Source organism: Coenobita brevimanus, chromosome 98 (genome assembly GCF_032717465.1).
Source record: "Coenobita brevimanus isolate Jiangsu-jjx chromosome 98, ASM3271746v2, whole genome shotgun sequence".
In the NCBI taxonomy this organism is placed as follows: domain Eukaryota; kingdom Metazoa; phylum Arthropoda; class Malacostraca; order Decapoda; family Coenobitidae; genus Coenobita; species Coenobita brevimanus.
In genome coordinates, this window is record NC_137051.1 from 622,311 (window position 1) to 694,399 (window position 72,089).

General features: G+C 40.1%; 4 protein-coding genes across 4 annotated transcripts in view; 1 reads left to right on the forward strand and 3 right to left on the reverse strand.

Annotated features, from left to right (window-relative positions):
• Positions 1–13,037: 13,037 nt before the first annotated feature.
• LOC145414146 (uncharacterized) lies at positions 13,038–23,443 on the reverse strand. The gene is made up of 15 exons (XM_080283713.1): positions 23,391–23,443; positions 22,282–22,493; positions 21,967–22,005; positions 20,953–21,040; positions 20,440–20,460; positions 18,890–18,934; positions 18,344–18,400; positions 17,942–18,132; positions 16,677–16,756; positions 16,043–16,248; positions 15,768–15,924; positions 15,306–15,481; positions 14,968–15,153; positions 14,567–14,749; positions 13,038–13,514 (listed from the first exon to the last, which is right to left on the reverse strand). The coding sequence occupies exons 1-15, from the start codon at positions 23,394–23,396 to the stop codon at positions 13,332–13,334; spliced, it is 1,830 nt and encodes a 609-aa protein (XP_080139839.1). The 5' UTR covers positions 23,397–23,443; the 3' UTR covers positions 13,038–13,331.
• A 9,932-nt stretch (positions 23,444–33,375) lies between these two features.
• LOC145414147 (uncharacterized) lies at positions 33,376–46,975 on the reverse strand. Its single transcript, XM_080283714.1, has 12 exons — positions 46,808–46,975; positions 45,724–45,862; positions 44,595–44,718; positions 43,936–44,086; positions 39,335–39,852; positions 38,562–38,644; positions 37,550–37,725; positions 37,028–37,169; positions 36,706–36,881; positions 34,873–35,058; positions 33,934–34,119; positions 33,376–33,597 (listed from the first exon to the last, which is right to left on the reverse strand). The coding sequence occupies exons 1-12, from the start codon at positions 46,973–46,975 to the stop codon at positions 33,376–33,378; spliced, it is 2,271 nt and encodes a 756-aa protein (XP_080139840.1).
• Positions 46,976–59,247: 12,272 nt separating this feature from the next.
• LOC145414263 (prefoldin subunit 4-like) lies at positions 59,248–63,011 on the forward strand. Its single transcript, XM_080283861.1, has 4 exons — positions 59,248–59,290; positions 59,859–59,963; positions 60,310–60,417; positions 61,972–63,011. The coding sequence occupies exons 1-4, from the start codon at positions 59,273–59,275 to the stop codon at positions 62,134–62,136; spliced, it is 396 nt and encodes a 131-aa protein (XP_080139987.1). The 5' UTR covers positions 59,248–59,272; the 3' UTR covers positions 62,137–63,011.
• An 8,398-nt stretch (positions 63,012–71,409) lies between these two features.
• LOC145414148 (dual serine/threonine and tyrosine protein kinase-like) overlaps positions 71,410–72,089 on the reverse strand; it is a 34,715-nt gene continuing 34,035 nt past the window's right edge. The window contains exon 16 of the mRNA XM_080283715.1: positions 71,410–71,439. Coding sequence (XP_080139841.1) covers positions 71,410–71,439 — 30 coding nt within the window. The remainder of the gene's footprint in view (positions 71,440–72,089) is intronic.

Consider the following 72,089-nt stretch of genomic DNA (forward strand, 5'->3'; position numbering starts at 1 on the left):
TAAAAAATAAGCAACCACGTGATTGTCACACGCAAGGGCCGAGTGCATGTGACGGCCGGAACGTCCCCCCTTTGTGACATCTCGCCGTTCACCTTACCTGCCTGTTGTGGGTTCGCGCAGTACAACCTAGGGCCAGGGCATCACATTTAAGACCCCTTCTTAGCGACCCCCTCGTAAGAAGACCATCCCCACACAACAGACACGCATGGCGATACGACATCAATTTGACAGAAACTGGGGGGATATGTATTTGTGGACTATTCTAAGTACCCAGCCACCCAGACTTCACACGAAGAGAGACAGTGAGAGAGACAAGGGGGATGGAAGGGGGGGGATATTTACTCAATTTAGCCAGTGAAAACACCTGAAATTCAGTACGGTAAACGATACGGTAATGAACCATACCAAGTCAGGGTTTGGCAAATTTTTACGGCCGGATACCCAATCCTGACACCAACCCTCCCCAATTTATCCGGGCTTGGGACCGGCATTGAGTTGAGCTGGCTTCCTCCTGGGATCAAACGCAACTCAATGGCTGGGTTAAAATGTCATTTGCTCCTTTCAATCTAACTTGGCCTAAAACACCACTTTTACTTCCATCCATCCATTAACAATCAGAGAAATAGGACAAAATTCAATTAATTTCAAAAAGAGTACATGAGGCAAAATGAGGAAATGTAACATGAAATTTATGACAGAAACGAAAAGAAGGAAGAAATACATGGAGAGGTTACTTAAATACGTACGTTTCCGAAGACTCTCACCCTGATGATGCCGCTACACCAGATGACGAGGATTTAACTTAGATGTTGACAAAGGAAATGCACAAGCAGCAACATCTCAGCAACAACAAGAAGTGCACCAGCAGCAACATCTCAACAACAACAACAAGTGCACAAGCGGCACCATCTCAACAATAACACTATCAGGCCTGATTGCAGAAAACAGAAGTTTGATCTGAATAGTAACCAAGGAGATTCTAAAGCTTGATTTGACTTGTATAAAACCATGGATATTCTAAAGCTTGATTGCAAGAAATAGAGGTACGATTTGACTAGTAACCAAGGAGATTCTAGAGTATGACAGCAGGAAAGAGGTTTGATTTGACTAGTAACCAAGGAGATTCTAGAGTATGACTGCAGGAAAGGGGTTTGATTTGACTAGTAACCAAGGATATTCTAGAGTATGACAGCAGGAAAGAGGTTTGATATGACTAGTAACCAAGGACATTCTAACATATGATGGCAAGATGTAGACAAACTGAAGGCCCGATATTACTACTAACCAAGGAGATGCATTACCTGTAGACTTAAGTGATACAATAAAACAAACTGTGTGTGTTACATAATCATATATCAAAACCACCACATTCTAGATTACATACATCGCTATATTATATTTACAGAAAGATCATTATAACTACTTATGTTGTTATATCTGTAGACTTAAGATACAAAGATGCATATATCCACATAACCAGTGGCAATAATCACACACACACACACACACACACACACACACACACACACACACACACACACAACAAGTGGCAATGACCATTCTCTCTCTCTCATAATTATAACAGACTCTATCAGTTACCACAGGAACAAATACTTATTCCACAATGTATAAGCATATTTTAGAAAAGATCATCTTCCTTCATAACATATTGTAAAAAAAAAAAAAAAAAAAAAAAAAAAGAAAAAAAAAAAGGCCATATTCTTTAATAACTGATAATGAACAGCACATGTTAGTTGTAGAATTAGATATTAGGAGTACTAGAGATGGTTCAGGTGGAGAGAATGAGCACCTAACTGGGAATGTACTGTACTGTATATGCACAATGAGGCTAGGAGTGTTTAAGGACAGAATGGAGAATAAGACTGACTAGGAGTATATATGGGGAGAACGAGAGAGTGACTAGGAGTGTATATGGAGAATGAGAGAGTGACTAGGAGTGTATAGAGAAAGAAGGGGAACGACACTGACTAGGGGTGTATATGGACAGAATGATACTGGCTGAGATTATATAGGGAGAGAATGAGATATTGACATGGAGTGAATATGGAGAGAAAGGAGAATGACTGAGTAGGAGTGCATAAGAAGTATGCAGAGAGTGACTAGGAGTGAATATTAGAGATGTGGAAAGAGGAGGGGAAGGGAGAAACCGAGGATGAGGAGGGATGAGGTATATAATTGAGGGGGGTGTGAGCTGGAGATAGATTTAGTATACTTGCTGCCTCAAAAACAATCACAGGTACAGTACTACCATTTTCTTTAACAAACTAAGCACTTTGTATCTTAAAAGAGTTCATACTGTACTCCAAATGTCATCAAATGAGATGAGAATGGCATTCCAATGTAACAATACCCGTGATGTGATGAAAACCTATCCCCCCAAGCCAAGGGGGTACGAAGAGTTAGGTGCAGCTTCAATTCTGGTAGCCATGCAGGTCAACTGTAAGGCAAATACGAGCTTCAGTACCACTACATTAACTTCACTTTCACAAATGAAATGACACTTTCACAGGAATCAATCACAATGGTAACAACCTACAAATCTTCACAAAGCTATACCTCAAATGCGTGTCACCATTATATTTTCCTCAACTCTTCATTACTGTACATTTCACAAGAATCAAAGTAGCACCTATGTGTTCTGTACATTCAATGTCTGTGTTATAAAACATACTGAAAAATAATACATTGTGTTTTGCTTCTATATTGTGCTACACTATATCTGAATTTAAGATGTACTCTTAACACTTATGAAAGCTGTAATATCATACAAACAAAGTGAATTCTACAGTGCAGATGTCAAGTTTCCTTATTTTACATACATAAAGAAGCAGTATTAACAAGATTTAGCTCACACAAAATGAACCTGGGCCATCAAGTAACTGACTACAGGCAATATTTTTGGTGGCACAAAAAACTTCATAGCATATCCTCCTCTGCCATTAATTGTGCTTATTAAACCACAATGTTGTCTTGTCCATTCTTTATATGATTCTAATCTTAGACTACAATATTTTTATTTTACAATAATTATAAGCTAGGACAAAGCCCTTGCGAGTCTCTCGTCATGTACAGTAATCTCTCATTTCTCCGGACATGAGCCAAGGCATGTCTGGGTAGTGGCAACATCTGGATAATGAACACTATTCCCCTACCATACCCAGACCCTACCTATACCCAACCTCTAACCTGTACTTAACCCATTTGTACAGTACCTGTGCTGAATTTGGCAGTGTTTTCCAGTCATTCAAGCAAATTAGGACATCAAAACAAAAAGGAATGTCCAAAGTAATGTTAACGACCAAGAAAACCAAGCAGCAACACCACTGAAAAAAAGAAACACCCTACCTATATAGCTACTACTGTATGTACAGTACTCCTCCTTATTTTGGCAGTGTTCTCCAGTCATTCTGCCATATTTTGAAGAGCAAAACATACATAGGATTATCCAAAATAATTCTCAACACCAAAAAAAATATGCAAAACACTGAAAATCAAAAAACACCAAACCTATACTCTACAGTACTGTATATACAGTACCCCTCCTAATTTTGGCACTGTTTTCAGGTCAATCTGCCATATTTAGAAACCAAAACACACATACAAATATCCAAAGTAATGCTAAACACCAAGAAAACCTTGGGGGAAAAAAAAAAAAAAAAAAAAAAAAAAACTACATATACACTAAAGTACAGCAGGTGGTAGGTGGTGGCGACCATCATCCACTCACTTGATGTAGGGCTGCCTACTTAGTTGGAATGGAAGTTAATATAAGAGAAACTGATTACAACTGCTTAAGTAATGAATTTACAGTACTCTTTCAATTGTCTGTTGTCATAACATTCATTTTTTCATTCATTGCCAGACGCCATGTATCCCAAACGGGGTGGCCAAGGGCTTAGAGTTAATTGTTTTACAGGGAGGGGCACTAATCCTCCACCAACTCCACTTAACACGTAGGGAGAAGTGCTTTTTGCTCAGCTCTTAAAACAATGTCTGGCGAAATTAGGCAATATCTGGCTCATTGACGAGAAGCAATCAGTGGTACTATGCATTTTTTGGCAGTGTTGTGTGTCATCCAGCTCAGACACGGGACCCAATCGGCATGTGGACAGACCCTGCAGCACACCAGCCAGTCACAATGCGTTGTGGGAGCGGCCCACTCGATGCGCCAAGCCTGCAGTCGCTCTCTGTCTCACCTGTGGATGCCGTATAATGAGGATGTATCTGTGCTTTGTGCATTTGTGACCCAGGCAGTGGATACCCCCTTGTGAAGTGACAGCTTGTGGGGTCCCCCCATGCTGGAGTAATCTTTGTGGGAACCAGTCACCACTAGACCGCATGGGATTAAGTGCACTGTATTGCATGCTGTACTACTCTACCCTCCATCAATGACAACACTTGTGAGTACTGTACAGTATGATTATAAAGTGACTATGATTACATTACATACTGTACTGCTGTACTATATATTCCGGTAGTGTCATACTGTATTGTATTTTATGCTTAATTTTAATCTTTTACTCAGGGTAATATCTTATTAAAATTTTTAGGAAAGAGGATCAAGACAGAGAACTTAGGGTTGTGACCTTATCCAGCTCAATGCCAAATGGATGGCCAATTGGGGGTACCGACACAATATCCGGCTGGGGAGTTGGCTGAATTACATTGGATGATTGTTAGAGTACTGTACAGTGAGGTCTCCCAATACCAATATGCAACAATATAGTTGACAAAATGCGCCACATACTGGAAATTTTGCATATTAGAAACCAATGAATCAATGGAAATAAATGTGCAGTATATGGTCAACACCTCACCCTACCTTGCCATTTACAGTACCGTACTTCATTACTATCATTTTAAGAAGGACTTGTAGCCTATTCAAAGAAAAAGAGAACTGTGAATGAAGTGTGCTAAGTAGCGCTCCATTTGTATAACTGCGGGATTAGCAATCTTATTGCGCCCGTCCAACTGCTGGCCTCCATGAGTCTTGACAGTTCGTAAAATTTGCTCGTAACTCACCTGGTTGGCTACCCCATTGCAATTTAACAGTATGGCTCGGTAGGAATCTGCTTTTCAAGAATTTGGGCAGCTCATACCTGCTGGCAAGACAGCCCCATTTCCTGCACACATCATCAAAATAGACAACAGAGTAAGGGCTGAGTTTTGTGCATTATGCATGGTAGTTACACTGCAAGAAGGAATTCCAATTATGAATTATATTCAATATAATCAAACAAGATGTGACCCAGTTGTGAGTGAAGGGACTTTTTAAATGATACAACTGAGTAAGCACTAACAGCATCATCTGACAGAGAATTCCAGGGGTCTATACATCTGATACTGAAAAACCTGCGTCTAGGCTGTAGTGCAGGGTTTGGTTACCTTGAACCCATGGCCCCTAGTGAGAGTTAATGATGAGAAAAAAGTCCATGCAATGCAACTAAGGACTGGTAATGAAATATTTTCAAGCATTTAATAAGGTCTGCTCTGATCAGTCTCCTTTTTACAGAATGGCTACATGTCCAGATTTTTCAGACGGTCTGCATAACACAGTTTGGACAGGCCACTGATCTACTTGGTCCATCTGCGCTGTACAGATTCCAGAAGCCTCAGGTCACCATGGTACCCTGTGTTCCATAGTGCAGCCAAACTCCAGGAGAGGTCTAATGTGGGATTTGAAAAGTCAACATAAATCTCGGTCACGACTGAAGGTGGATTTCAATAAATTATTTGCCAACCTTGCGCTTTTCTATGGTACGATAGTTCTTCTGCGTGTGAAATTTCAGCGAACTGTCAACCAAGATACCCAGGTCTTTGTGTAGTTTCTACGGAGAAACTAGTGTTGTTCATCTGATAATGCTGAAATGAGCCAATGAGTTCCAATCCACTGGCCCTCTCTGACATCATAGTACAGTGTACTTGTCGAGATTGAAACATAAACCCCAGGACTCAGCAACCTTGTACACCATATCTCTGTCTTTCTGGCAAGTACTTTTATCTACAGCTAACTTAGAACTGGTGTTCTAGCATAATTTGAGGTAAATCTTCATGACGTCAGCAAAGAATTTGCATTTGGAAGGTATATATGATGGCAGAAAGTTTATACAGTATATATCAGAAAGAGCACAGGGGCCCAAACAGATCCCTGGGGGACAACCCTGAGAACATTTTGGGAACATGTACAGCCAGACACTGACACTTGCATGGTGCAGCTGGACAAGAAGTCAGAGATCCAGGTCAGAATGGAACTGTTGACTCCGAGTAGCCTCAGCTTGTCAGCGAGTATCAAATGGTTGACAATGTCAAAAGCTTTGCTAAAGTCAAACAAGACAACATCCACAATGTACCCAGTGTCCAACCACACTGTTGCATCATTATACACAAGTAACAGTTGGTCATCAACTGTTCTGCCTTGTCTGAATCCATACTGCTCATCTGACTAAACTCCAATAGTATAAAAGTAGTTGTATGATGCCTCTCCAATAATTCTCTCCAGAGTTTTACAGTAGACAGAAGTTAGGCTAATAGGCTTGTAGTTAAGAGGCGTGTGTTGAGAGCCTTTCTTGAATTTAGGAATGATAATAGATCTCTTTCCAATCATGTAGCAATGTACCAATGGTGACAGACTTTTGATATATCAAAAACAAGGGAAAAGCTAAGGCTGGGCAATATTTCAGAAGGATAGGGTGCAGACCATCAGGTCCCATACTGGTGTTCAGGTTCAATGCCACGAGCCTATTTTCTCACTTCTTGCAAGGATAACTCACTCTATCGAGAGCAGCCTCAAAAGTTTGGTGAGGGAGGGGAGGGTAAGGAACATGTGTTGAGTAAACTGTACAAAAATTTGTAGGAAAGTTTCTGCCATCTAAGAACAGTCTGATGATAACACTCCGTTGTCTAACTTTATGAGGCCTATTGAGGGTGTACCTATTTTCTTATTTCCGATGTACTGGTGAAATGGTTTTGAGGAAATCTGTAGTTTTCTAATCAATGACTTTTCATGACTGATTTACATATGTATATTTGTAATTACGAAAGCTGCCACTGAGAGAGTAGTAGCGTGATAGAGCTCCAAAAGCATCAGGAGATAACTTCCATAAATACTCCTGGGGTGTTTGAATGTTTCCCAATCTTTTCTATGATGGTTTTCCAAGGCCTTGGGAGGTGATCTAGCACGTGGGGGAGGTGTGCTGGGCATATTCGACACATACTGGCCAACTAATGGGCTCAGGATAGACTGCAATCTGTCATACCATACATAAGATCAATTGATAAGGTAGGCTTTGGAATTCAAACCGTCACTCTATTTCAAGCAGATGATCATTCATTTTGCTGTAATCAGCTTTATGCCATGTGTGCTTGGAGTACAAATAACTATCTGTCACAACGCCTGCCAGAAAATGATATCGTAGTAGCACTGGACAGAGCCCACAGTTAGGCAGGGGACTCGCTATCTCAATTTCTCCTTTTGACATTCTCAGATGTTAAGATCTAGTGTGTTGTCCAAGCTTAAATATGTGGGCATTGTTACCCACTGGTGAAAACCCAGTGATACAAAACAATCCAGGAACGACAAGTGGACGGGAGGATATTTCATTGCCAGTGCCATGTCTGACTGCCAACTGATAAGAGGTACATTAAAGTCCCTAAGTACCTCTTTGGAAGGACAGAAGTCTAGTAGGATATTTAGTTGTTAGGTTATCAGCATCACTGACGGAGGGAGGACAGTATATAACAATTACATACAAGTTGAATGCTAGAATGTGGATGGCACAGACATTATCACAGTTGATATTAACATTTACATAGCTTATATGACTCCTAATATAGATTCATACTCCATGCTTAGTTGCTTACGGGTACTGTCTTTAGTGTCAGTACATGAGAGGCTAAACTAATTAATCCGGGCAAAGGAATCGGGGATTTCAGGCAGCAGCCAGGATTCACCGACACCAGAAAACATCTATATCGCTAACTGACAGAAAAAGAGATTATACTGTATCTATGTATGTATATATATATATATATATATATATATCTATACACACGGTATTTTACTTATAATACTATTTACATTATAGAAACCAAATTTCAAATTGTTAAAAACTCAATGTTGCCTCGGAGGACTGGGAGATCATTGGTTTAAATTACTTGTAGGTGTACACGGCTATCTCATGAATGGGCTACAGCATTGTTTAAAGGAGTATGGGGGGGGGATCGAAAACACCAGCTGGGTCCATTAAGTCCCATGTATAGCTGTGGCTTCCCCACCAAAATGAGGCCTAGCTGGATGGGTCACAAGAGAGTGTGGCAGTAGTGGGTCCCATGACCCCTCCTCCATTGGCAGTGCTACGTTGTGCACGTCTGGCACACATTTCCATTCTTTGGTTGTATGTCACGTCTCTGCCGATATAAATGTGGCTAAATTGGGCATTGTGCAACTTCCTCACTCCTGAGAATGTTCCACATTGTTGATTCACCTACGCCAAGTTCATGTCCAATATCTGAGTTCCTTTTGGAGTTTTCAACTCCAAACTGATCCTCTTATTCTTGGAATGAAGCGATGGGGCCATGATGTAACAGGTTAGCAAGAGATCTTGAACAGTGCTAAAAACACCACAATATGAGAGTGCAGCACAGGCAGACACAGACTATGGATCTTCAGACTTGGCTTGAGAAATGCCGTGAGGGAGGGAAAGGTCAGGAAACTGATCAGCCATCTCATGGTGACTTCGGATACCTCCGTTTTTAGTGGGAACACCATTTTTTCCTTTGATTTCAGATGATGGATTAACATTTTATAATCACATTTTACATATTAACAAATTTATTTTTATCTTGTGTCAATTTCACACATTACCGCTATGTGTTTTGCATAGTTACCGAGATCCTGCACATTAGGTGACCCCACTGTACTCTGTTACTTGGGTGCAATTCCAAAAATATAGGAAACTGTTGTGGTTGCATGAATATTACCTGTACAAAATTACGGTAAGCATTTTTGCAAACGCTTAAAGCAATCACTATGATAATTAGCCTATAGCCTGAGAAAAATAAATACTGATGGGCGCTCGCCTGCATTTTCACCTGCATCACTGATATGCTTCTGGAGATTAAGTCTGTTTAATGAATTACAACGGGATGTTCTCACTGTTGCCCTTCAGTAACATCTACTTCAAGCAAAACAAAGGAATTATAGCGATAGAAAAAGTTGCACGTATGGAAAATGACCATCATCATCTTTAACACAAAATATTTTAGCCAAAGGCACAGCATTTTAACCCAAAAATATTGAAAATGCAAATTATGGGTGCCATTGTTTCGGCCACATAGTTCCTACCTCAAAACAATTTGCGGACTACACTGACCACCAGGAACATACAATCATGAAAATTACAAAGAAAAAGCAACGTGGGTTTAAATATGGCGTACAGCTTCTTACGGGTTGCAGATAAAAATTCCTTCTAACAGCCTCCTCAGTCTCAGCATTACCCATAAAAGTCACTTGTAATAATCACTAGCCATGCTATATATCAGCAGCAACTCCTACCTAAGCTAAAATCAATGAGACCATACTTGCAAACATAACTTACCAAACCGCTGGCAGGTGAAATCAACTTTGATAGACCTTGGGTGAAATCACCTTCCTCACCGTTCTTCGAAGTTAATGCACTTTCAGCTACGTCAGCTTAATCATAATCACATGGAAAGGTACTCGTAAGTTCGATATCAATTACTTTAGGGGGATGGAATTCGCCCCAGGGTCAAACTATCGAAAATCTTATGGACACAATCGAGTACGAACAACTCTCGCAAAATGGCGTCGCTGTACCACTTGATCATCACGATTCACGCCCGTCCCTACAACCCACCCCCACAATTTTCGGAACTTTTAACTCAATTTCCTAACTTTTTGTAATGCAATTATGTACTTTATAAATTTAAAACAAGACAGGCACATTGCATTTATTTGTAAATATATGATTATAACTATGGTTTGTTTCATACTTTCAGATTATAAAACTTTACTTTCCTGGTTTTACACTGATTTTTCACTTTTCTAATACTACGACTATAACGTACAAATTATCTTTCTGTCCTAACGATAAGAAATGGCACTTGGATCGCATACTAGAAAATTACTCCTCCGAAATGTTTCTTCTCCTCTCTCTCCACAATAATTTGCCATTTCTCTCTACAGTATACATCTCTGTTTATCGATAGGCTTACATTACTGCCTAACAATACCACCACAATTTATGTTAATTAACGTTTTCGTACAATGTTCTACCTGCAAGTGAAAAGCTATCGTACGGTAAATACAATAGCTGACCATTTCATAATGAACGTTCTAAGATAATATCCCGGCCACTCAAGATATTCATCCCTAGGTCAAATCAACAGTATGATCATAAACTAAGCTCTGTATAAGCCACACACAATACAATATTCACATATGCTACATACATAATACAAAATTCACAGATCCTACAGTCACATATATTGTACTTAAAATCACATTCCATTGATGAATTTATCTAGGAACCACAAGCAAATGTTCGAGTGAGTTCTTTGTTCTTTTATCATGATATGAGGATAAGACAACATACAGGTTTCTGGTTAATCTTGACATTTTCACTTGAAAAATATATTTAATCCCTTTGAGGACAGCACTTGAAGATGCAGAAATAGAATGCACAGATTTTTTTTTTTTTTTAAGTAAACACTGACTTACAGACTATGGTGACTGTGTACAGTATACTAAGCACATAACTAAGCACCTGAAAGATGAAATTCAAACATACCTGAACTCTTAATATCTAATGTCAGTAAGGAAGCACATTCCCCAAGTGTTCCACTCTCCTTGGATACATCAGTGTTCTGGGTACACAGTGTACAGTATAACTGACAAGCAAAGCACCCAACAAACAAACTCTCAAATTACGACACAAGGCACCAACTTTCATAACAAAAGTCCCTGTTCAAGTCCTTACACAAAGGTCATGTGGTCTGTACTGGACTGACTGTGCATCATATTACTGTACACCACTGCCACGCCCTCAATGTGCATTCTAGGAAGCCTAGTACTGTCCAGGTAGCCAAATGTGGCACTACACATCCTCAGATACAGTACTGCACTATCACTTGGAATATCACAAGTAGCCTACATGTGGCAAGCATACAAAAACTCAACTATAGAGTACATTATATGCATTTACATGCCGAAAGTTTAAATACCAATACTGCCTACATCATGATATGCTACAGGTATGTATCATGGACTGCTAAGAAATTTGTTAATACCTTCTATAGCAGGAACTGAAAAACTTGGGGAAACTACTAAGTCAGCTTCACGGGAATCAATGTAATTCCAATAAGCCATATTGTGACTGACTGTAAACTCAACTGCAAACAAGATGGTCAAAAAACGGTAGCAGGCTGAGGACTGACTGACCATGAGGGAAACTACTACAGTATCATGTCCAGCAGATTATTAGGGCACAACATATGTCTTATCTTGACTAATGCATGTCTGATGGTTAAGTTTAATTTTTATTATGGGTTTAACAGACCCTATAAAGATGTTACTACTACAGTACTGTACAATCAAAATCAAAAGTTAGCTACATTTCCCTGCTGGCAGTGGCAATATGAGTTGTTACATGAAAAATCTGTATATGGGACTGATAGAACTATGAAGTTCAAATGAGTAAAGTACAAGATGGAAGGATTGATGTTCCACAAGGAATGAGAATTTCCCATACCAAGTACAGTATAATGCTCACAGGGAATTCTCAGCTTTGCATGTGACACTACCTGTATATATCATTCTTAATCCTTATTTCTACAATCAAACATCTTTACTTGTTAAAAATGTTTTATTTGTTAGACTAAACAATATACATCTCTACTTGTTATAAATGTTTTATCTGTTAAACTACAATACCTGTACTGTACTTTATACTTTCAACTTACGGTATTACTACTGTATATGTGCTCAACACTACAATCTACACAGCACTGATATCTTACAGTAAGCATAACTAATGGAGTGACATGCACAAAAAAAAAAATGGAAGTCTTGTTAGGTCAAGGGTATGACTATTAAAAAGAAAAAGTTAACTCCTGGAATCTGAAGATGTATTTTTCAGTTCGTTCTTGCTACCTCCAGATGGTTATACTGTACTATACTCTGCATGAGAGACTTTTTGAACTGGAGAGGTTAGATACAGTATAAGCTGCATTAGCCCGTTTATTACTGACGTGCTCTCATAAGCTGTATAAAATCACTTTGTTGCTGCAAAAATTAAAAAAACACTCCATCATCAGAAGGAAGGCAGGTACAGTGCTAAGGCACGGTATATCTATCACATTGAGGCCGCTGTTGAGTTCACTTTTATATAAACCATCTCATTGTTAATTTGTTTTCAGCTCCGCATTTGATTTATCCATTCATTAATCATCCAAATTCTTTACTGCATGATCAGGAACACAAAAGCCCAGGGTCAGGCTACTCCATCAAAACATACAGTATTCTGCAAGAGACTAGTTGCTTCCCTCTAAAGGGCATTACTGTATATGGGCAATATAATCCAACCACCACCCCTAAGGTATACTCTTGTGGGACATCTAGTTGGATTGCCGAAAGATACTATGGCACTTCAACATCTTAGTCCCATCATAACTCTCTAACAAGTGCATTCAAATATCATTACCACTTCTTCTGCCATTTTCTGGTTTCCTGAGCAACATTAACTTAATCGTTACACGGCTAGCCCTTACTTTACTCTCACTAGTTACTGTACTTCAGGACTATATTTTGTTCACCTTAGGAGAATCTTTTCAGACTGGATGGGTTACATATTTGGCCTTCATTAATCCCTTCACAACAAGAGGTCTCCCCTAAACTGTATCAAACAGTCTGCATTATATGTAAAATATATACCTCCTCAGGCTGAAATGGGTAAACAGCTCTCCTCTCCCACTTCCCTACCCTTAATTCCTCCTCTCCTTTCCTGTCCTTCACTGCCCACTTTTCTTCCTCCCTCAACTCCTTTTCCTTCTCCATCTTTCCCTCTGTACATCCCTGTACCTAACAACCAATTTAACCTAACCTAACCTAACCAACCATACCTAATCTACAAGGCCTTACCTAACCTATACCACAACCTAATCTAGCCTAATCAATTAAACAAACTTAATCTAACCTGACCTTACCTAACCATATTTAACGTACCCTAAACCTAACATAACCAAACTAACTTCAATCAATCCTCCTCCTCCTCTTCACTCGTTTACCTTTTCACTCATTCACTCATCCCTCCATCTTCACTCTCCTGCCCCTCAAAATCTGATGAAAAATATGTATCCAGTATCTCCTCAGCCTTGCTCCTTATGGTCGGGTTCACATGCTGCTGTAGCACCTCCAAATGACTCACACCATCTGCTGCTCGAAATTCTTCCATGGCACCACTCACTAGTTCGGGTTCCTTGAGAAAATGAAAAAATACGAGAATCAGTTATGCTCTCAGGGTCTAATGACTTACTCATTGCTACATGAGACTGTCAAATGTTAAATAAAATATTAAAGCTGTCCCAGTCATGAGAATGCTGACAGTAGTAACACCCTCTGGCTCTTATGCTTCACTCTCAGCTGAATAAAATAATCTAACATCAGCTACAATACAATACTCGAGTTGTGTTGATCACCAGTGTTAAGAAGCTATTCTTCATCATCATAATCACCACCACAATACCTGTGTTTATATGGGTGTTCCTGAAGATGTTACTGTTGAACTCTACTGCCCAGTTACACAAACATACTTCAATTTCCTCCTCATTTCTTAAAAGGAGGAAAATGGACTGCAGGTGAAGAGTAGCTTCAGTCTTCTGTTGACTGACTTCACGTCCAGATAGGCCCTGGGCTTAATCATCAAGAATGTACCATCTACCAATGCTTCACTGCCCTTCCATACTGTTCTCAAGTTACAGGGAATTTGTGTAACCAGCTCTTCGTGAAATGAGTTTAAATTAGGATGGGTTAATTAAGGTTAGATTAATTAGGCTGTGGTTATGTTAGGCTAGGGTAATCTAGGTTAAGTTTGGGTTAGGTCAGGTTATTTTTACATTAGGTTAATTTATATGAATGCTTAACATAGCATTCATATGAACTAACCTAACCTAACTAACCTAGCCTAACCTAACCTAAACTTAGATTATTCTACTCTAACCTAACTGCAGCCTAAATTAACCTAACCTTAATTAACCCATCCTAATTCAGACTCACTTCACGAATTCACTAGGGAATTCATGAAATCGCTGGTTACACAAATTCTCTGTAACATATATACAGTATGTTAAGAGCAGCTTCCTTCTGTTCACCTTTGGAAGGAAAATTTTCTATATGATCATAGCCTTTGGTTCTTCCTTTTCTGTACTAAATAAAAATCTTAAACTTCTTACATCACACAAAGGATTTTAAAACATTGCACCCAAATAGATGGGTAAATTAATTAACTCAAAACTCAGTAGAAAACAATACCTTCAGAATGTTATGTATAGTAGTGAGAGCAACAGTGACACTGGATGTCTCAGTAGCAGCCAGCACTCCTGCCATGCCTGTCATACCTCCAGCCTTCACCAGTGCATCCATCTGTCCCAGACTGCCATTGGTCATCACATTACCCAGTGCCCACGCCGCTTCACGCTGCAACTCCAGTGAACCCTGAAGGATCATCAACAAAGTTATAAACTTACTCATTACAGTCACAGCTTCCTAACAACAAGTCATCATTACCTCAGAAATCAATCCATTCAATTATCCAAACTTGTAACCCAACTGGAGAACACGTGCCTGAGGATAAAAATAAAATACAAGCTACAGTATGTCACTGGACTAAAAAGGCTGATCCTCCACCAATACAACCCCTGATCAACTCTGACCTGATTGAGGGCAGCCACCAGGTCAGGTAGGATACCCTCATCAACCACATGTTGGATCTGGTCCTTAGTGCCGGCAGTGAGGTTGGAGAGTGCCCAGGCAGCGTCCCTGCGCAGCGCCATGTGATGGTGGGAGCGCAGCAGCTTCGCGTACAGTGGCACAACACCTGCCGCCACAACTGCATCCGTCTGGCAAGGTATTTAACTCTTTCAGTGCCATATTTATCAGAACCCTAACCCTGCTTCCCACAAATCAACAGTCTGGTCAGAAAATAAAAGTTAACTCCACAGCTGACTCCAATATTCAGAGAATTACAGATACAACCTTGAAATAAGCTAACCTGTTCATCATTGCCGACAGTCAAATTTCCAGTTGCTCTGAGTGCCGGCACCACCTTCTGGCGGTGACCTGACCCCAGGTGTCTGACCAGTGCCGGCAGAGCACCCGAGTCCATAACTACCTGCAGACTGATGTCATCCAGGTCAGCGATGTAGCCGATCGCCCACAGCGCATCAACTGGACCCAAATGATGCAGGAATGATAGAACAATATGTTTCCATAAGCTGCCTTTTTCACATTCCTTTCAGCCTCCTCAAGCAAGGAATCTGACTTCACCAGAGAACCAAGGTGGCCTGCCATCATCCTCTGCATCAAGATGGTCAACTAGCTCCTTGAGTACTAGCATGCAGGCATACTACTACTGTATACAATTCCTCAGCAGTTAACCTCCATTTTCTCCAAAGCCTTATTCCTAGCTTAAAGTAATAAATCAAACTAAATACAATCACCCATGATGACTTACCATTGACCTCTGTGTCAGGGTGATCGAGAAGCTCCTTGAGCATTTGTACACAGGTGCGGCACTGGTCTACCTCCATCACCTGGCTTTTGTGGCGGAATAGGTTGGCCAACACCCATGCCACCACTCGCACCAGTGACACCTGTGAGTTGCAGTAAACCTTTTTAACTATCATTTGACAACTGATAAGTTGAGGTAAATCTCGGCAAACATCATACAGTAAATCTTCATCAGAATTACAGAATCCTGGGGGAAAAAAAATACCATCTAATAAAGACACTTACAGGTGGCTCTGAGCTTTTACAGCCAGTGTACTTGGTGTCCAGCGAGTCCAGAAGAGGTGAAACTATACCGGCACTCACTACAAAGTTCCTCTGTCGTTCACCATCCCCGGTAATGTTGCCGAGTGCCCATGCAGCCTGCTCTCGCACCTCGATGCTGCGTGACTTCAGCAGCTCGATAAGGATGGGTACAGCACCTCCATCTGATAAAGGGTCAAGGCAGGCATAATGGAAAAAAAAAAAGTCACAAATGCAGCCAGATGTAAACATTTCCAAATGCTTAATAATGTACAGATTCCGTCAATGTATGGATCAAAGTTTTCTTTTGTGACACACAGGATGACTGCCAAATATATGCAGACAGCTGGACATGTAAAAAAAAAAAATGACAATACCTTGATCCACAGAACACCCTGACAAATGTCTATATTCTACAGTATGTGGCACAGGAGGCTTAGTAACACCTTCCTTAGCAACTTGGTCTGCATATGAAACCATAACATTCTCATTTAATTTAACAGTTTCGATCACACAGCTCAGATTAATAATAGAGGATACCAATGTGTAATAGGTGAAATAAGATGTCACTCATTTTCCAGAATCACTCAAAACAAGAGACAAAGCCACGTACCAACTACTGCCCGGGTCTGCTCTGATGTGCCAGCTGCCAGATTGGTTAGGGTCCACGTGGCCTCAAACTGCAGGGTGGTGCTACATGGATGGCAAAAGCATTTCAGTTAACCTCTTAAATACAGTTACAGAATTTAATTATACACATAATCCCGCTACCAGGCAACAATTTTGTTCAGCTGGGGATACTACCCTAGTAGTGAGAGGTTTACTGAAAGCTATACTTACACATTTCTAGCTTAATGTCTCCTATGTTGGATAAAATCTGAAGACAGCAAGAATTAAGAAAAAATATATATATATATATATATATATATATATCGCCAGACTGAATGTGTTAATATTTCCAGTATGGTAAAATAATATCTAGTCTTGCATTACCTTTATGAAGTGTTAAGTCTTTAACAATTGAGGGTAAGTGACTGGTCTATATCCCTAGTGGCATTATGACTGAAATATTTCCAGCTACCTCTATGGGATTCAACTTTATACACACACAGCACACACATTACCATCACCTATTCCTATGACAACTGGCACTGATTATACTTAATCAAACTCTTGTGATATACACATACTGAAATATATTACATTTTTCTTACACAGGTTAAAAACTCCCTCTAAAAGCATGACTCCTAACAGAGTACTGTATATTCAAAACCAAAGATGAAACTTGAAACATCAAAAAATATACACTCATATTAAATGGAATTTATGAAGGCTACATCTAACTCCTCCAGTTCAAATTCTCTCCAAAATCTGAAGAGAATCATCATGAGAACAAAAGCAAAATAAATGCACTACTAAAAGGGTTAACCTACTCTTCCTAAATGTCTATTATCTCCCTGCTCCCACTCACATTCCCTCAATTATGTTATTTTACTGATAGCAACTCTCCATCACCAGAACTCCGCTCCTCTCACCATTTACACTCCTCCTCTCACCAAATACTGTACATCCCTCTTCACTGCCACCACTTACATTTCCTTCCTTCATCAGTCACAACTAATATCCTCTGTCATCTCACCATTCATTCACCCTCATCACTCACATCCACTTTCCCCCTCCACTCACATTATATCCTTCACCACACATACAACCTCTGTCCTTCACCACTGACATCCACCTTGCCTTGTCTTCTACATCCTTCTTCCCTGACCATTCATCTCCATCACCATTCACATACTCTTTCCCTCATTATTCTCATACCCTCTCCCTCACCACAAACCTCCATACCATTCATAACCTCTTTCCCTCGCCACTCACTCTTTTTCCTGCTGCATGTGGGGAATCAGCCGGGTTATTATACCAGCCCTCATAAAATCCTTAATGGGTGGGTTTTTCTCAACTGATAGCAGCTTCCGGGCTCGCACTGTGTTTTTGAGACGCTTGCTGCCGCTCTGACTCCCAATCCCCCTCACTATTTCCTCTATTGTCTCCTGGGTGTAGTCCAAATCCTGTAAACACCAAAAGCATACTCATTTTATCTGTACAGATAAATCATAATAAATGATCATGCACAGTAATTGATATTACAGTCTCATCAACATTAACACTACTTAGTACACAAATAAGTAGTTTCACTTGCTACTGATATCATGAAAGAAGGAAAAGGGAGGGATGGCAAATGACTGATAATAGATAAAGAAGGTGTAATTCAGTACTCACCTCTCCATCACTGACTACCACATTTTTCTCCTTATCTCTCTCATCATCTTGGGCTGTCTGGTAGGCAAAATATTCATGTAAGTGATTTGGAAGTCCACAATATTGTTCTCAGTATTACATTATTCAGTATGAGACTCCATTAATTTGGGCCATCTGCTGAAAGTACTATGCGAAAGATCAAATACTTCAACTGGTCCAGCTACAACTGCCAGAATTATGCCACTGTTCACTAGCAACACTTAAAGTTTCCTCTTTATCTCAGCAATTCCTCTTAATGTCAGAATGTAGCTACTACTTTTTACAAAGAACTTTCAAGATAAGATATTCTAACTTTCTTTTGATAAGCATAAAGTAAATCTGAAACCAATTCTAAAATACAATACTGTACATGGACAGCCTGGATAGGGATCTTAAATTTATGCAACACCTTCTAAAAATATTTCATTTAGTTTAATACTGAATAAGTTAATGAACTGGAGTGCCTGTTTTTCTATTCAACTATACAGTACTGTATCAACAAGAGATATCCAAAGATTACTAACTTACCGCTGGCCTCTTATCAGTGTCGCTGATGTCAGATGCTTCCTTCAACTGCAAAACACAAAAATTAGGATACTCTACTAACTTTTTGTGAACTCTTACCAATAATACAGTCGAAAAACACTCATTACGAACTGTCAAAGATAACATCCCTGCTTCTCTCTCCTACAAAGTCTTAAAACTTTCCATTTTTCAATATTCTCTATCACTCTACCTCTTTCCTAATGAATAAACTTAGAGCATCCTGTTACCTGTATAGCATTACACAAGCATGGTTGTACACTGGCTTTAATAAACAAATTCATCACAGGCCCTAAGGCTGTATAGCTGTTTATAGGCAAATGCCATAATCCTGTAAGGGGTGGCCATTTGACTTTGAGTTAGCTAAGGAAAACCACTGTAAAAACCAGTTCCCTTAGGGCAACCATAGTGATGTCAGGAGTATAGTGGGTTAAGACACTCCAACTGGATGGAAGGGTTTATATCTGAGAGATGGTTGGAGTTTACAGTTCAGACTCAGAGAGAGTGTGAGGCTTGGGGGTGGGTGGGGGGGATGACAATATATAGACATAGGACAAATACTTTAGGCTTTTAGCACTCTTCCATTACTGTATAAGTTACACTGTCAAAATCTCATCACATACCATTATCTTGGAATATAATAACTTATTTTCCACCCTCCTATAAGAATTGTCAGTTTTCACATTGTTTAACTGCCCTACCATACTACAGACTGGGAATTTACACCTATATTCAAGCAGGTACGCAAATCAGCTGAATACTACTACTACTACTGCTACTACTACTGCTGCTACTACTACTACTGCTACTACTACTGCTACTACTACTACTACTGTATCTTCACTGTGTAAACACTTCCCAATTTAAAAGTATTTAAACACTTGCATGAAGTGGGGATGATTTAATGTTTTTCAGTTTGTTAACAACACTTACTCCTCTGCATTCTATACAGATAATTTTATATATTCTGATTTAGACTTGGCAAACTTTACAGTTTGCATTTGGTTCAATTGGGTTGGTAGAGTGAGATGTGGTTGGCTTGATCACAGTACCTGTATAAACAATACCAATGCAGTATTTACAAGGCCAAGCTTATTTACAAGGCCAAGCTTATTTACGAGGTCAAGCTTATCTACAGGAACTACAATACAAAACTTCATCAATAAAAATCTACAAACCATTAAAAGCTGTTCGATAAAGACATGAACATCAACCAAAAAAATAAAGAGGTTGCATTTTGGTATACATTTATTTTCTGCCACTCGTTGTGACTATTAAAAACTCACCAAATCCTCACTGGTCAATGTAGGAGTTGGCTGGTCAAAATAAGCGGATGATTAGTGTAACAATGGTCATACCTCAACCATGGAAAACATTACAGTACATCATTATATTCCTATTTTCATTAAAACTGTATATATGAGAAAATTACTTTCTGTCTATACAATCTGAGCTAGATCTGACTGAACAGATAACATTCCTGCAAAAGACTCCTCTTATAATCAGTTCAACCACAGAAATAAAACAACACTCACCGTCCTTCGCTTCCCCGAACACTGGAAAGAAGAAAGCATGCAAGTTTTCATACACAGAAATTTACAAGCACTGCATATGTAGAGATCTTAAGCCAAAACTGTATTTCACTGCACTGCTTAGGCTGAAAGCTGGATGAACACCAAGTTATATTAAGCCATATTCTGGTCATTTTGTTCTTCAGTGTCATAGATAATGTCAGTAACAGTAAAGAAATGGCTAGTTCAGAATGACGCCCAATGGAACAAGGTGTACCTCCAATATTCATTATAACTTAAATGGCTGGGCAAATCTGTCAAAATTTCCAATTCTGGTTGTAATGTGAAGAGTTTCATAGCCACCTGTTTCTGGGTGATATCCTTTTGACTAAATTCTTACTTTATTCTTACCAAATAAAGCTATTCCAATTAAGACAGGCATCTCATTCTCAGAGATTTATTAAGATTGTCAAGAGTGCAAGAATTAAAAGAATCGAGACCTTCCCCAGACTGGGTGGACGTATCATAGCATCATACCTCTCTGGAGTTAGTTGAGGAATCTTGTAAAGAGTCTGGTTCCTTCCTCTTGCCAATCCCTGGAAGTGGCTCTCTGTATGCACTGCATCTGTTGAGGGCGAATGCAATGTCCAGTACTTAGCAGAAAGAGAAAGTGTCATACATGAACATACCTATAAAGTTAGATAACATAGGTATGTCTTTGTAGCCTGGGTTGGGTTGGGTCTGGTGATGGATATGTAAGATTAATTTCAGTTAGGCAATATGTGATTAGGCAATGTTTTGGTTATGTATGGGTTAGCATATAGGCCTTCCACATAGTCACTGGGTATGTCTGATGTCTGAGCACGCTGCTCAGCAGATTTGAAGCATGGTGACAAATCATGCTATATGCTGTAGATCAAAAGCAAGGATGGTGTTTCAGCAGATCACATCTACACAATCACTTTCCAAGCATCTTTAGAGTACTCCAACACTGCAGGTGCCCAGTGACTGTCTCGGAGGGCCATTTATGGTTCAGTGAAATGCAGAACTATTTTAAAATATCACAAAAGCTAGAACTAAGGAAACTTATAAAACCATCCGTGACACCAAGCCAGCCTAGGTGGTCACATTAACAAAGGCCTAAAAGACATTACCATAGCTGTTGAAATATTTTGTAATTAGTAATGTAACAGTAATGGAATGATAAATACAGTATGTGGTATATACAAACAAATGCCAGACTCACCATGGAGAGGGATATGCAGCACAGACAGGCAAAGCACAATGTGATGGGTCATGGCGGGTGAGGCACAATGTACCAATATCAGTGCATGCCGGATGGGACATACATGAAAGAGGCAAGAAAAAGGTTTTAAGATAACTATGGTATACAAATCAGTATACTTGTCTCGCTGCGCTAATTGTGTTAGGATATATAATTTCTTCCATGATAATCTTGAAACCCTGAGGCCAGACTCACTAATAAGACCATGACTGATTTCCTCTTTCAACCACAATTTATTTTTCTAGGGTGATGAAGCAGAATCTTACAAGGAGAGTGCAAAATCTTCCAGTGTCTCTTTGATCTTCCTGCAAATACAAATGGACATTAAGATGAACCTGATCGTAGTTTCTTCAGCTCATACTGAGATGGCTTTAACGCCCTTTCCTCACCAGTTTATATCTGTATCTGGAATGTTAATATATTTTCCATGTTGTTTCTCAAGTATATGATGACATTAAAGATATATAAATAAAAAAGGAATAAGGTGTAATGTATTAGATAAATAACTGAGAAAGAGATGCATGAGATCCTCCGTAGCCAATGAGATACAGATCTTTGTGAAACCCACTCCTGGTCCTTACCTCATGATGGTGCGCCTGGGTATGGGGGGATGGGAAGAGAGTACATCTGCGAGGGGGGAGGTGGGGTCCGGGGCAGGGGGGCAGCGGTGTGCGGTGAACCAGGTGGGAGGGATGCTGTGCTGGAGGGGCCCCTTGTCCTGGGTCAGCAGAGGGGGGCGCATGGCACTCACCATCTCCTCCAGTTTGGCTCTCCTGGCTCGGATGGACTCAATCTGCAAGAGGGCATGGTCATATCACCATCATCATATCATCACCACCACTTCAACTGTTTCTAAATTAAAATCCAGTCTGTCATATCTGAAACTGGGACAGCAGCAGTGTGAAGCAGAGTCTACCTTTCCTTTCCAGTAACTATAAATCATAGTTAGTTGGCCATTTCAGGTAATCAGTGCTGGAGAGGGATGCATTCGAGGTGGCACTGATACGCCATGATCAAACAGCTCTGCTCCCTGGTTATACAAATGTCCATCAACTCACTCACTACCTCTCACAAGGAGGATGGCAGACAACAGATGGACAACTTCAACCAGCACTCCCTCGGGTTAGCATTTAGGCTAACTTTATCAATTTGTGCTTTTAACCTCTCAGTCGTGAACCAAATCAAGCATGTCTCACTTGGAGATGCTTTACTCAGTAGCATTCCATCAGGACATAGGCCTATCCCTGACTATAAATTATCCCTGACTTTAAATGAGTGTTGTCCAACAATTATCCCTGACTATAAATGACTAAATGAGTGCTGTCCCACAATCATCCTTGACTATAAGTGTTGTCCCACAATTATCCCTGACTATAAATGACTGTTGTCCCAGGCTCATCTCAGTGTGAACCCAGTAGACTACAGGCTGACGTTGAGTCCTCCCCCTGAAGCCCACCATCCTCCTTTCATGGGTTTTGGAGTGAGCTGTGGGACATTTGCTCTGAATAACCTGCTGTTGGTGATGTAGTATGAACACATCCCACATCCCTCTCTTGCATTAAGTGAAAATTGACTACTATACTCTCATCACTCATAATCATCATCATTCTCAGTCAGATCACTGCAGAACAAAGGCCTCTCCCATCTGATATACTGGTTGTTACCAAACCAACCACTACTGTATACTCACATTCATGGGTAAATCTGCACTGGCCTTTCTGCCTCTCCGTCGTACTGAAGATGCAGCTCCGAGAGACATGCTGATGATGGGTGCATTGCATGTGAAGTTGTACCACTCACTCAAATCCCCTCCAACATCATTATCCCCTCCAACATCATTACTGTTAGTCATTCCACAGTGTCATTATCTTGATGCCGCTGGATATTTTCTAGGTACTGTATGCATCATATAAGTTGCTATTTCACATGACTTCATAACCATTTTTTTGTCAATCAACAGTACAGTATCAGTTTCACGATATCCCTAAGATTTGTGGTCATGTTCCTGTTCTAAATGATTTCCATGGACATAAATTTATAACTAAACTTGGTTAGTGTTGTATTAACAATCACTGTAGTATGGCTACATCAATTCATGTTCAGGTATCCAGATATGCCTAATGACCTTGATGGCAATGATGGTATCTTAACCGTTCATGCAGCCGTCTAAGTCCTGCAGACTGTGTCCCATGGTGCTTATGATTACAGTAACATTCAGCTCTCATGACTCACTATCTGCAAATTACAATAGTCTGGCATTAGGTAAAATTCTTTTGTCTCAACCATAAGACATGTAATGGTGACAGTAATAACAATCCCATGCATCTCTTCATTTTCAGCTGAATAAAATTGTCTGACTAACTGGAATAGTATACTGAACCAGATGTATTCCAAACATGTGACTGTTTAACAAATACTTCCCACCAACATAACCATAAGCAACACCACCAGTAACATCATCACCCCTCAATCATCGTCCCGACCTCTATTTCCGCCCAAAAATGAAGACTGTGTCCCGAGAGCAAGAAGAAAAACATGATATTGAGAACTGAACAACACTACGTCCAGTAAAATGAGCCACACACACACACATTATATAAGTCCCCATGGGAATACTGACTTTGCCTCAGACACAACCTTCCATATGTATGCACTTCATAATACCTAACAGTCAAGCCAACGACCTTTAAGCTTAAAGAGAGAGAGAAAAAAATGCAAACCACTGCCACGCGTTCCTCTATACACTATTTATCCAACCACGTAAAGCCCTTGTCAATTCCCTAGACTTATCAACCTCCATACTTCACAATCTCATTCACCATACCTATCCATTTACTTGTTGGCATACCAAGTCTCCTTCCACCTTCAAACTCACTCAAATGTACCCTTTTTCGCCAACCTACTTATGCCTATTCTCTTCATAGTACCATACCATCCTAGTACACACTCCTCCATTCTACCTCAGACTTTAAGGAAGCCTGAATATTATATTCATGTTAACTCCTGACAATTTTATTTTGCGGACTGAGTCATAAGATAACAGAAGATTTAATTCATTGCAATTTATAAAGCAAGTACAATCCATCCTAATCTAATCTTCAGTAATGACGGTAAATGAGTGAGGAAGGAGGCAACATTGTGGATAATTACTGCCCAAGGGATGCAAAATCTAATACTACGATAACCTGTTACTCTCTAATTACCACCAGCACCACCACGTACGTGACAAGGTGTACCTATCCTAATACACGTGGGTCTCATTCATTACTGCTCAAGGTCATGGAGAACAAAATGCCTGCAATAGCTCTGATGTGGAATGGCAAACCTATAAATCAATATCGTTTACCATAATACTGATTTTCATTCATCTATGTACACAGTATCCAGTAGCTTTTGGTTAGATAAAGGCCTATTGGGGAGAGAGAGAGAGAGAGAGAGAGAGAGAGAGAGAGAGAGAGAGAGAGAGAGACCACCCACCCTCTATCACCACACATCCGTCATCAATATTGGAGTAGGTCATGGCAAGGTAAGGGAATGCCAAGATGATAAATTATTCACACACGTTCCATCGCTGCTACACTTATCACGTAGTATAAGTACACCACGCCGCCACCGTGTAGCAGGCTCTCAACTCCACGCACAAGCTTAAATGGCACCAGACTTAAGTAAATTATTTATCTATCGATCTATCAATCTGTACAGTATACCTGTCTACGTTTTCGTCTTTCTTTTTACAGTTGGCTGGAAAAAGGATGAACAAATTAGGAAAAAAAAAATGACGATGGGTGGCAGAGAACAAGGAACAACATTCCTCCATAACCTCGACTTACATCAACACAAATTTTGCCTGGAAACTCAGTGGAACTCTGACCCCACACACACACACACACACACACACACACACACACCGTTCTGACATGGTATTTGTCGTCTATAATCACGGCAAACTTCCATCACTAAACAGATCGTCACAACTTCGGTACAATAGCAAAACTCTGAGAAGTGATAAATGAATTATTCTAAGAACCAGCTCCATTTCTTTCTAGCATTCTCTACTAACATGCCTGGAGACTGGCGGTGGGCAAGAGCACTGTATTTCATCCCTTCAGCACGAGGACATTTAATCTAATCTGGCAACAATAAATGATCTAACAGCTTATGACAAGAACTAAGTTAATGAAGGTCATATCAAATCCGCCATCTGAAATCTGAATATAATCCTCTGGAGGCATTATTACAATTACGTTTTTCATATTACTGGTGATGCATGCGTGTCTTTTTTTTTTTTTTTTTTTAACCTGCTGATGTTACACTGTTGTTAATTCTTAGTCCAGCAGAGTTTAGGTTCCGATATCTGCGTAAGTGTTTAAAGGAGCTACCAATCCCACCCTTACATTCCATTCTGAATTCCTCCAAGTTTCTCAGTGCACACTTTTGAACTAAAAGCCAGTATTTTCCACATTTTTTACTTACAACACTCTATCTATCTATCTATCTATCTATAGCCCGGCGCCCTAATCCCGCAAAGGGTGGCCGCAGACAAAACGCCTCCAAGTCACTCTGTCACCCACCATTTGACTACCCTCCCCCCAACTCACCCCCCCCTCCCTCATATACCTCTCAACTCCCTCCCTCATATACCTCAACACTCACTCTCAGTAAAAAGTAAACGAGTCAACAACAGCACAATTAGGCTATGAAGTACTGGAACAACTTATCACTTTAAAACTATTGGCACTTGTGATCTCTCACTATCAACAGCACCTCAAACCACGTACGTACCATCTTCACAAAGCTTTCAGAATATCACTATACTGTACCGTCAGTATGAATAAATTGCTGCCACAACTTATCTTTTCACTACACACTGTCAACAAAAATAGGCTACTACATTCTTTTCACCATAACAGGGCCCTTATATTCGTCCTTTTGCAGTTTTTCACGAAGTTCAGAGGCAGAAAGACAATACTGTACTATGGCTCTACATCCTTTCCACGGCACTTCATGTCAGGCACTTAATTTACTGTCTCAGCACTGAAGAAAGTATAGGCCAAGTTAATGTAAATAAAAAAAAAATCCAAATAAACACGGTCAACACTAGACTAAGCACAGTGATAGTTTCCCGGCAGCACTCTGTATATTTATTCCCCTCGCCTGACTACAGCCTTGTGGGGCCTTGCATGTGCTGGTGAGTGAGACGGTTCTCCATGTGATAACTGCCGAGAGGGGAAAAAGGGGGAGGTGGAAGGAGAGGGGAGGGAAGGGGGTGGAGGAAGAACGAGAGGGGATGGAGGGAGAGCGTGAGGGGGTGGAGGGGAGAGCGAGAGGGGGTGGAGGGAGAGCGTGAGGGGGTGGAGGGGAGAGCGAGAGGGGGTGGAGGGAGAGCGAGAGGGGGTGGAGGGAGAGCGTGAGGGGTTGGAGGAGATGAGCGAGTGCGGGTGGAGGGAGAGCGAGAGCGAGGGGGTGGAGGGAGAGCGAGAGCGAGGGGGTGGAGGATGAGTGAGGGGGTGGAGGATGAGTGAGGGCGTGGAGGAGGGCGAGAGGGAGTCGAGGTAAGAGTGAGGGGAAGTAAAGAGAGAGGCAGGGAGAGTAGAGGTGAGGGACGGGAAGTAGGAAGGACACAAAGAAAGGGAGGAAAGTAGGATGGAGAGAAAGAAAGGGAGGAGGGGTGAGAAATGGAACGGAAGTAGGGAGTGGGTGAACGAGAAGAGGAGAGTGAGATGTAGGAAGAGGAAGAGAATGGGGAGAATCAGAATGGAGATAGGGAAGGAGAGAGGAGAATGAGGTGGAAAGGGAATGGGGAAAAAACTGCTCAGAGGGGATGGGAGATGGATACTGAAGGGAGAAAGGAAAATAAAAGAGAGAGAGAGAGAGAGAAACAGACAGACAGAAAGAGGGGGGTGTGGAGGAAAAAGTGGTAGGTGAGTAACAGGTGACAGGAGTAAGCAACGGAATGGGGAGAGGGGAGGGGGTGAGGGACAGCGAGAGGGGGAGAGGGAGAGAGAGGGTGAGGGGGAGAGGGGGAGGGAAGAGGGGACTGGGAGAGGGAAAGGGGGCGGGGAGAGGGGCCGGGGAGAGGGGGAGAGGGGCCGGGGAGAGGGGGCGAGGAGAGGGAGAGGGGGCGAGGAGGGGGAGAGGGGGCGAGGAGAGGGAGAGGGGGCGAGGAGAGGGAGAGGGGGCGAGGAGGGGGAGAGGGGGCGGGGAGAGGGAGAGGGGGCGGGGAGAGGGAGAGGGGGCGGGGAGAGGGAGAGGGGGCGGGGAGAGGGAGAGGGGCCGGGGAGAGGGAGAGGGAGAGGGGCCGGGGAGAGGGAGAGGGGCCGGGGAGAGGGAGAGGGAGAGGGAAGAGGGAGCAGAAAGGTTAGCTAGAAATAACCAGTGAGGTGGGGAGATTGGAAAAGGTAAAAAACTTATTAGAAGTAAATGAAGGAAGAAAGGTTGGGGGGGGGGAAGAATGGTGAGGGAACAGAGAGGCAAAATGAAAAGGGATGAGTGGGAGGGAGGGAGGGAGGGAGAGGAGGTGGAAGAGAAGGGGGTACGGTGGTAAGAAAAGTGGAAGAAGGGAGGGAAGAAAAGGGGAGGGAGGGAAGGAAGAAAAGCGGAGGAAGGGAGGGAAGAAAAGTGGAGGAAGTGAGATAGGTGCGAAAGAAGTATTAGGAAACAAACAACAAAAAAATGTGGATATACGATGCAAAAAATCTGGAGGGAAGACATTAGGACACTATGTAAAGTAATAAGGGAGGAAGAAAAGGAATGGAATGGAAGGGAAGGGAAGGGAAGGGAAGGGACGGGAGGGGAGGGGAGGGGAGGGGATGAGGGAAGGGAAGGGAAGGGAAGGGAAGGGAAGGGAAGGGAAGGGAAGGGAAGGGAAGGGAATGGAAGGGATGGGAAGGGAAGGGTAGGGAAGGGAAGGGAGGGGAAGGCAGAACAGGAAGGGAAGGGAAGGGAATGGTAGGGATAGGAAGGAAGGAAGGAAGAACGGAAGGAAGGGAGAAGGGAAGGGAAGGGAACTGAAGGGATGGGAAGGGAACTGAAGGGATGGGAAGGGAACTGAAGGGAAGGGAAGGGAACTGAAGGGTAAGGATGGGAAGGAAGGAAGGATGGAAGGGAAGGGAAGGGAAGGGAATGGGTGAGAAGGAGAGGGGAGGGGGCAAGAAAGGAAGTCAAAGGAAGGGGTGTATAGTATGTGCATATCCCACCTTATAATATCACATGCCACTCACTCTCTCACTTACCATCACCTCTTCACTCATCGTTATCATTTTCTCCCACTCCCCTACATGTCCCAAACTTTCTCCCTCCATTACCTATGCCTCAATTTCTCTCTCTCCTTCACATGCACCCCCACCCTCGTCTCCTCTCACCATCCCTCATACTCACCCTCTCTTACTTCCTCGCAAGCTCCCCCCCGTCTTACTTCCTTCTCTTCTTTCACTTTCTCCTACTCTCCCTCATGCCTTCTCCCCTTCTCCCTTCACATGCTTCCATTCTTCCCTCCCTCACTGCCCCTCCCCCCCTCTCTCTTCCTCTCATACCTCCCCCAGTTGCCAGACAACAACCACAACAAACCCCTCCAACCCACCCACCACCATTACCACCACATCACCTGCCAGTATTGATTTCGCCACCACCTATCTAGTCAATACTGTACAACAATTACATCAAAACCATCATTAAACTAATTTACATACCACTTACTTGCCGTGAAATCACTTCTTACAACACTATCATTGTCCTAAAATAAAACAAATTCCATATACAAATGCAGTACTAGATACAAACATGTCACTTTCCTCATACTATTCATTCAACGTATCACACAGCAGTTGCAATAAAGGACTTAGTTATTTGGCAAAACATGGATAGCATTAACTAGCAAAACAAATACAAAAATATAATAAACCAAGCAATCAACTATGCCATAACATGCAAAAATACTGTAAAATTTTGATATCTTTTACTTACAATATATATATATATATATATATATATATATATATATATATATATATACAGTATATATATATATGTGTGTGTGTGTAACTTAGGTATATAAGCATAAACGAAGTAAAAACACAGTACAGTACATACAGAATAATAAATTAGGGTGATTCAGCTGTATGTGGCCTTTAGGGATCTAAATCCTTGGGGTGGTTGGGGCTCATTGCTCACAGAATGCTGCTCAGAGTACAACAAAAGGTCACGCTTACGTTAAATTTCACTAAATAGCTTAGCCCTAAGTCCCTATGCTCTTGACTGGGGCAATAATGAACTAGATGAAGGATGAATGTACTAATGACAATATTTTATTTACCATAGTAGTGAAGACTCATGGTGAAATGGTTGATATAGGTTTAAGGTAGCTGTGATGGCACTGGTGGTGGTGCAGCTAGTGGTTGTGGAAAATACGGTAGCAAAAAATGGTAGTGACAGCTGCAGCACTAATGATAATATTAGTGGTGGTTGTGGAGATGGTCGTGTTTGAGAAAGTGGTGGTAATGGTAAGGGCACTGGTGATAACTGCAGTGGTAGTTGTGATAATGGCAGTTGTGATGGTATCATAAACAATATTTTCCACTTACCACATGCATTCCAAAACTCAAAAGGAAGAGAGGAAGAACTTGCTGACCAATAAAAACTGCAGATCTACTCATATTGGTGCTGCCTGAAACAAAATTAAACAAAAAATATAAGGAAACCCAAATGGCAACAAAAGCAACTGAAAATAGAACTAAAAATGTATTATGTAAATATGACTTGTGTCATTTCTGTTAATATAGTAAGCAACAAATGCATTTTTTTTTTTTACTACAACCCTTTGACTACTGAAACAGTTGGCATCATCCTAACCTACTTTCCCACCTAATGATGAGGTGAGGAAGAATTTAGATGCAAGGGAAGAGAAAAAACAAATGCATGAATACTATCAACAGCATGCCCAATGAAATGAACTGCAAATCCACTCCCACATTACTGAGGCCCCAACTGCCTACATGGGGACCTTCAGGATTGAGGCTTCAGAAGGGAAATGGCTAAAGACTGTGACATATGGGGAGCAGCCATCAGGAGAATAGGTTTATGTATGTTAACCTGGTATATGGTCTCAATATAACAATGTACTGTACCTGTGCCCAGGACACCTCTCTTACAACAACAATGGCTGGAATCACCTAAAGAGTCATCAACACTAAGCCATCAACTTAAACTTTATTCCTCAATTTTCTACATAAACACAATACATAACTGCTGCACACTGAACTCATACTGGAAACTGGAACACACAACTGTAAAAGAAAGTTAAAGCTGGAAAAATATAAACCAGTAACTTTCCTCCAACACAGCTATCCAAAACAATGCTTTGTCCTCCTATAAAAAGGCAGTCCTCATTTTAAGCCTGGGATACATTCTTAAACAGTCATTTTTCATACAACTGGTGAAGCCATGTAAATTAGAGAAAATATATTCTTATAAGAAGCAAACAAAATTTAATAAAAAAGTTTGGTGTACCTTGATGTAACGAAAAAAAAAAATAATAATAATTACAATGAGGACATACTGTGTACAAGGCATAGTGCATAAAATGTCAACTGGCATTGGGCAAAAATTTTTCACTCTTGCCAGTTAACAAGGATCCTAGCACCTCGTACTTGCCATCTTATTTCTGCACATGCCATGTTAATATGCTCTTGTATGTTATTTAAGCAGTGGTGTTGATATCCAAAAGAGTCCAGTGTACAAAAAATATATTGCTAATTAAGTACTAGAACAACTGCTTACCTAACATGAATATGGGCATACAGCACCGCCTCTATTTAGGACTTATTGGAATGTGTCGTGTTTGAGACTTTAGTGCACCATGTCTCATATGTACAAATGTATAACATCTAGTATCACAATCATCAATTACTTGGAACAAAATGGGCAGTACCCATACTGTACACGACTTGCCTTCCTAACACAGTTTCTTTTATATATGGGATATGTAAGATCTAGAATCAGCAGGGAAACAGAGGAAGAACTAATGAAAAATGGGCACACATCATTCCAAGCTAACCTCCATCTTACTCTCCCACCCATATATACACCTCTTCCTTAGTCTTCATCCTCATCACCCATTCAACCTCACTTCTAGACTCTACTTATCAAACTTATGTTATCCATGCACTCACTGTCACCACCCTAACTGTGTCCATGTATCTAAGTTGGCCCATTAATTTCGCCATGTATCATTAATTCCATGCACAGCCCTCAAGTAGCATTCCTATCACCATCAGTCATGATTTTAGTCACTAAAGCAACATACATTTTACTTCATCAGCATGTCGTATGTGCAAAATCACACTCAGTTACTATCCTACCATCATTTCCTACAGCAACATAGGGTTGGCAGGGTTCATAAAGATGAAGCGTGAAAATGATCTACAGAGTACCCGGTCAAATGTGCCTTACTCGTATGTCCATTCACTCATCACTCATACCGACAATTCACTGGAGGAGTAGCAGTTGTTGCAGCCCCAGGCTCAACTGAACCCAGTAGACTGCATGCTAAAGATTCTCTCCTTCCCTTATTGATCGTTCTTCTTTTGGAGAATATGGAGGGATATTAGGGATACTTGTGCAGAATAACTGGGCAGTGAAGGAGCTCTATTATACTGATGCCACCACATCAAGGCATTCCTCTCCACTGCCACACCAAAAAGGTAAATGTGGAAGAGCAGTGTTCAGTATGGTGTGATGATTCTTAGCCAGGACTACATTATGTGCAATTGTAGCCATGATTTTTTTTTTCTTCAACATACATACCCATCTCTACTGCTGTATTTATTTAATAACTTACTGTATCACAGTTATTCACATCTATTTCCTTTTTAAGTCTTCTCTTTTTCAACATCATCAGCATACAAAATTTTGCTTTTCATAGTTTCTAAACATTTTCCAAAACATTAAATAACATAAAATAATGAGATTTGGTGGAGTTTCTTACCTTTTCACTTTAAACTAACATCACTGTGAATCATATCAACTACTGAAGATTGGTTTGTCTAAAGTTAAGCCCACAAACAACCAAAATAGACTAATACTGAACGAGTAGCACCTCCATGTGTTACGTATTTATACACTTCAGTATGAAGATTTTTTTTTTTTTTTTTTTTTTCACTACCACCAGACTGCTTTATTCAGTTATATTATTCAGCACTAGTACTGGAGCAAGGCTACATCTGTCCCCTCCAGACTGAAAAATTGCATCCCCCGCAAAAAAAAGTGTCCTCACACTGAATGGGCTACAGAAGGCACTAAACACTATCATCATGAGTTGGACATTGAGAAAAAATACCAGTAACTAATCTAATTTAGAATATGAAGGCACTTGATCTAGATGTTCAATAACAATAAGATTAAATGCAATCAAGTTTACATACATGTCATGCTACAGAGGCAAAAGTCTACCTACTATTCACAGAGCATGTCTATCACTTTCCTCTCCAATGCATCACATCAAAGAGAATCAACTATGGGCAAATAGCATGCCATGTCATTCTCTGCTTGGGAATATTTGCTTGCAAAGGAAAGTGAGAGACAGAACAGTTGAAATATTAGGGTGGATTTTGTCCCCAACTACAGTTATGCCCGTACTTTACACGACTCACCAGAAGATGGCACGTAATTTTCTTTTTAGTTCACTCATCAGGCACATATTTTGATGCAGTTTCTGTGAGACTTTCTGCATCAGCCTCATCATCTTCATTAGGCTCATCCACATCTGGAAAGTGCTTTTTCAATATATCTCTAGCATTTTCAGATGCATCTAGATTGTCCAAATTATGCTTTATTTCAAACAGACAATCTAGGCCATCACACTCTTGTATATGATCCTTGATGATCTCAACATGTTCATCATGCTGTAAGAAAAGAAAATATACAGTATCACTAAAAGTATGTTATGAAGGTTAACTCCACTCCGATGACATTTTCCAGACGTAATTCAGTTTAATGCATCTGGTGCTAGCTTAATTTGAAAAATGTCATCAGAATGGAGATGTTAAAGGTCTGCAGTACCTGAACACTTACAAATCATGTTGGAAGACTAAAATGAACCAGATACCATAGTAACTGACTATAGTGACCAAAGGTAATTCATTCCCACCTCATTACTATGGCTCATTGAATTTCCTGCAACTACAGCTTAGTATCCAGGTTGTGTAACAGCAGAGTCAGGTACTCAAAACATACTGTACCTCCATCATTGTTATGAGTGTGGTGAGGGCTAGCATGATGATGTTTTGGTCAGATATGCGTGTCAGAAGCCCCACCATTTCCTTCACCACATCATGTTGCACCAACACTCCCACCTGCTTCTCTGACCCTCCCACCGCCATGTTTGACACTGCCCATGTCGCCTCTTTAACCACTTCAAATTCATCCTGGAGGGAAATTTGAGTTAGGCAGTGAAGATCAGATTAGCTGGCAAAATAAACCAGTCACTATCGTTATCAACATCAACATTCTCCACATCAATGTTATCACCATCTTCATCACTATAACACAAGTTCTCACATCAGAAAGGTGGGTATGGAAGTCACCATCATCACAGTCATCATGTACCTGATTCCTAACACAGGATGTAACATCACATATCTTTGTCTCACTCCAGCACTTATACTGAACCATTCACTTAGAACAAGTTGAAGTGCCCTATGAAAGTGAAATTCTATACAATTAAGTTTGCTGTACTATACACTGTCAACTTTAAAACTGTCTAAAATTGCCAGCTCTCCATCTTTAATGTTGAAACAACAGATTAGCACTAGAACACAGTTCTATTCATGATATGCTATGGGGAGGATGTACAGCAATATCAATGTCCTATTCTGACACTATGCAACGGAGAAAAAGCTGCGGAATGACAAAGATCCTCATCAGGTTAACCCCTTTAATTTGATGTGTTATGCACTTTATTCTTCCTATCACCAGATGACTGTATTCATTTTAAAAAGACTCTTCAAAACCGGAGAGGTTTGAGACAGGTTTCATTTACCCCTTCATTACAAAATGTCTCTCAGAAGCTGACTAAACCTGTCTGGGGGTAGCACGGATACGTCAATAAAATGTCATCAGACTGAAGGGATTGCACATGTACAGTAGACTGCAAACTGCAGCACAATTCTGAAGCTTACATATCTAATGATTTCCAGCAGTGTGGGTAATACTCCATCATCCAGCAGCATCTGTATCTGTGCCACTGTCCCAGCAGAGATGTTAGAGAGTGCCCAGGCCACCTCCTTGCGGGTCCTGGCTTTGTCGGCAGCCTTGAAGATGCTGTGTAGGACAGGTACAACTCCTGCCTCCAAGGCTTCATCAGTCTGTGAGCATACAACTGACTTTTTATTATATGTTTCTCATACTTTTATGCCTGCCTTTCCTGTCTTTGCATCCTAATCATCAACTGGGATGTACAGTACCAAATATACTGTATAACAATAAGCCTGTACACCCATCTCTTAAATATACAAACCTAAACATCCACCTCAAAAAAAAAAAAAAAAAAAAAAAAAAAAAAAAGCATCATTCCCCTAATTAAATGCAATGCAGTAGTCTACGTTACAGTATACAGTATGTTAGGAGGGTTTTCAAATAATTTTTCCATAAAACCAGTAGTGTAAAAAGGAGCAAACTGGCAAATCAGTTCTACAGAAAGCAATGAAAATTGCTGCACTCCAAGGAGAAAGTCTTTAGATGAAAAGCTGGATGCCTCTGGCAACATCTTTAAATATGTACCCTTTTCTTTCTTCCTCCCCCCCCCCTTTTTTAAAATTTATATCACCTCTGCTATATACCATAAATCTGTCATCCCACTGCATTAGCTTGGCCAGTGAGCAGTACCGGTGACCTGCACCACCTTTTACGTATAAACTTTTTTTTTTTCACTTCCCCCCCCCCCAGCAAAACAACCACAAGTGACTATAAATTGCAGCAATATAATGAATGCTACAAGTGTTCTTAGTACTTATTTGTTTTGAGAATTCGTCCATGTCGAAGATGTCGGTAAATCTTAAGTCCAGAGTGCAATGGCTAACAGGCAATTTTCTGCAATAAAGTACTGTATATTCATTCATATAAACTACCTAAAAAGTGGTCAAAAAAGGCTGCATATGAAGACTTACAGCAAATACAAATCTATGCATCAATATCCTTTGTCAGTAACAAACCTAAGATTTGAAGCATCTGAGGAAGTACAGTACAGTACAGTATTTACTATGAATATTAAAAAAACTACAATAATTTTCAGGATATAAAAGTATCCATGGTGGTTAATTATTATCAGAAACTAAGGTTTCAAGTACTTTCATTTAATATTCACTGTAGTCTGACTGTGAAATATATGGCAGCAGTATGAGTGAAACCTACCATCCATCCATCCATAATCCAATTCTATGTTGCCCCATGAGGAGCTTAAGAGTCTGGGGTTCGGCAAGTTGGTCCTGACATGTAAGATGCGAGTGACCAGCCTCACTCATCCCTCAGTGGCATTATGTGAGCAATAAACCCCAACCTCCCCTTGGATATAAACCTGCACTGGCTCAATCCGACTGGAGCACCATAATTACTCAACAAACCACCAGGTGCCATAATTTGGTCATATGGTACCACCAAGTACAATAAATGGTTTCCTGGTGTACAGGAAACCATTTGGCTTGTCACTCAGTGTACAGTCACCCATAAGCAGAAGGAAGAGGAAAGAATGAATGAAAGAAAGACAGAAGAGGAAGGAAGGAAGAGAGGAAAGGGCAGACACCCAAAGCGGTACTACATCGATTGAGTGGATGGTGAGCTACCTACAGATAATTTTAGGAGGCTTGGGAGACTAGCCTGGAAATGAAAGGATTAATGATGGCTAAATCTAACATCTTAAGTTAGAAAAAATTCTCCTAACTAAATAATGTTGAGTGGTCACTGCAAAATAAATTACAAAATACATCATAGACTGCACGAGTTAAATTACAACCAACCTGAAGATCAGTCCCAGAGACAATGTTTCCGATAATGCCAGCTGCTACAGTCACAATACTCTCATCTTTGTCCTTCATAAATGGGATAAGGATTGGAACAACACCTCCATCCACCACCAACTGGATGGGTCCATTGGTGTGTTGTGTCATGTATTTTAGGCACCACAGGGCATCCTCTGTAATGGTATGGGTAGAAATAAACGCTGCATTAAAGTAAGGCAGTCCCTCTCGCTCTCTTTCTCTCAGGTTGTGTGTGTGTACAGTATATCCATTCATGCAGGTGTGTGCATACACTGGTAACTCTCTCCAGTACAGTACTTACTCTTTACTTCCTTATCCTCACTGACCAAACACACCTCCTTCAGGGTATCCAGGGCAAGTTTCATATCCTCATGAGTTAGGTGAAAGTCTTTGAGCCTGAATATGTTGCTCAGAGCCCACGTTGAGTTGCGCAGGGCAGCAATCTGATGGACAGAGATATAGTGATAAAATTCACCTTCAGTACTGAGACACTATTTATTTTATTCTTCCCATCTAAAGACTTTTATTCTGCTGCATGAACTGACTATAGATATCAAGAAAACTAATGTTATTTGGTTGATGAGGTTATTCAGTCAGTTCAACATGCATGAAGTGCCAAGGTCTCTGAAGTGTTTAATATTCTGCAAATCTACTCAAAATGTCTGCACTGTGCACTGTTTCAGCCACATGATGATTGCAGGCCAAGGATGGAACAGACTAATAACCAACATGGACTGACACCACCACCACCACCATAATCAAGATGATTACAATGGCAACACTATCACAATGATGAACGATACACACTGACACTATAACTCACAGAAGCTTTCTGTCTGATCCAAGCAACAAGCGGCGTAAGGAATCCGGCCCCCACAACTGCATTCCTCAAGTTCTCCGCGTCAGCAGCAACATTGGCAAGCGCCCATGTTGCTTGGTCCTTCACCCTATCCTCACAAGACTCCATCAGGTGCACCAGAGGCTCGATCAGTCCAGCCTCTGTTCAATCAATCACTTCAGATACCATGCTGCTTCTTAACCTCTTTGATGATGAATTTTTTTATTTTATCTACAATGCCATCATGCTGTTTTATTCAACTTTAGGTGGAATCTCCAGTCAAGACGGGGCTAATGAAGGCGATATCTAACCTATCCACTTAGAAAAAAATCCACAAGCTGAATAAAGTTGTCCAGACATTGTATAAATCAAATACAACACCACAATGATGAGGTTAAGGAATCCCTACACTAAGGTTGGTCATGGTACAGCTGATGTGTTTTATGGCCTGTATGATAAACAAATTCTCAAAACCAACTAATTAATTCAAACCACTGATGGAAACTGCTGGGAAAAAAATATCAAATATGTACAGCAATACAGTTTATAACATTGAGACCCTCTGCAGCTCAGTTATAAGTAAGAAATTATTTCTAAAATATTTAGGCCTTTAAAGGTGTTTCACTTATATCGGTGTCATTATTAAGCTGATAAATGAAAACTTCTTTTACGACTGTGATTAATCATAAATGAATGATGAGTGAATGGAAGCATGGCCCATTGGACTGGGCAAATTTGGGCTGTCTGGACATTGCTACTCCTCACCCTGCCCTAGGGTGGGAAAGGAGGTCCAGATGATGATGATGATTAATCATAAACTGCAAAGAAGTCAGAAATGAGTGCTTTCTGGATTTTTTGAACACGGGGATAAATACAACCACCATTAACACCTTCACTACTAGGGAGATCTAGGGTGGATGAACTCGTCTGGTAATAAAGAAAAGCTACAAATACACATTACCAACCTGACGGGTTAATTGCATGGTGTGCCACTCACCTGCCACTGCCTGTGTCTGCTGTGACGTCCCTGAGGCAATGTTTGTAACCACCCATGCTGTTTCAAAAAGTAGGTCGTTGTTCCTGCAAAATTAAATCACTGATTTCCTCCTGTTCCTCTCTGATATTGCATAGTACTTTGCTACAAACAAAAGACAATGAAACTATCAATATTCATACACTCCAACATTTACAATAATGAATGACATGCACGTTTCATTTATTTATATCAAATACCAAGGTGAAACTGGGAAAATGCAGTTATATATGACTAAATCTTTACCAGTATTCACACAAACTGCAACTCAGTTCAACAGCAAGTCTGGATTTAGATAATCATTAACTAGTGAATTTCTCACATTCCAGCCAGATTTTGACATGCCATAAAATTACTTATATGCATGGCAATTATAATTAAATAATTTACAAGCCCCTCTATCATCACTTACCACTGTTTCATACTACGATTCCAAGCCACTCATCATAATCATCCTGACCCCTCTATCCTGCCTAAACATGGAAGGATTTAGTACCAATGAGAATATACAGATGCAAGAGAGTTAAAGGTGTGAACATTATAGAATGTGAAATGGAACAAATATTCTCACATTCCACCCCCCTAAAACCCGGCTTTAGCTCATACACCCAATTATCAATTATTAATCTTTCAATAGAGATGCACTTCACATATACCTGTCAGATCAAGCCACTGCATCAGCTGAGCTCTACACTAAAAAGCAATAGGGTAAGCACAAACTAAACCTTCTAACTTACACACTGTGCTTCAAGTTCTGGGCTGCAACCTTGAGTACTCCAGCTTCTAGGAAATCATCAATTGGTGGGTTGTTTTCAAGAGAGAGTAACTGGCGGGCTTTGACGGTAGCTGCCAGCTTGGTGGCGGTTTCAGTGTCAGCAGAGGAGGTGCTGTCAGTGTCTGTGGTGGACTCGAGAGTTGTGGTGGCAGGACCAGTGTTAACCTCAGGATCAATGACAGTCTTAGTTGGGCTGGAAGTGGCCACACTGGTATCAGTGGCAGCCATACTGGTATCAGTGGTAGTGGTGGCCATATTGGTGTTAGATGTGGTACCGACTGTATTGGTATTAGTAGTGGTGGTTGATGTATTGATGTCACTGGCTGCTGCATCAATGCCAGAGGTGGCAGTGGTGCTGGTGTCAGTTGTGGCACTGTCAGCTAAAGTGACACCAGCATTATCACTCTGCTCACAGACTGGCAGGGCACCACCGGCCATCTCCAATACAATCTGTTTAATTACTGTTTTTCTTTCATCATCCTGGGAGGAAGTATACAAATTAAAAGTATGTTACCCTGGGAATGGGGCATAAACAAATATACATCATTCTCATCATACTTGTAGAGGGGAAGAGAAAGGACTAAATTCACATCTTAATCTCATCCCAAAACAGTGTAAAAACAAATTTACAACTCATATTCATCATCCTTCACAATAAACCTTGGTCTTACCTTCTTATCTTCTGACACTTCTGGAGATGATACATTTCTTGCAGACTGGAAAAGAAGCAATATATATATTTTAAAAAAATACATATACAGTAGTACAGTATTAAAGCCTCAACTAAATAATGAAAATCAATTAAACTGTATTTCTAATGCTTCAACACCAGTTACACAATCTATCTATCTATTGCCATACGCCATAATCCCGTAAGAGGTGGCCATTTGACTTTAAGTTATTTGTTTTACGGGGAGGGGCACTAACCCTCCACCAACCCACTTGCTGACAAGCAGGGAGCACGTATGGTTTGGTTAATATGGTTACCACCCAGCATTGTAAATGGTTTCTTGGCTTGCAGGAAACCATTTGTCTTGTCACTCAATGTAAAGCCACCTGTAAAGGAAAGAAAAGCAATAAGAAGTGACAGGAAAGTTGGGAGAAACAGCAAGAGAGGAGGGCAGGCACAGAAAAAGAATGATAAAGATTAAGGAAGTAGGCAACACTAGACCAAATGAGTGGATGATGGTCACCACAGTTCTACAAAATTACACAAATTCAAAGTACTGTATCCATCCATCCATCATCCAATCCTACGTTGCCCCATGAGGAGCGTAGGAACCCAGGGCTAGGCCGTTGGTCCTGACATTTAAGATGAGACTGAACTGTAAATAATAGAATGTGTGTGCATTTATAACAATCTAGCATATAAATATTACTCTGTGCAGAGACCAATTCAGCTTAACTAGTACTGTATTGCACATTGTATAAAAAGGGACAACAGCTTAATCCTTCAAAAGCAGTGTGCAAAGCATAAAACAATCATTATCAGGACATCTTCATCATCATCATCACAACTGTAGCTAATGCCTCATCACATTTAACCTTACTTCAGTTAGAGCTACTGCATACAAATGGAATAACAGCATTAACCAGATACTGTATCGGTTGCAATACACAGAACTAACATAATAAAAATATGAATGTAAAAAGTATAGTACAAGGAAAAGACATTCCACACATTAACATACAATGAAACAATCATCATTAATCGTAACTCATTACATTCAAGTGGGGTAAGAAGATCCTGAATTGTGCTCTTTTATTTCTGAGAATATGAATGAGAAAATGAATGAAAGGTGATGTACAATATCTCTCCCCCTTCACCTCCTGTGCTACAAGAGGCATGAGTCTGCTGGCAACAAAACTACTGAACTGAGTGGTACCATATCCCTACGCTAATACAAAGACAGAGTTTCTCGCTCCCGTACTAAACCTTTTCAGTTTGTACCTTTAACAACATGCAGGAAATTGATGTATGCATACTCAAACTTGGGGAAGCAAAGAACACTGTGTGCAACATGTATTTTAGGACGAAGAGTATGCTGATTACAATCCCTCTGTGCTAGAGGATCTTTATACGTGGCATGTGTTAGGAGTGTAATCCTGTATTGTAGTGAGGCTTGGGCAGTAAAGGAACAGGATATTCATAGGGTCAAATGTAAATGAATGTGCAGTGCATCCTTGAATGAGAGGCCTGGGGGGGAGTGGGAGGCTAAGACTGTGTAATGTTGAGAGGAAGGATGGGACTTGAATGTGTTAGTATTGTGATGAAGCTGGGTTGATTGAGATGGTTTGCACACCCTGAGAAGATGGAGGATGACAATTAGGTGCGGAAGGTGAGAAATGTGAATATCAAGGGTAAGGTTTAAAAAAAAAAAAAAAAAAAAAACTGGGAGTCAGAGTGTGACCTCAGCAATAAGAGATTGAATTGGGAGGCTGCCAAACACTGAGCACCATGGAGACTTGCCATTAGGTGATCAAGGCCAATGCATGCATGCAAGCATGTTGGGGTCTTTAAACCATACGATACAATGATATGACAAAGCACTAAGTTGTTTATCTAAATTATCTAATTCATTACTGTACAGCTCTATTTGTGTAATTTCAACAGATTGTGTATATTCTCTCTCTCTCCAAAACCTTAGTAGAGATTTACAAACAAAACATGCAAATATCACTCATGTATGGACTTCCGTGTGAAAAGGTTTCAGGCTGGAGGGTAATACTTTTGTTATAAATTTACATAACTCCAAATCTAGGTTGTCTTGTCTAACTTTTTTTTATTCTTAATACAGTATAGCAGTTAAGTATTATTTGTAATCATAATTACATATACAATACAGCATATAGGCATAAATAAATGCTAAAAATCTGGCAAGGATTAACAAAGACTAAACAGATATACTGTATACTGCACAACACGAGAGCACTTACCAATACATCTTCTTGAGGTGGTGATGGTGATGGGGCAGGCTGGAGGGGAGAAAAACATGATTTTGTAAAGTAAACTACAAACATACAGTACTGTACTATGCTCACATTTTGGGTGTATGGTGCACTTACTGAAAATAAAACCATACAGTTCACTTACATCCAATGCATGAAACTTTAAAAATGAGGCATCAAACAAAGTACCAAATTAAATATGACAATTTTATTCAAGAGCTGGCTAAATATTACCTGACAGTATAGGTAGACCTCATTCAAATTAGTTTTCTTTACTTCTTTATTAAGCTGGTGATAATTTACCTCTTATTTTCACTTCAAGTTGTTTATGAATCACTATTAAGTTGCTCTGAAATTAGAAACAAAGGCATGTATTATGGTATAAATTTTGTCGTTGTTCATACATGTCCTAAATGTAAGTTGATGACTGCCTGTACTTGTAATGATGCCAAGTCATTAAGCTCTCGATACCATCAGACTAACGTTCAGATAAAGGGAGATCTTATCTGTCTGAAATTACTCCAGTACCTTCCATATCCTTAATATTATAAGATGGAAATATCATCTGGTAATGGCAAAAATAAAACAAACAAAGGATCAATGCAGTCACGGAATTAATTAAGTGAACATCAACTGGGCACCCTTCCCAGGATGATAAAGGCTTGTGAACAGGAAAGAGGTTTGCCTTACCGAATGTCGTTTGCCAGAGCCGGGAGGAACCTGGGGTGAAGAGAACCTCACATCATACAAATGGATTTGTTCTGGGACCAGGGTGACAGACTTACTATTAATTACTTGTCATAACTGGACTTTCTTTTGCAGGAGGAACAAGGAAAGTACTTATTCTTCTCATGACATTCTTATAAAACAAAATCTGTTATATGACAACTACAAGTTTAAGAGTGTTGTATCAAATCTTCCCATGTCACATTCTTCCAGCAAAAATATACCCTACTTACAACAAAGAACTGATATTTTAGTGAACATATGCCCTGGCCTGTAACTATCCAACTGTATGTCTATTAACCAAAAACATAGTTCCATCAGCATCTCAACCAACATTACAGACCATCATTCTCATTACTGTAATACAGTAATCATCATCATCATCCTAACCCAACTTCTATCTATCTTTCTATCTATTGCCTGATGCCTTCACCCCATAAGAGGAGACCACAAACAAACTGCCTCACAGTCATAAATATTACTTCTGAAATAGGCCTATCTTCTCATATAATCTAACATTGTGTCTTTTCTTTTTTCTTCCTCTCGACTCTCTGCCTACTAACCTAAGCCACTACAGTATTTCATTCTTCATTTCGCCCATTTTATGTCAACACAAAACTGATATTTCAATAGCTTGATACTCAGTCTTCATATGAGAATCTTAACCCTTTCAGCACAAGGATATCACTTCTTGTTCCTACCACATGATTATACTCAGCTTAGGATAGCAACCTAGCTGTGTAGAGCAGGGAATGATGAAGGCTACAGGTAACCCCTTAAATCTGAATGGTGTCTAAAAAAAATCAGGGTATCAGACAAGTAAAAAGTTATCATCATAGTGCAGATGTAAATCAATCCCTTCAATAACTTCACACACTAACAACTCACCTCGTGACTCATGGGTGACACAATGGGGGAGGGTGTGGATTCAGGGGATGGGGGTTCCTCCACAGTCCCTCCCAGCTCATCCTCTCTTGTCTTCAACTCACCTAGCATCTCTCGAGCTTGACCAATCTTTGGCAGAGGGTTGTGGAAGGAGCTGAAATTTTATCAATAAGCAGTTAACTGAATTTTGGTAATGGCAGAAAAACTGTAACACTTCCATCATCAGTACCACCATTATAATCATTTTTACCCTAATTCTCACATAAGAAATGGGGTGAGGCAGGATTAAAAAAGTGAAATTGTTCTACAGCTGAAATATGAAACAGCATGCTCAATGAAATGGGCCAAATAATCATTTACACTTCACCCAAGGCTTTGAAATCTTAAGAGTGCTTACCATTAATAGCAGTCAAAGCAATGTCAACTTAGCAGTTCATCATCATCCTACTCAAGAATCCAATAATTTCACACAAAGGGGTAAAATCCAAAAATGATGAAACAAAACTGAAATTATCAAAGTGCCCACTAAAACAGTCCATACATCCTTTTACTTTTCATTGCTCCAAAATAAAAAGAAGTTCAGCACTTCCAAACTCCTGGGTGCATTTTCTGACAAACATGACCAATGTAAAATCACATCTGGAAATGTGCCCAATACGTACGTCCTGGGTGGAGTAGGGAGAGGGGGAAGCCTATTGGAGTGGGGGCGGTGGACAGCCGAGCCTCCAGGGGTCCTTGTGGCAGGGGGATGTTCTCCTATCCTCACTCTGTGCACTTGTCTTGGCCCTGGGAAAGTATTTATAAAGAATTTTTACTCATTTCTATTTCCTCAAAGCAGTCATTTTCAGAAAATCTGCTTGGTCATTTTCAATTTAGTATTCAATCTAGTCAGTCTTTTAAATATTTGGTAACTCTGAGTAACATGAAAATGTAATGAAAAACTCTTATACAAAACTTCAACTTAAGATACAGCCCCTGGTGTACTGTGTGAATCTTCCAACTGTGATGGTGTTCAGTGCAAGGCTACAATACCTGTAGTGCTACAAAGTAAGCATGCCCTCACATTACGATGAGGAGATACGGTATTTGAAAAAATTCAACATATGAGAGATGCCTGTATATCAAAGCTATTATAACATGGGTTCAATGGGGATATTTTTTGGCCAAGGGTCACCCACCCAACAAAGTAGTTTCCAACTTGCCTAAACTGGTACGGTAGTTATTTCACTTCACTGCACATCACTTGCTGCTTACCATAAAAGAAAAGTAAAAATTTGTTTCAAACTCATTGAAGCTGGTACAGCTAGTAATTTCGCTTCACAGCACTTCACTTGCTGCTTGACCTCCAACACCACACTACTGTTCCATTACTAACAATAACACATCTGACAGTGATCGATCTGATGGCCTTACTGGAACAAAGAAATGACCAAGTCTGCATGTTGGCAATCATATCCAGCAAAAATAGTGATTGTATATCAACAAGTGGGGCTTCATACAGGAGCATAATGATCATATATGCCACATGCGATTGTGCTGTGTATTGAAAAAGGTCCTAATGTTTTAGTCATCGTATATGTGATTCATCGTATGCTGGTTTATTGTAAAAGGAGGATCTGCTGTATCTGGAGCACAACACTAGAGTCATCACAACCATGAGTGTTAACAGTGACAAAACTAACAATTTCAGGTTCCTACAACTCTCACATGGATAAAATCATATGGCATTAGGTGCAAAAGAATAATGAAGACTTCTTCACCACAAGGTAAGGCATATGGTAATTATCTCACCAGTGTACGTTCTGGATGGGGCATGGGTGAGGACAGATGAGGAGTATGGCCCCATCAAGTCCGAGGGTATTAGAGGTGGCAGTCTAAGCGATGCTGTCAGGGCTTCCAACTTCGCTCGACGCACCCTGATGGATTCCAACTGAGGAGGTAAATACAATGGATCAGAACTCAGGATTATTAACACCATCACTTCAATGAAGTATGAGAGTTACAGTTTATTCTTGCTCCTTCCAAATTTTATTCAACTTCAAGAGGTCTCTCTTACCACATGGGTTAATGACAGCTATACATCCCCACCACTTCCAAACATCTCTCTTATGCTGTATAAAACAATCTGATGGTAGCAAAAATGAAACCAAAATATATATCAGTGATGTGGTTTAAGTACAAGAGTTAAAAAATTCATTTTAACCTCTTCAGCACAAACTATATCCTATTCCTGTTAACTCCAGACTACTTCATTCAGTATGGAGAATTTTCTAAACTGTAGGGTTTAGAGAAAACCTCCTTCACTGCTACGGGACTCTCCTAAGCCGAATAAAATCATCTGGTGGCAAGAAATAACATAAGAATACTCATATACAGCTGCTGTTTACCATGTGTGTAGTTCCCAAACATGTAACTGCTGACACAGCACAGATCAGTTAAAAATACACCTTGTTATGAAAGAAACTTAAGTATCAATAAAACGGTACAGCTTAATGTAGCAAAACTACCTGAAACTGCTGAATGCAATCTGTCCACGGATGAAACAGAATATCACTTAGGAAGTTCTGATAGGCTAAACTACCATGATTTATAAATTGAGAACGCTCTTTAATAAAGGGCACAGACAAATGCACCCTACAAGGGTGAAGTAATAACTGCTATCTTATACATCCACTTAAAGTATATACTATATTAAAAAAATAAATAAATAAAATACAGTACAACAGTACAGTATTATAAGGTATAACTATAGGCACTGTATATGCAATATTAAGAATGACATGGTTCAGCTGATGCATTAAGCATTGTAAATAGAATAGCATCTTCAGTTAACTACAACACTTGTTCTGTACTGCTTTATGGTATGTATACTCACTTCCCTGGATATGCTGCTACTAATCATGCGCCTACGAGGAGGCCGAGAAGGTCTGGGTGACTGAGGAGACTTGGCTAAGCCCCGGGGGGACCCGTGGCGGGGCCTGGATGGGGCTCCTGAGGGGGCCATGACAGGGATAGATGCAGAGAGTGGTGCACTATCAGCCATCGCTCTGCTGGTCTGTCATCACACACTCACCCGCACAACTTGGCACAAACATTCTGTTTGAAAGACAATGTCACATGAGGCAAAACAACCTATTTATGTAACCCTTTCATCACTACAACTACTGTACTGCTAGGTACTGTACTATGAGAAAGGTGGTAGGTGGTGGTGACCATCATCCACTTGGTGTAGTGCTGTCCAACGTTTCCACTTTTTATAATTCTATTTTTGTGTGCCTTCCTTCCTTCCTACATTTCCACTTCCCTCCGATCACTTTTTATTCCTCTTCCTATTTCAAGTGGCTCTCCACAGGGTGACATGTCTAATGGTTTCCTCTAACCCAGGAAACCACTTACAAAGCTGTGTGGTAACCATCAAACCAGATCACTGAGTGACGTGGAGCCTACTATGATGCCCCTGTTGGCCTAACTGGGTGGAGACAAATGTGGCATCCACCCAGGAATTAAACCTCCACATTTTTTCCCCAACACCTTGCTGTGGAAAGGTACTGTGTCAACCACAGGGGGAACATCAGTTCACTGCATGGAATAGCTCTGCAGAGGCAGTTGCTTGCCTGTGGTTGATAGGTCTGCTCACCCAGACAGACTGGGGTTGATCGACACCAACTCAGAGAGAGAGAGAGAGAGAGAGAGAGCATTTCATCAAGGCGTGAATTGCGGCCACTGACAAGGACTAATGACCAAAATGGCTTCACCTTGCATGGCCCAGCCTGCAATTATTCTCACACCACAACAAAAGCCTCCCGCACCTTTACATCAGATTGCTTCTCATTCATCTTACAGAAATATTACGAAATTTAATCACCATCACCATTATCATTTTATTTGCGGCAGACATTATATACGGTGGGTACAGGAAGCAGCATGACCTCCTCCCCCCCACACACAAAAAAGACAACCGAACACCACCCTAATGGCAGTACAGCTAAGCTAACACCTGTAGGAATGTTATAAATGCAGCAGCTACACATTCTTCACACCAAATAGATATGACTGCAGTATTACCACGGTATGCATACTCAGAATAAGTGGTCTTGCTCCCTCTTTAATCATCATCCCCGACTAACCCACTTTCTCATAAACATTAGCATACCAAGCGAGTGCCAGTTACGACATTGAGCATACAAGCATTCACTTATTCACGCCTGATCTTTGCCTTACTTCCAACTAGTCAAATGTAAAGGAAACATCACGTCCACCTTATATAAAAAAAAGAAAAAAAAGAAAAAACGGAGTTGTTACATAAAACTGTAGCTGCCGTAAAGGCCTCCAAAGACGACGTACGTAACGATTTAAAATCCAGTCTGTGCTGGCAGTGGTGATTCTAAGTCTACTCACTCGATGTCGTGCTGCGCTCTGATGGCTCTACACTGAGTTACATGTCAAAATGCTTCCGAGTAACCGGCTAACCAAGTGACGCTTGGTGAGCCAGTGGGTTAAGGCGCTCCAGCCGGATGAGGCTCTTTAGACATTTACATGCAAGGGATGGTTGGGGGTTTAGTGCTGTGGCAAGCAAGGCTGGTCACCTTCGCCTTAACTGCAGGAGCTGAGTAGCCTAGCCCAGGGTTCCCACGCTCGTGATGGGGCAAAAAAGATTGGATGATCAGATACATTTACTAACTCCACAGCTACTAGTACAGTAATTAAATATCTGAAATTATCCAGAGGAGGCCTTTGCGATTACACACAATATATGCCTACGATAAAATTATGAAATGAGTTCAGTCAGTGGCGGTGACAGTAGTGGTTCCCAGAAAAAACAAGTCTATTATTAGTCTACCTGCCATGATGTTCACCAGGATATCAGAATATTAAGCAAAATATCCAACACTATCTAGAAAAGGCCACCAAGATGACATTATGAATAATAAACGGGAGAGGTGAGTGTGTGACGGTGGTCGTTTTCTGGGAATGTGTTGTGGGGTTGCTACGAGGCAGGGGCGACAACCATCCACCCGCTCAATACACCCTCACCACAAAAACACTGGAATTTCAACACCCGCATACTTAGCATATCATACAGTAAGATTAACTCCTTGAATCCGCCTGACTTTTTTGTTTATTCTTGACGATGCCAGACGATTTTATCTTAAGAAAGGAGTCTAACTGTGGAGGGGGGAGGGAAGGTGATCAATGTTGTAATTAACCCCTTCAGTCCGAAAAGTGTCCTAAACTTTATCAAATTCTCAGACGGCAATAATGAAATGTGAGAGACGCCCCGGGGTTTGAAGTGTTAATTTTAACTCTCTCTCTCTCTCTCTCTCTCATAAACGTAACAGCTATTGATTATTTCGGTTATTGTTCAGGCTAACATCTGACATTACCCTACTGAGACTGACCTAAATCTTTGGCTAACATTCACTACAGCCATGGATGGGCTACAAAGTGCCTTCGTTAACCTCTTCATTACGTGGGCCCTAAAATCGTGTCAGCAAAAGTAAAATAAAACGTCCTAGGGCAGATGGGGGTTAATCTAACGTTGTTATCAATTTATTAAGTATCGTTATATATTTTACTGCGGCTAATACGAAAGAATCCTTAAAAACAAAGTAAAACCAAGGGACTTCCCAAGCTCAAGAATAATTTTAATCTAAACCCTCTCGTTATTAGTCTACATCATGCAAATAGGAACTTAACTTAGGCAAACACCGAACATTTTGTCAAGCTGGAAATCCTAGCATTCAAAGGGTTAATTGAATAACAGTAACGATCAAGCAACTGACCAGAGATGCACAGGGACCCGTGCGTTAATATTGGCACCATTAATATTGTGACAGTTCGAGATGCTCTATGAAGTCCAGTAATGTGGGCTAGACAACCAATCCTGGCTCTACTTGCTCACACACCAAATCTGCACATATTTCTTTACAGATGCGCTTCACAAAATACCATACCTTCTACCATGTTCTATCGCAGCTAATGCCATACGATTTTATAAGTGATGTGTGTTATACTATGGAATGCAAACATAAAGTCATCATATATAACACGCAGCCAGGTGTGACAACCCCCTCCCTTTTTTACTCCGCCACAACCCCCTCGCCTCCCCTCTCCATCTCCTCTTCCTCATGAAATAAGCATCAACATGCACTCAACACATTAAGTTCACTCTACAGTCTAAACTGTGGACAACACTTTCCATGGCGTCTCTTCATCTTACACAATTAAGGCACTGTTCAACTTCCTGACTCCACCCTCACCACCTTCACCCCCTGCCTCCTTACCCTCGTTCTGCTTCACTCCCCCTCCTCTCCACTCCCTAGCACCTTCCTCTTCCTCCCCCCCCCTCCTCCCCCTGCCGCCGAGTGTTTATCACTCTCATTCCCACAATCCTAGAAACGTCCCTGAATAACTGAACAAGGTAGCGTGTCACAGATGCTTATGTAAAGGGGAACTGTACCACAGCTCCAAGTTTTGCTGTGTGTGTGTGTGTGTGTGTGTGTGTGTGTGTGTGTGTGTGCGGGGGGGGGGTCAAGTGGAGAAAGGACAGAACTGTGTTGCCAGGGGTGGGAAGTTGATGAAATACCTGTACCTAAACACCATATGAAGCCTCTTCAGTGACAATCCTCCTTGCTACTACCAGGTGAATATATTTAGTAAAGTCACTAAGTAACAGGGTACATGCCTACAACCCCTCCAATTCGAGGTGTCTCCTACGCTGAATAAACGTCTGGATGTGGGAAGCCGGGTAGTTAGGCCTGTACAATAACATCTTCGTTCAGTAGGTCCTAAACTGAGTACTTGACTCCTTGAGCGAGGGCAATGGACAACTTTCATTAAGCTGCTTATTACTCCAGGTCTTTCCAAAATAAGTTAAAAGTCTATTCGGCAGTCTGGGAAGAAATATGTATTCATAGCAATCCCTGAAAGCCTGCCAACCCGATCAGCCTTGTATCCACTCTGTACGTAAAAGGTGGATATACAACACTTGAGGTGGCTATTTTGCAATACCACTTACCGTCTCACTTAAAGGAAATGACTGATGCAAGAAGTCAACACGACGTTATCAGACATGTACTCTTACGTAATGCATGATACGTCTCACGCCAGTATTGTTAGACATGACATGAAAACGAGAGGTTTGGGTTTCCAATCAGACCACAGTAAACATGCAAGGGTCGCACTTACGCAAGGGGCTGCATCACAAATTCCACTATGGATTATTACTGGCTGCAGACCTCCACCTATTTTAAAGAACTATATTATAGCCTTTACCGACAGCCCACTACTTACAAGCTATATGAAGAGGGAGATGGGAGGGTAGAAACGAGTGGGGGAGGGGAAGAAAGGGGAGGGAAGAAACAATCAAACATGGGTGGGGGAAACTAATGGGCTGAAACATATACTACCAGGATAAAGGTATTTTATCACCCCACAGGATAGACACCCATCTTCAAGAGCAGAAACTGAAATATGCCTCAAATTAGTTAGTGCGGAGACAATCAGACAACTACTGCAATTAACTCCACGATCTGCCCTTAGGATCGAGTACAAAGACCTTACCGGCACGTGCGGCGTGGTGGCGTGGAGGAATGCAGCTGAGAGGCCATAACTCCTAACTACTACCCTCGTCTGAACTTAGAAAATGCATGGTTCAGGACAACGTGGGGAACTTCTAAAGACATCGTTAAACTTTCTCCCTTGTACAACTCACTTAGGCATCCGTAACACTGTACTACGCGCGACACTTGTTTTACAGGCGGAGGCTAAGGGACAACGTATTATTATTATCACTATCAAAATGTAAGCCGGAATGAGGAACCACAGCGTGCACAGACCAACGCCCTCCCACGTCCACGACCCTTGAATAACTACTTGCTTGGCTGGACCTCGTGTACTTCCCCCAGCCCTCGAGTTGCCAGTTAAATACCACAAAAATGACAAATGGTGTATTATCAAAAGCAATTACAACTCTGAACTTTCTTTCTCCCCACAAATACATCTGCAAGTGGCCATTTGTAGTGACAGGGAGGCCATAAAGGCATAAATTATTAAAACTAATTGATCAGGTAACACCAAGCACACAAACCACATCTCATCCAATAAATATAAAATATCCAACCTCTACCACATCACCTCATGAGTGTAACAAACACACACACACACACACAGGCTCACAACTTTCTATAATCGGTACCTGGCTGACCACAATTTCCTTACCATACAATTTTCCTCTCTCTCTCTCTCTCCTGGCTTTCCCTTTCAATTACTTCCCCCCCCCCTCTCTCTCTCCTGGCTCTCCCTTCCTCTCACTTCCCCCCCTTCCTCTTTTACCTACTTTTTCCTCATATCTCCCCCCACCCTCTCCCTTCCTATCTCTTCTGTCCCTTTTCCCCTTTACTCTTTCTTCCTTTTCTTCTCGTCTCCCTCCCCCCCTCATTTCCCTTTTCTTTCTCATCTCTTTACGCCTTACCTCCCTACCTCTCCTCCACTTTCTCTCTCTTTCTTTCTTTATCTCTTTTTCAGACCTTTCCATTTCTTCCTTTACATCTGCCTCTTCCCCCTTTCTCCCCGTCCCCACACCAACACCCCCATCCCGACCCCCTCACCAACAATTTTCATGCTACCTATCGTCTCCATTCCTTCTCCCTTCCTCTCCCTTTTCTCCCACTCCCTCCATCTTCCCCTAATCCTTTCAGTATGACTACGGCCACAATCCATTTAGTATGATGATGCTTTTATTATCGTAAGTCTTTACTACTGCAGGTGGCTCTAATCAGCTAAAAGGACCCATGCTCTCTTCTCCCCTCTCCCTGCCTCCCCCCTCCTCACATTCCTCTCCCTCCTTCCACCCACTCCTCTCCATCCTCCCCATTCCTCTCCCTACCTCCTCCCCATTCCTCTCCCTACCTCTTCCCCCTTTTTCCTCTCTCTACCTCCTGCCCCCTATTCCTCTCCCTACCTCTTCCCCCCATTTCCTCTCCCTACCTCCTGCCCCGTATTCCTCTCCATACCTCCTCTCCCAATTCTTCTCCCGGCCTCCCCTTCCATTCCCACAAGTTCACCTACAGAATATTTTTTTATAACCCCACTATATTATTCATCTACAGAAGATTTATAGGCTCATTATATTACCGAAAATTCACAGCCAACATGTAATATTTACAAGACTGTTTGAAGTGTCGGATGGTTCGAGGCAGCTTCGATCGAATAGTCACGAACGAATCACGACCGACTTAACGAAGACTCATGTATACCCCTCCAGTTTGCACACTATGAACGGAATAAAATTGTCTGGAGGGAACGTACCAATAGTTAAATGGCACGTACAAGCACAATATAAAAGGGTAGAAAGAAAAAAAAACATTAACCTGGGTACAGCTCATTTGTAACCATATTTTAGACCTGTTTCATCACCAGGAACCTCACTGTTTCGATGCCAGTCATTCAAGTAAAATTTATCTGTAGAGGATTAAAATATTTCAAAAGGATTTATAAAATATGGTTCTCTTTCTTGATCATGAGGAATGGGATATATTCTGTCACTGCATTTTAAAGGTGAGTCACTACCAATCACCATCTAAGGGCTTTGGACCTTCATCGGGTAGTAAGTGCACTGAATTTCTGCTAATACTAAATTACTGTTTTATTAATTACCATACTGCTTAAATATTAAAACTGTATGTAAACGCAATATATACTCCAGACTAAATGCGACACAAAGGGCGCATCAAAAGAGGAAAGAAAACCACAAACAAAACAATACTCAGAAAATAACATACGGTACGGTAACACGGGAACGGGAACTCCAATAACGAACCATTTCATGACAGTATCGTAAATCAGGAGGAAAGAAAACCACCAAAGAAACAAAGAACGTCCAGAAAATGACGTAAGGTATCGTAATTTCAAAGCGGGAACTCCAATAACAACCCAATTCATATCTATAACGCAGCTTAAGAGGAATGAAAACCACTACTGATATATCATTAAAGGAGACCCAGAGGCGGGTACATTATGAAAGGCAAGTATTCTATATGAACAAACCAGTACACGGAAAATTACACACACACAAACACACACACACACACACACACACACACACACACACACACACACACACATCATAAAGTAGCAAGAATAAAAAGTTCACTTCCCCTATCAATATACCATTAGACACATTAATGAAAGCAAGTACAAGAACGCAACAAACCAATAATAATAAGAAAAACAAGAGAAGAAAAAAAAAGACGAAAAAGAAGAAAAGGAAGAAACTATACGCTAAATAAAAGAAACTCAAATGCACCAGGGAATCAATGCAAACCTGTAATGCAGCATAAGAGAACAGAAAACCCACTATCGAACTACCATTATAGGAGACTGAGAGTCGGGGGTATTAAGGGGGACGCCAGGGTCTCTCTGATTTATTCATCCCCTGGTTCTAAGAAGGTGGCACACAGGGACAGTAAGCAACTCTATTTATAAAGGATATCACAAAGTTTTACGATGAAGCCACCACAACTGCAGTGAAAAATTACATCACTTGTTTTGGTCGTATTTTTTCACTCTATTATTCATTTTGGTTTGGCTGTGAAGTGTCTGATAGTTCAGAATTAAATATATAAACATGGAATCTCATACACAACCAGTTCACCAAAAACTTACGATAAAGAACGATGAAGCCACAACAGTGAAATCTTATGATATCATTTGTTTTTTAGTCGCAATATATTTTTCACAGCATTACTCGTTTCGGTACGGCTGTGAAGCGTTTGACAGTTGTATGAGGCAAATATATAAAAAGGGAATCTCGTACACAATTCAGGTTCAAGAAACTTCAGGAATAAATCGTTGCTGAAGGTCGCTCGATACACACTGCACGGGCATTTTACAGTCTGTCTCACACTCGGGAAAAAATTACCAAACTTTTTACTTTTGTCAATCATGAATTCCTGTCTGTGATTATCCTGAAAATTTTCTTCCCAAATCTCTCAATATTATTCTACCACATGTATAGTTTCTACACATTTATGTCGCTTTCCGTATCAGTCAGTACTTTCTGATTACGCAACACTACACGCTGTCCTCCACGAAATTATCCCATTACCATCATTTTATATTCTTACCTTCAAAGTGCATGCAAGGTCACATCTCGTAAACCCCTACTTATGGTCAAATCCCAAACAGATGGTATTGTTGGATTATCCGATACATATAATTTAGTGTTATTTTTATTATCATCACTTTGGACAGCTTAATATAATTTGTCTCATAAGGTATCAGTGGGTAGAGCAATCGTAATTTTTGAGGGTCGAGTCTGGCAGGGTGGCGGAGTTGGGAGATCTCGAGTCCTTTAATTACCTGCCCTCTGCCAACCCCCTTAAATAACAAGGCAGAAAGCTCAATCTTTTACTTCTCATCAAGTTTCAATAACGATGTAATTTTAGTTGGCCTTTCCCTTCGTTATTTCATGTTTACTAATAAAACCTGTATCGTGGTCTAAGCAGATAGACATGATCACAGTACGAGATCATTCGGTATATGGTACTCAAAAAGCTTTAATATTAAGGCTCCTTGATGGTCCTAACAAATCCCATTAATTATATATTTACCTGCAAGATATTAAAAGAATCAGAAACCAATTTAGGGTGTTCTGACTTCCACTTACATCGATCGTCCTATAAACTATACCTGCTGCTTACTGTAATCAAGCCTAAGTGGTCTGAAAGCGCACACACACACACACACACACACACACACACACACACACACACACACACACACACACACACACACACACACACACACACACACACAAGCAATAAAAATACAAGTAGGTCTATAATACATACACTCGTCTCACACATGAAGTTATAAAGAGAGTAGCCGATGAAGGGTTTAATATCACGAAATGGGTGTGGGGGGGGGGGTGCTGTGATGATGCCCTATGGCGCAATTCATCTCAAAACAATACTAATAAAAAGAATCACCTGAAATATCAATACACCCAAGATCTCAATTACTGTGATGTAGTTCCAGCACGGCAAGACAGGACCTTCCCGTGGGGTGAAGGGGGAAGAGTGGTGGCCAGAAATAACCCTTGCCCATGCTGGAAAACTACGAACGGTCAAGGGTTGTCTGGAGGGAGAGTGATGCACGTAAATCTCGAAATGTAGACCAATGGATATGTATCAGAATCTATACGTTATCTACATGTACCAAGCGCGTGTAAACAGTGGCATACAAAAGGAGGGTCGTATTACATGTGTTCAAATTTAAATGCCTGTCATGGCCTGGACTACGAAAGCGCCTTAAGCACAAACAGATGGCAAAATGAGCACAATATTACCGAAACACCTTGAAAGAGTACCATCGCGCCAGCTTTCTCCTTTCCTACTGTCCTACCTACCCTTTTCCTGACGTGCCGCCTACCATCCATAAGATAATGTGTGACTGACGAGGAGGCTAATGAGTCACGAACACTACCCTCCACCTGAGCCTATCAAGAGATCAGCAGTCACGATGTACCCTATCCTTGTTCTTCATCTTTCTTCATTATATACTTCTCCCTTCCCTCATGCCTCCCTTCTCCACTCTAATCCTCTCATTTCTCCCTTGATTTCCTTCTATCCTGTCCCATCCATTTATTCCTTCCTTTTTCTTCTCTCCCACTCATTTCTCCCTTCCTTTTCTTCTCTCCCATTCATTTCTCCCTTCCTTTTTCTCATCTCCCACCTACTTTTCCCTTCCCTTCTCTCCCTTTCTCTCTTCTCCCTCTCATATTTTCCTTTTCTTCTCTTCCTCCAATTTTTTCCCGCCCTTTTTCAGTTTTTCCCATTGCACAGGTGACTGGCAGTGGGTAAGAATCGCCATTTCCATACTCCCCCCCCTCCATTTGGGAAGCTTTCTTATTTAGGTTTACTTGGGTGTTTCCTCCTTCACTTTCACTCATTTACATACCGTACTTTATTAGGTTCAATTGTGTTTTTCCTTCATTTTGGGTATTTGTTTAGGTTCACTTGGGTTATTCTGTCATTTAGGTTCATCTGAATGTTTCAGCTCATTTGGGTTTTTCTCAACTATTTGTTTCATTTGAGTAATTCGTAGTGCCGTGGCGTAGTCATGCTACACAATATGCACACATCAAATAAATCGGAATTTCGAATGGGGCCCAGTGGAGGTCCAAACATCTGACGGGAGAGCAGGAGGGGGGGGGGAGGGAAGTAGCAAGGTTCCCAGTGGCTACGACAGCGCATAATGGAATATATATATATATATATATATATATATATATATATATATATATATTAATACCATCTTTTCAACTGAACTAACCTAAACATGTTGCAGTATGGATGAAGTGCATGTTGCAGGTCTAGTTCGTTATGCAGACCATCCGGCATGTTTCACAACAGATCATTTCAGTTTTACAAATTAATCCAATGCTTTGATAATCTAAATCTTCATTCATATACTGTTTCAGGGTCCCCTGCAGTTCACTGACAACATGGCATCCCCGGCAATGTAACTGCAAGTGCAAACAGCAGATTGTCGAGCTGCTTATCACAAAATATTTGTAATTAATGGAGAAATATACATCATTTGTTGCAAAAGATGTTCTCAGTTTCCTCATCCATATGTGGATGGTCATGTTTCTGTTTACCTACCCATAGCCAGATCCCGTACTAATCCTGGAAAGGGTGGCCAAATACATATCGCCTTGTCACCCTGTATTCTGCCATAAGGCTGCCCTCCTTCCTACTCACACCACCCTCATTCATATACCTCTACACTCTACAGCATCCCTCCATCCTATCCTATTCCACTCTCCCCATCAACTCCTCCATCTCCAAGGGAGCCTGAAGTTATGGGGGGCAAGGGGGGGGGAGTTGCCCACTCTTAATTTGTAGTGGGATGCAAACGGGGGGGGGGGGTTTGCCCCCTCCCTATACCTCGTCACGAGCTTACTACAAACATGTTATGCAATACTAACAAGATATTTCAACGCATGCTACGGTATGTTATTCTTCACAAAAGCACAATATCACATGTCCAGCTGAAATACATGAGGACGATATATTAGTTTTTAGAATAGCCACTGTTCATATAGTAAAGAAACTCAAATATTACGCGGATATACAGTAGATGGCGGCAGGTGGTGGCGACCATCATCCTCTCATTTGATGTAGTGCTCCTACATCTTCCTTCATCATTCCTTATGTCTCTCTCCTCCTCTCTTCCTATTTCTTCCATCTTTCTTGTCACTTTTTATTAATCTTCTCTCCTTTTCAGGTGGTTTTACATTGAATGAAAAGCATAATAGTTTCCTGTAACCCTGGAAACATTTACAAAGCAGGATATTAACTCATACATGTTCCCTGCGTGCCAACAAGTGGGTTGGCAGGTTAAATGCCCCTCCCAGTGAAACAAGTACCGGTAACTCAAAAACAGCCACTCCTTACGGGATTACGGTGCCTGGCTATAGACACATACAGATAAGTACTTTCTGTTACTACCTCTGATGCATCGGTTCCTCTGGGAACTCCTTCCAAGGAGTGGCCACACTGTAAAGAGCCTCCAGTCGTCTGTTTAAATATGCTCTCCTTCCACCTATATCTGTATTCCCACCCAATTCCACCTTATTATGTATTCTTCTACTCACTTCTCCCAACACCCTGGAGGTATCCCGTTTTATTCTCATTCATATATAAATTTCCACTATGTATTACACATATTACGGTCTGCAAGCCCTCACTGGCTGTACTTTTGTCCCCTCAATCCTGGGTTCATGCTTTCGGTGCAATTGTCCACTCAAAACATACTCTGTCCATCAACCGCTTTAGTGTAAGTAGCAATAATCCTCTATATGACAGACACACTCATACCTAGGAACTGCTGCAAAAAGCTGAGCGACTCGAGCGAGTATCACCTACTAGGCGCTGGCCCGTACTCTCGTTGGTTAAGGAGGCTCCCTGGTGCTTTTCACGAGGTTTTAGTGTGGCAATAATGTTGATGTTATTTGTATTTATGCAATATATCTGAATGAAAAAAATATATAAGTACCATACATGAGAACAGAGGTGTAATATTCAAAACAAAGCGCTGTGAAATAAGTGCTAGAAATACAGTACTTTGTTGACAACGGAGCCCAATCAATCTCTCACTGGGGACTACCAAGAAATATCATTTTATAACAATCGGCACTACTTCAGCTCCTAAATAATAATAAATAATTATATTCTAGAGATTAGATTTAACGTATTGACAATCGGCTATTTCTCTTAAATAAATTTTCCAGCAACGTACCTCAGAGCAGGATAGTTTGAGACAACGGTGCAACATGACGTCTGTGACTCAGGTAAAATTTCTCAAATTTCCTTTGGATCAGTCATTGCTAGTTGGACATTTTTGCACTTATATATATTATTTTTCATCTACTACCCAGTCTGGAACAATAATTGGTTTTTCAGGTCAATAATTTGTTGGTTTCAATGGAGGTATGAGCCAGGTGCTCCATGGGAGGTGGAAATATTCATCCACTATATTTATAATGTATATCAAAGTAACTTTTTTACCACAGTTTATGCTTTCAAGCGGTAATTTTGTAGGGAATGAGGCTATCTAACTGATCAGCAACAAAACTTTACTGGTATCCCGAACTCCTTCCACCTCAATACTGTACATTGTCTGTATACCGGTGTAAATAAAAGTGGAGATAACCTAGGATTTATATGTTTCTTCTGTAAATGCCTTGGGTATAGTTTGCAACAGAAGCAACCTATTTTGCCCTAGTTTCAACCAGTCTGTAGAAAATGTCCACCATGTTAATCATACCAACATTATGAAACACCGTACAGTATTTGGAAACTGTTCCTTTCTGCAGATAATACTTTTAGATGCCGAAATTTTGCCTCTAACCCCAACAGGACTCTGATGTTCACATAACATACGAGGACCAACAGAAAATCAACAGGTTTGCCCGCTGTAATGCTCGTCATGGAGACATCAAGGAAGAACTCAAGCAAAAAGAGGTGAACCAGTTTTTTTTTTTTCTTTCTTTCTTTAATATACTCGTATTGCCCTTCTAACAGCCACATCGACTCTAGTATCATTTGATTCCAGTTAATGTCATATGCTTTTATTTACATGAGTGCCAGTGAAGGCTGAGTGTTAATTCAAATACCATTAACAATCAAAGCAACTCTAGTACTCTGTTCCAGCTAATGCTAAATGATTTTATTCAGCAGGCAGTGAGTCACAAGTCTCACTGTTAACTAGTTATCATATGGAGAAACATAGTACTGCACCATAGGCTGAGATTCACAAACTGATAATCAGTTCCCTGTCATAATAATTAATGTAATCACATTTTCACAGAATGACCTGCAAAATCTCCAGGATGCTGAAGACGAGATGATGATTGCACTTGACAGTGACGAGAAGGTTCCTTTTATGGTGGGGGAAGTTTTTATCATGAAGACACAGGTAAATTGTCGTGTTAGCTGCAGAGATGCAGCATAAAACATTGTGAGCATTCACACTCTATAATTTTTAAACTTTTGTATGAAGCTCAGTTGCAGTGTTTTTCACTAAGTAGGCTACTGTATTGAATTTTTGGTAGGTTACTTCACCACTAGTTTTAATAAGCCAAATAAAATGGAAAGCATTAGGATGTGTAAGCTAACAGATATTTTTCTGGGTATGTATGCGATCCAGTAATGGTCCATGGGTTATGGATCATCTCTGCTAGGGCAGTCCATAGCCATTATGTTAGTTTAAAATTTTTTCTTGTATGATAAAATTTTAATTGCTAAACCACATCCAATGTCAGCTTATAATAACACTATCATACTGTATGATTAAAGAGAATGTAAATTTTATACCGTACTCTACTATGGTATAATTTAACTGCAGTAAGTTAAGGTGGGTGATAAACAACAGATAATACAAGCATTTCATGAGTAAAGCAAGGGTGACCAATAAGCACCCTGAAAGCCAGGTGCAGCTCCTCAAACACTTTAATATAATCGGTGAAGTATTAAAGTCACATTCAGGGCAGTGTGACTGCTGATACGCAGTCCAGAAATCTTATGCATATATTGTATTGACCAATGATGGAATACCTTACAATAAAGAGTAATTATTTGAATCTATGAGATTAATGAAATTTTTACTTGGTGATAATTTAGTGGTTCTGCAAGTGTGTGGTTAATTTCTTGCTTCTATGTCTTGTATGAATTAACTGCCCTTGACACACTCTAGAGACTAAGTACATGGATTCAAATTTGATTAATCATCTTTAGGACAGGTTATTGATGGTTAGTAGGGGAGACTACCATAATGTCTTACCAGTGTGTGTGTATGTTGTTCTAGGCTTTTGTTCTTACTGATGTCGACTTAGTGACTCATAGTGTTGTCTGTATCTCTTCAGCACATCCCAGAGATGCTTAGTGGAAGCTAGGATGAACATCTTTGGATCTGTATGGAATGCATTAAAAAAAATTGTTAGATGGAATTAGAAAGCAGATTCTTTGTCAGTAACATCATCATCAGTTCAACACGAAGATTGTTTTTAGTTTTCATTTTAAATCAGGGATGTTCCCAAAGATTTTCCATACAGTTGGTTCTGTCAGTTTTGGGAAGCTGTTGCATCAATATTGTAGGTTGTAATGGAACTTAATTTAAGGTTGAATTATTTTTTTGAAAGAGTATTATGTATAACTTCCAAGTGCATATGGGAGGCACAAGGTTACACATTTGTGTATTAGCATGAAGATGTTGGAAGCTACAAATCCAGCACTTCTGTTGCCTTTTATCTTTTTAGGATGGGACTCTTCTTAATTCAGATGTTTCACCTTACGCACTGTGCATGGGAAATTGTGCAAAGGTAATGGTGATGTATAACTTTTTAGTCTTTGTAACACTGCACACTGCTTCCCATTAGGCCTAGATTTTTTTGCCCTTTATCATCGTATTTCACTGCTCATCTTTCGTGAATTTCTGTTGATATTGAAGTTAATAATGAAGCTTCTCCTTCAGGATGAAGCCCAGGAAGCCATCAGTGCTCAGCGTGAGAGCCTGCAGGAGGAAATCAGTAACCTTAACAGTCGAGCCAGTGAGCTACAGGACACCATGACTCAGCTCAAGGGCGACCTCTATGCTAAGTTCGGCAATAACATTAACTTGGAGCCGGAGGAGGACTAAAGATTTGGTCATTATTGTTCCTGTGATTAACGAGTTCTTGCTTACGTATTTATGATACACTTTTTTATATTTTTTTTATGTTCTGGCCCATCAAATGCTAAATGTTACCTTCACTGGAGAGGTAGAGGGGGAACAAGGCCATGATGAGATAATCAGGTGCCAAGACTGAGTTGTTGAAACTGAAAAAGCCACTACTGACCTGACAGCTGATATGGAAAGATTGCTGATGACCTTACCAGTTGACATGATAATGCCATGAATTGGTTTGGGTAGGGCATATGGTTCAAGAAATTTTTCTCCTCCCTTTTTCCATTGTCATACACCCATATTTTTCATTGTGTGGTTCTGGTGTGTTTTCGACGCTTCATGACGTTTAATTAATTAAATAGTTGTATCCTGCTGTACCATGTATAAGTTTTTTGCCTAAACTGAGTGAGTGAGAAAAATCTTGGCACAAAACCCAGGCACTAGGACCGATGTGGTCATTCAGCGCCTATTTGCCTACAGTACACTAAGACACTTCTAGTAAAACACCAGAGATGTGTCTATGAAGCATGGCAGCAGCAGCAGAAGCAGCAACTTGAAGCAAAGGGAAAGATGGACAGCTTTGAAAGTCAATCTTATTTTTTTTATTTTTTTAAATAAGCAATCTGGCACTACAATCATACTAATGAAGCCATTGTAAGTGTTGCTCAACACACAACCTCAGCCACACGGGAAACAATGTAAAGCTGGTTAAGGTTTTCACAGCATTAAAATGAATTTACCACTTTTGTTTGGGACTGATGTTATGGTTAACCAGTAATGGCACAAATCCATTTTTTTTTGTTTCCCATATGCTATGAACTCCCATTGTAATTAAAAATGTGCATTTTTATGTTGGTTTTACTCTACATATTGGGACATGTTAGTATTCAGCTTCCTGATGGTTGTTACTTGCTTGGGGTCAGTGTAGAGAAATAACACTCCCAGAATGCTTTCATGCATTTGTATCTTCGGGAGAGAGTTACTGTTTCAATCGTTAAATTTTTAGTTCTATTCTTTATACCTTCAAACAATTCAATTCGGGTACAACCTGTTGAAGTACAAGGTTCAATGGAAGCTACTTCTGACCTTGTTACACTGAAGTCATAAGCTGCTTCAAATCAATATAAAATAAGCAAGGAAACTATACAAAAAAGCATCAATGTAGTGAAGGGGTTACTCAACATGCATAGTGTAAAAGAAACTTAAAACTACAGAACTGTACTTTTCTAACTACTCTTCTAATTACTAACTTCCTTACCATGCTGGCCAGCCTCTACACTTCTTTGTCTTCTACAATAACTGCCTTAATTCTACTTGTCAAAGGAGTGAATGAACACACACACATGAAATATTATTTTATGGAAGGAGTAATAAAATCTATACATTATAATTTACAAGATTAAAAATATTCAAATGAACCACAGCAAAACTGTTTCATTATCTTAAACTCCAATAATCCGATGACATATTTTTCATTACATGCTTGTGATTCTCAGATGTTTTTATTCAGCTTAGGAGAGACTTTGAACCTGAGGAGTCGGATTTTGACACTATTAATCCACTGAGCCAGGGGATACCTTTTAAAATAAGTGCTTCCTCTCTCCAAATGATTTTAGTGACTTCAAACTGACAGGGTTACATATATATAACTTTAAGAAACCCCTTCAATACACAGTAAGTGGCCTCTCCAATGTTGGGCAAAATCATGTCTTGCCATCAGTAACAAAAATGTCACCTGAATTCAAGAAGTTAATTCCTTCAACATGAGAGCTTCTTCCAAGCTAAATAAAAAACACCAGATAGCAGCATGAATAAACTACAAAAATATGTCATCGGACTGATGGGGTTAGCACTGCAGAGCCTAGAAGTCAGGATGGTGGCACAGAAAACCATTACCAGTTACTCATTACAGCCTGGTAAGGGCAAGACACCGGGAGATGTATTCTCGTCAGCTTTGCAGGAAGTCCACCACCACATTCATAGTTTTGCTTGTTACTCTCTTGTCTGTTACAGATATCTCTTGTATCCCTATTCAGTTTTGCTTGTTATAGCTTATTATCTCTTGTGTGTTATTTGTATCTTTTGTATGCTACCACAGATTACATGAACAAATGACAAGAACATTCTGTGCTAGCACACCCAGTATGTTAATAAGCTGGTAGGGAAAAGATGCTGGGAAGCCTCCTTACTTAACAAGAAAATGGGCCTGGGTGAGAGGTTCACTGCTCATAAACAGTGGCACATTACTGGGTAGTCACGGTCAAAAATACAGGTAATGAGTAACCTGAACTTGAGAAATCAGTAATAACTGATACATTTAGTAACATAAACTACATTATAGCTGAAACTCAAAAAGACTATTACAATATACACATACAAATCCAAACCCAATACAATATGTGTAAATTTTGAGTACAAATGGCAAGACACATTTAAGAAAAAATTGTCCTGAGATTCACACACTACTTATATCAAAGCTTTCCCCTACTACGGTGCAGTGAGTGGCCACACTGCTTATATTCAATACTGTACACTATACAAAATGGATTTAGTGTTGCTTCAAACACATGAAAAAGAAAGAAAAAAAAAAAAAAATTGAAACTAAATAATGAAACTTTCATACTGGCAAATACTGTCAAATCTAATGCTTATTATATTCAATAACCAACGAGAGGTAAACAAAAACTATACTTAATGTTCATACTAGACACACATGCACTGACAATAATACTTCCTATAATAATTTACTATAACTACCTCACTAAAACATGCATACATAGTTACAAACACAAGACAATACATATACAGTACATGTACATGTTCTGGCCTCAAGAAAGATTAGTACATTCTGGTAAGAGGTGAACTTACAGCACTGCAAACCAGCAGAGTTGTGTCAAAGTATCATGGAATATGCACAAAGTATTACGGAATATTACTTAAAATGCTATAACTTACAAAAGCATTTGTTCCTAACAAAAATATAAGAGACGTATGGATGGCCAGTAACTTCAAACATTTTGTAGGACAGCCTTAACTTATAATACCTATCACAGTTAGTTGCCATGTACGAAGTCAAGCATGAACGCACACTAGCATGTTGACATATAAGACACACGACTCTGTATCCACCATCTAGGGTAGAGATCTCGATAAACCTAATGATGTACAGCTACAGATTTTAAGGAATAATGCTAAAATAGGTCTAAGGTTACAAGTAATTTGGTGTGGTTTGGTCTAGTTTAATTAGATTAGTTATGTTAGGTCAGACTGGTTAGGTTTTGTTCTCAGGTCAGGTCAATTAGGTCTGGTCAGGTTCAATGACTACAGTTCTTGTAAAGATGATCCACCTAGGGATCACTCAAAATAATGCTACAATCCACAGCAAAGCAGGCAAGCCTAAAAACTGAAAAGTTGTTGGGGGGCTTCAAATGATGACTTATTTACTTGTTTGCCAATCGAGCTTCAATTATGGAATATCACAACGAGCACTGCCACACACTGGAAGCTGCTGAATTTTTCTCTAATAGTCAAGACTACCAAAAACACTCAATTTCTCAGTGTCACTGTACTGATATAAAATTTCATGATATACAAGAAAGGAGTGAGAAAGAGAGAGAGAAAAAGACATAGTGTACTACAGTTCTGGAAGCACATACCCATGACTCTCCTTGTCTCGTAATTTTCATAGAGCCACCATAGAGAAGCAAGAGTCTGCTCAAATGTACGTTAAAATAACACAGCCTTTCCCATTAATACCCCTTTCAAGCTGTAGGGACCTGAGAATTGACTACTGTAGTTCAGAATAACTAAATGTAGATGACTTAAACCAATTTACTCCAACAATATATTTTCTTATTATCTCCAAGCTATTTTATTCCGCTTATTAACACCTCCAAGCAGTGACGGGGTTAATGAAGGTTTTAGCTAACCAATCAGACTGGAAAGTTTCCCCTAAGCTGAATAAAACTGCCATGAGTTAATAAGAACAAAGTAAACAATACATCACTGGACTGACGTAGTTGAGCACACAGTCAATCAAAAAGTCAAATGTTCATGCCCTTTCAAATGTCAATGGCCAACATGAAGGAGGATATCTAGTCAAGTAGGGCTACACAATAAGAGGTCATCTTCATACAGACAATGCCTCTGTCCCTCCAAAATGGGAGATCACAGTACATAATTGCATCAAATTTACTTGCTCTAAACTACGGTAGTGTAACCATAGACTTCTACCCTTTGCAGAAAGCAGCTCGGGAAGAGCTACTACTGTACAATATTTTAGTTTAATATAATTAATATTATATACATATGATAATTTATAAAATGCTTCTCTTTAAACAAAGCACAAATACTGTACAATGAGCCTGAAGCATTCTAATATATAAATATACTTAAACCGACAAAAAATCTCTAAAGTGTCAGCAGTATCTTGTCAAAATGACTAATTGTCAAAATGACTAATAAAAAGGAGTGAAATTACAGTAAGGCACAGCTTTTATAGAGCATAAATTTATACTAACTGGGAAGTACTGTATTTAATATTTATGCAGCATACTGCATCTAACATAAATGTCATTCATTATTAAAAGCAGCATCTCAAAGGCATGGTAAGGTTGATCATACACTGTACAATAATGCTAACTGTTGAGACATTATGACAGATGAATATTAGTGGTGTAGAGAAACACGTGTCTGAGACATAAGTTTATTCCTGACTAGTTTCACAAAGACGCTTCTTCAAAGGAATGAACTTTTTCCAGGTCAATCTGACTTATATGGCCAGCTGCTGGATCACACTCATGGTTAATTCTTAGTCTGCAGGTCACTAATTGGTCCGTTACCTTTCCCTTTCTGACTTAACCATCTGCGCTGCTATGCGAGACTACACCATGTCACCTACTCATTTGTTGTTATTACTTTTATTGTTTGTTAAGTACAGTGCCTCCAGAGCTTTACTTTGTGCCTTTGTCAGATTTATCTCTGTTTCACTCTATTTTGGCAGATGATATTTTTCATCTACGTCATTGACCAGGACACTAGTTATCCGATGATGATGAAAATTTCATTCCTCTGAAGAAGCCTCTGTGTGACACTAGTTAGGAATAAACTTCTGTCTCAGAAATGTGTTTCTCTACACCACTCACAATAATGCTAATATTAAGCATAATGGACAGGAAGACCATCTTTGGTAATTACTGGAAGATTAAGTTGTATATACAGCTGTGGACACAAATACTGATCCACTTCATTACGATTAATAACAAGACACTGAACAATGACTTTTTGAACCTTGTGATCCCATTTTGGACCCAACAAATCTGTCAGAAAATTATGTTTCATAACTGTTTGACTAAAGCATGGAGCAACATTATCATTTGCGTCCATACAGCACTGGCAAGGAATAACAGCCTTATGTGAATATTATCCTCATGGACTTAGGTGGTCTTCTAGTGCACCTTCTTGTTTGCACTCACTTGCAGATTACATCTTAAGACTCTGCTTTTGTGAGTTTATGAGACTTTATAGCTGGTATGAGCTGGTACTAAGCCTCCTAATCCCACAAGAACACAGCCATACAGTGTGTCATGGATAATAAATTAATCCTGCAATTCCCTTACTCATCATCTCAGTACTCCAAAACAAAATCATTTCTAATATTAACCCCTTCAGTACCATGACCCACCAGATTTGTTAGAATTTATTTGTTAGAATTTATGTACCATGTGTTGTAGAAACGATGCTATGAGGGAACTGCAGGTGATGAGTATGGCATCAATGTACAGTCCAGAGGCACTCTGACCCTGAAGAACACATGACCCCCTCACTTACTATATACAGTGGAGTACAGTACTGTAATTCCTCACTATACACAAATTCAAGCAGCAAGTAAGACAAATTCATTATGTCAGGAACAGTTATCACATAATATGGTTTTTCATTACCATGTGGTCATGATGTGCTATGAAGGTTCATACTTCTACACACAACTTCTTTTCCTTTCCTTTAAATCTAATCCTACAAGACACAGTACACCACACTGGAAACATCCTCATACATATACATTTTTTCTTACAATATCTTACTTTAAATAAAATCTGAGAAAAATCTGGGAAAATCTTATATCGCAGCTACATTCATTTGGGGAAAAAAAAAAAAAAAAAAAAAAAAAAAATGGGAACTATGCTACAGTGCTGAAGTGAGGAATTACCATACTTAATGCAAAATAATTGCACTTTTCTACAAATTAATGCTGAAAATATACACAAATATGTAGCCCACACAATGTACAGCTTAAAATATCTAAAGTTAAGTCTTGTAACAGCCAGTATAAAAATAAGTGAAGCTTTAAAACTAATCAGTACCTTAACATTAGCTGATTAATGCAATGGAATTACAGTTATCAGGACTGGATTCAGAATGTAACTAAATGAAGTAACTTTCTACCATGCTATCATTATCTTCACCAACAATCATCATCATCCCCTACCAAATTTAAAACAGCATATAATGGAAACTGTACAGTAAGGTGAAACATATACAAAGGAGAAAAAAATGTAGTCAGTCAGGCAGGATTACAGGAGCTTGAATGATGAGCGAATGTTTGACTTATTTCACTGGGTATGCAACTAATGGTTCTCCCACTTCTGCATCAGGAGTCCGGCTCTCTTTCAAGTGGCAGAAAGTAAGCAACAAAACACCACTCATCCCTTGGGTTTACATCCTTATGGACCTTTACTCTTCTTAGCCTCATCAACAGCACCTTACCAACAGACCACCACGTGTCCATTTATAATACCCAGTAATTAAACCTAAGCAAGTTGCCACCAATCACAACTTCCTTCTGCCAGTACAACTCTCCTAAAATCTATTATGAGATTATTTCTCTTCTGTTATTAACATCTATAACTTAAATAAGTGGATATGAAAAGGCATTAAGAAGTTAAAAAAAAAAAAAGTGTGTAAGAAAACTACAAGGAAACAGTGGGAGAGGAGAAAAGTAGTGTCAGAAAAAGTGGGAGAGGGAAAAGATTAAGTAATGGGAAGATAACAGTGAGTGGGTTAAGGTGCTCCAACTGGCTGTGGTCCACAAGGATTTAAATCCATGGGAAGGTTAGGGTTTATTGCTCATATAATCCTCCTTGGGCACGGCAATGACCATTCTTGCCTTAGATGTCTGAACTGAACAGCCTAACCGCAAGCTCCTACACTCCTGATGGTGCAATTAAAGACTGAATGATGGCTGGATGGATGGAAACATTCTGGTGCACTCATTTCCTATAGTGAAGTCCACAAGAGGACTGATGACAAAGATGACGATGATGATGATGCTTATTCAAAACTCAGGCAACATGAGAAGCCTAAGAGAAAAAAAATCTTTGTGGATAACTGGAGGTCTACTGTAACAGCTCCAGCACCCAATTTAACTCAATTTCCAACTGACTGTTCATGACTATATCACAGCAATGGTAAAAAAATAAATAAGGAAACATTTTAGTATACAGTATAAATTCCAGATATCTGAATCCATTCCTGTCAATAGGTATCTTACATTAACCCTAATCTCAGTATACACAGACAGAACAATCCAGTACTAAGAGACTAAATCTACTTAAACAGCAGACACAGATCTGACTTGCTTCAAATACAGTAGAGTCTCACAGATGGTCCTGTGGTATTTTTATGAATTTCACACAGTCTTCAGTCTAATGGCACTACTTTTGCAGCCTTACAATATCACATTTTGCTTTAAATGATACATATTACTCAGTTATATCATCTTCAGCCCAATGACATCTTTTAAATTTCATCCTTAATACAATACTTCCAGACAATTTTATTCAGGTTAGGGGGAATCCCCTGGCAGGGAAGAGGTTAACCCATAGCCTGCACCATACATCACGAGGTTGATCTGATGGGCTGTAGCATGTCTCATATAAGGTTGATCTGACGGTCTGTGATATACCTCATGTGAGCAAGAGTTTCAACCTCCTACTTCATAGATTATGAAAGAAGCAGCATCGTGAATATTTTACGATACATTAAGTTATCATCTCCCATCCCCACTCCCAAGTTCCAATTCATAAGTAAGGGAATGGCAGCTACCATAAGCAAAATATCATGCTGTTCTCAACCATTTACCACAGCATTAGAACCCAAGGAAGGCATATCCAGCTCTAGATGCTGAAATCAAATGCTAGGTCAACAGTAGAGGAGGAGGGAGGGAAACAGAGCATCTGAAGGGGTATGTCACAGAAATTTTATGGCTCAATTGGATAAATGGCAATTCATTCAGACTCAGACACTACTCCCTCATGATTGGGAAGAAACTGGTTTCTCACATATTGCAGAACTTACAATCAAACTAACTCCATAACTGTGGAGAGTTCAGGAAAAATATTTAATAGACCTGTGTGCCATACAGATATACACAAGTGAATTGCTTAATTTGTCAAACTGCAGCACCACCAAGAATTTTGCAATCATGGTATGCTGCAGCTCACGAGGTAATGAAGGCTACATCTAACCCTTCCAGTCTAAAAACTCTCCCCTAAAAACAATTAAATTTTCTACTGGTAGAAATAACACAATGTACATCCTTAGGAAACAGGGATAACATTTACATCCCTACCTTTCTACTGCCCCACACCACTCCTCACTAGTCTCTCCCTTAATTTGACTTAATCCTTCCCAATTATTTCTTTTTTACATTATTGTTTGTTACCATCATATGTTTTTATTATGCTAAGGAGTGACTTTTCTTATCAATGAGGTTGGATAATGCCTTAATACTTCACTACTCGATATCCTCCCTATGTTAACAAAAATCATCTGGTGGTAGCCTGATTAAAATGAAAAAAAGATGTCATCATACTGAAGAGGTTGCCTAATTTGCACAGCCATTCTTAAAATACCACACCATAATACCAAACATCCACATCTAAATTTGTATATTTAAAAACATCCATTAAAAAAAGTGTGACTAAAAAAAAACAATGCTCCAAGACCATCATACTGTCACCACCTGTGCTCACTCTACTGTTGATGTAAAGTAATTCAAAGTTATTAGAATCAAGTAAAGCTCTAAAGGCCTGAGGGAATATGGTCAGGTTACTGCAACACTATGTTCACATTATTACCACTAGTCTTTGTCAAAAGGGTCGTACTATTAAAACTGGGAGCATGATGTTGACGAGCTCCCAAATCCATATAATAGTTTCTGTAACATGATGATGATGACTGACTATGTTATCTCTCAGCAATGTTGCTGACTGCATACTGTAATGTGGGATGCAGGCTGATCACATCTAATAATCATAAGTTTCCATAACTAACTGTAAAATGTTATGGGCTTGTTTACAACTTTGTGCACTCAGTTTCGATAATACTCCCCTATGCTTTCCATAGTTGTAATGTATAATGATAACCAGATCAGGTATCTACAGTATGCAAAAAGGTACACAGCTAGTCCTTGCCATAAAATGGCATATGCCGAAAAATATCACAGCTGTTTGCATACAAATCGTCCTGTAAATTAGGGGAAACTGGCAAATCACTTCTACTGGCAGCCATGGAACTGTAACAGGTAACTTGCTGTGACTTGCTTGAGGACTTGGCACCAAATAAGGATATAAAACGGGGGACTTGCATGAAGAACTTCTGTACTGGTTACTTGAGAGCTCCGACCCAGCACCTGACACTTCTAAAATCATCATTATTCAAACTTTCAACCATCCACATGAAGATCACTAATGGTCATACAGTATCATTACACCTTATATTACACAATAGTCTTTATCTTATTCTTAACGTCCTCAGATGATTCTGTTTACTTCATGACAGACTTGGTAGTGATTTGGTTAAACAATCTCTGTTAACACATTCCCAGCCTGACTTCTCTCTGCACTGTTTAATAATGCAAGAATAAA

Bases quoted from the DNA above. Each gene is read 5' to 3' on its own strand.
- LOC145414263 (XM_080283861.1), top strand. The intron at 59,964-60,309 runs GTGAACCAGTTT...ACATTTTCACAG, and splicing joins AAGAACTCAAGCAAAAAGAG to AATGACCTGCAAAATCTCCA. The intron at 60,418-61,971 runs GTAAATTGTCGT...CTTCTCCTTCAG, and splicing joins TTTTTATCATGAAGACACAG to GATGAAGCCCAGGAAGCCAT.
- LOC145414146 (XM_080283713.1), bottom strand. The intron at 18,935-20,439 runs GTGAGTGTTGTT...TGTGTTTTGCAG, and splicing joins GTTCGGGGAAGCGAAGGACG to TTGAAGGAAGCATCTGACAT. The intron at 14,750-14,967 runs GTCAGAGTTGAT...ATGATCCTTCAG, and splicing joins TGGTGGCTGCCCTCAATCAG to GGTTCACTGGAGTTGCAGCG.
- LOC145414147 (XM_080283714.1), bottom strand. From the start codon at position 46,975: ATGGCTGATAGTGCACCACTCTCTGCATCTATCCCTGTCATGGCCCCC. The intron at 38,645-39,334 runs GTAAGTTAGAAG...TTAATTTTGCAG, and splicing joins CAGAACTTGAAGCACAGTGT to GAACAACGACCTACTTTTTG. The intron at 35,059-36,705 runs GTTGGTTGTAAT...GTATGCTCACAG, and splicing joins TCTCTGGGACTGATCTTCAG to ACTGATGAAGCCTTGGAGGC.